Here is a 72,089-nt window from a genome sequence, read left to right as displayed (position 1 = left end):
AGATTTTTCGAAGTGGTAAAAATATCAATCAATAATGGCAGAAACCCCTATACATTCTGTTTCTATTGCTGGAACACATCAGATGCACTATAAAAGATAAAAAATATCTTTATCTCAACTTGTAGGTCAAAAAGATCTGGTGAATGAAATCCAGAAATTGCCGTTAATGAAGCTGTTTCAGGTAACATGTCGAGTTAAAAATAGAAGGTTCTGTACTGGTAGTTTATATATATTTATACACTGCACTGCACGTATCAATAATTTAGTAGAGCAAAAGTAGGTTAAAAGATATAAACTGTGCAAATTTTGACACAAATTCTGTATTGCCTAACTTAAATGCAAGGAACATAAACAAAAAATTAAATCGTAGACCTAATTCTTAAGAAAACTGGCACAAATTTATTTTATTTTTCTTTGATAAATGATTACACAGATATCAAAAGTTAACTCTAAGATAAGAGTCAAAATTTAGTTTTAAGGTTTTATAGATGACTTAATTGAAGCCTTGCCTTCCTCATTTTATTATGATGAAAGAAAACTAGGCTGGATATGCGGAAGCCAGATAATAGTGAACCGGATACTGGAGAGTATATTATATATATATATACATTGCAGATTCGTGACCGAAAATAAGAATTTGTACAAGCAAAGAAGAAGCGATGATTTAAATATGTCTGTTCATATCGCGATACAAGAGCAAAGTGGCAGAATTTTTCCCTTCAGTGATTTTATTACGAGATTCAGATTGGGATTTTGTTGACACGTGAAGAATTAGTAAAGGGAAGGCTCCTTTGAAAAACCTGCAAAGGCGACAGAAAATTTTATCTCTTCGCTCGTGTCGTGAGAAAACAAAGAAAAAAGAATTTTCAGAGCCTGTGCTGGTTAATAATTAAATAAAATGTGGGATTTCGATCATTAAATAAGAAAAAAAAATTAGAATAAAGTAATATGGGGTAAATTACGATTTAAAAAGTAGGAAATTAAGATTTAAATTGGATTTAAAAATATCATTACATATATTCGTAATTTTAAATCATTTTTAAGTGTTGATTCAAGTGTTGTAATTAATTTCCCGTAAGCATTAAAATATTATGAGATATTTTGAAATATTAGCAATTAAAAGTAGATTTTTATAGTAACATTCAAAATAATTTCTTGTAAAATTTGCATTTATAGTGTTTACTGAATTGCAGCTTTTTGTGCATTTCTCTCATTTCTTTTTTTTTAAAATGTTTTTTTCCTTCATTCCAGTTTATTTTCGTTTTCCATTTTGTTTTTTACTTTTGTTGTCATATTTTTGTACGGATTTTCTCTTTTGTTTATCTGTAAGTTAAAATGCAATGACGTATTTCGTATGAACTATTGAGGATGCAAGAAAAATATTTTTTAATTATTTCAGGCACAGCCAGTTTATATAGATTAAATGAAATTCGAACGACTCAGTTTGAATAAAATAATGAAATTCAAATTAATTCAACGTAATTTCTTATTACATCTCAAAGATAGATAATAAATAAATAGTAATAAAATAATTAGTTAAAAAACTCTAACCAGAATTCCGCTGGAAAACAAAATGCCCATTACATTCTCAAACGATTTTTTTTATTAATTATGCTTGAGTTAAAGCGAAGAAAAACTGGCAACCAGACATGTAGCAGTGCTATTTCTATTCATCTACAAATAAAGCTTTTGCTTTCAAAATATTCACGATATAAAATTTAATTAAATTTCATGTTTCGTTGAATTTGTTTTAAAACAAAAGGAGATTTCAAAATTGTCTGTTTTGATAAAACGAAGAAAATTTTCTAAACGTCATCTCATTTAAAAAAGGAATCTCCGCTAATGTTTTGCTAATATATAGTTACAAAAAACAAAAACAGCATTCATTTGGTTTAAATTATTCGCAGTAATTAAAATTTTTACTCTCTTTTAACATTTAATTTTCAAGTATTTTTCTTATAATTTTACATCTTTTATTTATTATACTTATACTTATAATTTATACTTTTATTTATTTTATAGTGAAATATTAGTGAACGTATTGTGAACTGCAATGAAATGTATAAATAATGATAGTACAGACATTTTTATATTCTTTAGCTGAAAAACAGTGTGGATGTTTTTGTCGTTATGAAGAAATTCATGAAAAATTTGTTTAATTCATTTATTTTTGCGCTGACATATTGTAGATTTTTTTTAAAAATTACAAATTAGACGAGTGCACCTAGCAGATAATTTGATTTGTTCTTATTTCATTTCTTATTCAAATAATTATAGAAAGAAATCTGAAAGTAGAGAAAACACTTTTTTTTTGGTAACGCTATTTATTTCTGACGCTATTATTAACGCTATTATTCAGCTGATATCTTAAATAATTGAATATTTTTAGTACATTTCTGAGAATTTGTCAAATTATTTTAAAATATTAAATTTATTTGAGCTGTCAAGTGAGAATTTACAATGAAAATCACATTTATAGTAATGATTAAATTGTTAGTTACACAGTTATGACTATTAAAAATGTAAATATCTTAAATGGTTTTGATTATTTTTAATAGGCGGAGGTAATATGAGAATCACTTTATCTTAATTTATTTACTTTATTATTATTATTTTATTTATCTTTATTTTTTTTACAATATTAATATTTGAAAGTAAATTTTAAAACTGTCAGAGTCACAGGGGAAAAAATTGCTCCATTTCACTTATTTTTCTTGTAAATTCGCTTAATATAAAATTATAACGATTATTGCAATAAATTCTTGAATAACACACTTGTTATTGTATTTCTAATTTAGAAAATAATGGATTTATCTTTCTACTAGTTGTCTTCTGCGGTTAGCTCCTCATCACCATATTAATGACATTAACCCTTTCTAGGACCGTGGGAAGTATGCTTCCCACCAAATTTATCAATCTTTGTATGAATTTATGTAGGTTGGCATAAGTTCTGACATTTTTTTAGAAAAACAGAAACTTAGATGCTTTAGTTCTTTATTTCACACAAAATGATGTGTCTTGATTTGTTACTTAATTATTAATTAACCAAATTAATTAATTAATCAAATTAAATTTATCTAATAAGCTAAATGAATCCCTTTTCTTATTCTAATTTCAAGCCTAACAATATTTTAACATAATATGACTAGAAAAAAATGGCCCTTTAAAGGGTTAATTACGTAACCATAATCGGCTACTTCCACCGATCTGAAAAATCTGAATGATTGGACCGTCGTGGCAGCAACACTGGCAGGAACTATGGCTAAGTCCTAAGGGCCATCAATGGCCACGGTACAACCCTTCCGGTGGGAAGTACGTCTCGTCATCGATGGAAGGTAGCCGACTTCTAACATTTCTGTACTCACCAGGGTGGCGAGAACCAACCATCATACCGGAAGTTTCCCTCCTTATTTCAGAGCTGCCACCGCGTGGATTTCTTTAATTACGTAAGAATTCATAAATTTGGAGAAATAATTTAACAGGTTGCTGCTTGAAGTTGCAGGTAGTTATATTCATTTGTATACGAACAAAAAATTTGCAACAAATAGAATTAAATAAATATGGGCAAAATAATAAAGATTATAAGATAACTCTCAGGGGTCTTGTGATAAAGCGGAAACCCTCCAATGCATAGGCGTAAATGCTTTGCAAAACGATAATCTATACACATTAATTTTAATTTATCATTATATCAAATTTATAATGTGTATCAGTTTTTAACGAAATCCGTTGTAAAGAAGATTATTTGTTTGTTCCCCGTATGTATATGGGAATAATAACTCAAAAACAGAATAAGCTAGATGGATGACATTTGGCATATGATTTTATGATTAAAAATATAGCTATGAATCAGAATTTGATACAAATCCAGTAATGAATAAATTCTGCTTGACTATCGATCCATCTACCAATATATGTACTGGGGACACCACATCTTAATCTTCAATAAACTAGATAAATACAATTTGGTATATAGACAGAGTAGATCTATATGGTATTTTCAAATGCTGAATTTTAATCGCAATAATGAAATGAATGAAAAATGCTTTTCTTCAGAATTATAGGATAGCAAAATAAATAAAAATAAATATGGAAAATATATTTTATGCGCTGAATTACTTTCCCTTTGCTTATGAAAATAATAATGATTGAATATGAAAATTAAGTTCATCGCCAAATGTGGTAAACCGCCTCAAAATTTCTCCACCAGTAACCCTAAGGTAAACCTCATTACTCAATCAAGACTCGGGAAAACAGCGAAACACACGAATTTTTGGTAAACACGCCAATATAATAGAGAAAAGTACATTTTGCGCGCTCTAACAATCGAACAATAAATTCCATGTTTATTATGATGGCTCCATTTCCGTTGCGCGAAATACAATCACGGAAATAAAGGAAGCAGAAGTGAAGGACTTCGATTTTTACTCTGGAAGAGAAATGGTTACTTTTGTTCCAATTAGGGTTCTATCTTGCGATCCACATTTTACATATTTGGTGATTTTATTGACTCTTTCTTTCGCCATTTTTTGGACTTTCCAGGTCGTATTTTATTGAAAATTGAGATATTCAGTTCTTTTTTTCCAATAACAGTTTGGAATTCTAAATCTTCTGTAATGTTTTTTCCTTCTGGAGTCTAGGAACAGATGGATCCCCGTATTTGCGGTTATGTATCATATTTTTTTTTAATCTCCAAAAAGAAACTAGTGTGTATATCTAGGTATGTGTATAGAAAATGGTAATCGTTATAACTTAGCTTTCGTCAAAATAATTTTAAAAGAAGAATAAAAGTTTGTGTTAATTAGGAATTTAGATTGAGTTTTTATTTATTTATTTTTTAATTTTTCTCACTAATTTGATGACAATATTACAAAAAAAAAAAAAAACGTACATTATTGTACATTTACCCAAAATGCTTTTATGCTTTTTTTAATTATCGCCATGGATAAAAATCGTTATTTTTATTTTTTGTAATATTTAATAATATATTCATTTAAAACTTTTAGAATATGCTTATAATTCATGCACTGAAGGTAATTATTTAATACAAAAAAACAAACCAAGAAAATTATTTTATTTAGATCTGAAAAAGTACTCTTTTTATTTGAATAATAGAATCAGTTGTAAATCAGCTTTAGAGCATATTTTGAATACTGAGCTAAGAGAATTGAATATAAAATTAAAATATGCAGCAAAGAATAAAAAATACAAGTTCTTGCTTTTACTATTAATTTTTTACAATTGTATATTTGTTTTACTATTAATCTTTTTTTTTTTTTTTTTTTTTTTTTTGGAAGTCTGCATTCAAGAACTCATGTATTCAAAAAATTTTATCTGGATAAATTCTTCTTAATAACTAATCAAAAATTATATTAATGCATCGTAAATATTTATCAGAAGATTAGAATATTTCTTTAAAAATGATATTACTTCACTTTTTCAAAATTTAGTGCATATTTAAAGATCAAAAAGAAAATGGAAACTATTTTTAAAAACCACATATTTATTTTTAATTTTAAATATTTTATCTTTTTAATTTTATCATCCATTAATATAAATATTAGAGAAACTCGAAATCTATTTTCATCAAATTTGATGTCAGATATTATTTACTAACTACAAATTAAATTTTAATTATTTTCATCAATTAATTAATTAATTAACTTTTGAAAATATTGATTATTCTATTTCATTCAAGCTTACAAAATTTCAAATTTTTTGTGCATTAGGAAATTAGGGAAAAATCATTTTCGAAATTTTACTTTCCAAAAGCATAAAATATCGGGTGCGGCATAAATTCGTGAACTTCAAAAAATCCTAATAAAAAAAAAGTATTGCTAGAAAAAAATTGCGGTTTGTGGGAATATGTTCAGAGAGCCTTTGGATTTCGTTATTTCCATTAAAAATGTATTTAAAAATGATCGATAGATGGCGCTCACACTGCCATACCGAGACGGTTTATGCAAATCAGGAAAACAGAGCACAGTAACATTATAGTACATTTTATTTTAAAGCAAAATATGCTCAACATGACCGCCACCACAAGGTATTAAGTAAGTGAGGTGCGTAACTACGCCCATTACAGCTGCTTGTAACATGTCGGCATCGATGCCACTAACGGCCAATTGAATTGCATCTTTCAGTTCCATCAAAGTGGCAGGAGAGCCCCGGTAGACACGAGACTTCAGGTATCCCCACAACTAAGAATTGAACTGAAGAAAGATCTAGCAATCGTGAGGGCCGCTCATTCTTACATTCTCTGCTTATCACTCTTTCCTCAGTGACTGTATCTAGGAGGAACGTCTTAACGAAACTAGCAACGTGGGGCTGGGCACCACTGCAAAGCAGGCATAACGTGGTCTCGCAAAAGCCTAAGATAGCGTTCTGCAGTGACGGAACGGGTTTTCCAACCGGATATAGGACAACGCTCTTCAAAAAAGAAACGGCCTAGAATGAAGGACACTGTGAAACCGCACCAAACAGTCATATGTGGAGAATGTAGGGGTTTGGTCGTGTACGCACGAGGGTTTGATGCTGCCCAGATACGACTGTTTTGCGTATTGACGTCACCATGCAATGAAAAGTGTGCTTCATCTGTCCACATGATGTTCAGTAACCATTGTGGGTCACGCTCCATTTGTGTGAGCACCCATGTTGCAACGGCTTGTTTTTTCTCGCAATCTACTGGCAACAACTGGTAAAATGCCTCTATCTTGTACGGATGCAGCTTCAAGATTTCGTGCAGAATGCGTCGGATCGATATTTCCTGAATTCCTGTTATTTTAACTGATTCACGTGCACTGGAACTCCTAGTTGAAGTCTCGGCTGCCACATTTCACATGACCCTTTGGACAACAGAGAAGCGGTCAGCGTTGACGGATGGTCTGCCACTTCGTGGACGATCCTCTAATCTTCCCGTTTCCTCAAAACGGCGAACTAAATTCAATATCCCATTCAATGAAATTAGGTTTTTCTTCGCCTTAATTCCTTTCACCGTCCGTAACTGTCGCAATGCTTTATTCGCGGATTCACCGTTCTTATAGAGCAGTTTAACCACTAATGCTCGATCCGGTAGTGATAGCATACTACTGGCGTCGAATGACAGATCCATTTCCAACCTTGTGTTTTATAGCTATACTGATTTGTATAAACAGTCTCGGTATGCCGGGTAAGCGCCATCTATCGGTCATTTTCTAAATAATTTTTTTAATGGAAATAACAAATTCCAAAGGCTCTCTGAACATATTACCGCAAACCGCAATTTTTTTCGAGCATTACTTTTTTTATTATGATTTTTTGAAGTTTGCACGAATTTATGCCGAACCCGGTATTTCTTATATGATTATCTAATGACTCGACTTCGAGATGATCTGTCGTTCCTATTTTCTCCAATAATAGTTGGTAGGCTGCACTGTACTCACTCTGTATCTCAGATAATAAAGAATTTTAATAATGTATAATGCTCAGTCATGTGTGTGTGTGTGTGTGTATGAAATAAAATTTAGATTTCCATAAGTACTTTTATAAACAGAAACAAAATGAAATAATATTATTTGCGTCATTAAACCCGTTCAAAAATAATAAAAAAACCCTGAATTTTATGAGAAATCTGAGAAATTTTTATTGAATAATTCTTTGAGATAGAGCATAAATTATATAAAAAAAAAATATTCTGCTTCGCACATATGACTTCAATGTTCTACGATTCTGTTTTCTGTATTTATACTTTTAAATAATATGTTTGGTTTCAATTAAAAGTTTCTGTATTAATTGAAGTTTAATCATTTCCGCTCTAATTAAATTTCAAATTTCATAGGAACTGACAGATTATTAGAACGACATATATTACAACGAACAGAACTGCGAAAGGCTTCTATGATAGTATAAGTTAAATGACTATCTAAATTGGGAGCTTAAAAATATTTTACCGAAGAAGCTGTTAGAGATCAAGTACATAAAATATTTAATTGAAAACTTTCGAATATTAATTCTGACAAAACAAATGGTCACGAAAGGCATCTAGTTTTACAATAAATGCTGACGCAATAAAATCTTTACCTCTGGTCGCTTCAATATGCAATATTTAATTGTTTTTGATTCAAAATGGAAAGGGATTAGAAAATAGCAAATAATCTACTTTTGTCTTCCAACTTGTCGAGAGGAAATTATTTTTATATGCTATGAAAACTTATATGAAAGTATTAAGAAAAGTCTAAATAAAAGGCATTTTATTTAAACACGAAATTGACACTGAATTTTTTATATCAAAATTACAATTTATTAGTTTTTAACAATATCAATCATTTTATACAGTATCTTTTTTGTTTTATTTCAAAATATATCAACAGAAAGCAATCTATACTTATAATAAAGCTCAATGTGTGTGTGTGTGTTGGCGCTCTATAGGCCAGACCATTCAACCTACAGCTACCAAATTTGGCACGTGTATACCTTGGAGGTCGGGAATGTGCACCTGGGGGTTACTTTTTCGAATTTTTAATTAGAATTTCATTTATTTAAAAATGAAGCGAAATTTTGGCGTGTTTCTGCTATAACTTCCGAAAATATTACCGCACAAAAAAGATTTTTGCATGAAGTTAAAGATCAAAAATTTATCTTTTAAATCATACCAATGTTTTAACCTTAAAATTAAATTTCTATTTTTAATGAATTTTTAAATAAATATTTTAACTATATTTTTCAACAATTTTTTTCGTACAAAATAAAAATAAAATTTAAGCTGCACGAGCACGTTTCGCATTCATGGGAAAAAATTAGCTTTTTTCAAAGTGTTGCCATCACATTGATTAAAGCTCCAATTAAAAATAAATTAAATCTTTTTGGAAATGAAATCTTCAAAAATATAATTTTCGGCACGTGTCTGTAGGAAATGAAACAAATAATAAATATTATTTTTTCTAAAAATAAATTCAAGAAAAATTATTTTATGATCTTTTACACTCTCTATATTATTAATCCAATAAGTCAGTTTTATTTTAAGGCAAGTTTTGTATAATATGAACAGGATATCCATTCAAATCAGGGCCACACAGCTAATTTGTAAACCTTTAGTAAGATACAGATCTGCTAAAATGGTCTAAATGGAAAATGATTATATTTCATGTAACGTGATTCAATTAATGCTCTAATAAATAACGAAATTTTCATTTTACATAAAGCTTCTGCTGTGGAAATCACGATTAACAAAATGTTCTTGAAACACTAATATTTTAAATAAAAAGAGGTTAATTTCCAATCAACTAAATCAATCACTTAAACCGACTGATTTATGAAAATTTGAATATCACTATTCAATAGAAAAAGGATAATTTTAGATTTTCCATCGATCGTTTCAAAGAAAATACGCCAATCAGCGCGCAGGTTTCTCAAGATTAATTGACCTAAGATTATGAAAATGTTGAGTTTTTCTAAATTTTTAACATTCAAAACTTCATAAATAAGTCTTAGTGGATCGTGGAAAATAGAAACATTCATTCATTTATTTAAAATTTGGTGTGTCCAGAATATTTCTCAGAATATGATACCTTACTGCATTAAATTTAGACTTCATAATTTTTGAAATATATTTATAGGCCGGAACAAAACATTATTATTGATTTCATTTCAATCCTTTTGAAAGCAAAACTAAAAACTGAATTTTATGCTGAATCTGAGAAATTTTTGTTGAATTATTCTTTGAGATATTACATAAATTATGAAAAATATTTTGTAGTTCACATAAGACTTAAATACCGAGCGATTCTGTTTGCAATACTCATATTCAATAATAATAATAATAAATAAATAACAATAAAGATAATAAATAAAATAAAACGCTTGATTTTATTAAAAAAATATCTTTATATTAATTGCACTTTCATCATTTCCATTTTAAATTAAAGTTGAAGCTTTATCCGAAATGACAACAAATTAGCAAAATATATATAGTAAATTGAACGAAACGATCTAAACAACAGTATAAGTTTGGTATGACTATCAAAACTTGAAGATTAAAAATGCTTTGTTTGAAAATCTATTAAGAGACCAGTTACTTAAAATATTTAATTGAAAATTGTAACGAGCGGTAATACTGGCTAACCGGCTGGTCGCCAAAGGCGGCTAGTATAATAATTATAACAATAGAGAAATCACTAACAAAGATAAAGAACTTTTTCGTAAGTATTTTATCCCATCTGTTTATATAAATTCTGTACATGACATTGTAATAGTATTTGCTTATGAATGAATTCAATTTGCTGTATTTCAATTAAAAAAAATTACTTTGTTTCGTTTTTAGAATTTAAGAATTTTTATTTTTTTAATAAACTAGTTCTATCGATATCCATACATCATCTAAAAATACATTGTGAATTATATTTACATCGAGTTGTATAAAACAATTTCATGAATTCTGAAAAAAATATTAATAAAATAATTTATAAAACAGAATTTATCATTAATATATCAATTAAAATTAATAAGCTGTTGAACTGTTGAGCATATGGTTTAGAAATTCAGGTGAGGATAATATATAGGTTATAATTTATTTGAGCTTAATTATATGGATTTTCTTGGATATACAAGTTCTAATAGTGCTTTTCTTCTTTGTACACGTTTTATTTTTTCTGTAAATAGTAACGATAAATTGGAATTCAGGTAACCATAGATCATACAATCGCTGGAAGTCATTTTATTATTTCATTAAATAAAAGTAGAAATAACTGGTAATCAAATTATTAAATCATCAAATATAAAAAAAATAAAACTAATTGAGCGCAAAGTTAAATTTTTAATGAAAACCAAAACGAATGATTTAACATCATCCACAATGAAGGAGAAAGCTCTTTCACTATGATATTATCATTTGAAGTTACAAAAGAAAACACCAAACGATTAAAAAATATGTATTTCAATGAGATGATTAAACATTTATATAAATATTAAAAATAATTGTTCAATGGATCAGTGGCAAAGCCTGTAAATAAGCCAGTAAAAATATTCTTCATTCAATTAAAAATAATTTATAAAATGTAATTTTAAAAACTATTTTAAAAGATGAATTTTACCTATCCTTCATGTTAATTTTTTTTATTCAATCCTCTTTGATAAACTGAATTCTATACGAAAAAGATTATTCAAATTGTAATTAAATTTCAGAATGCTGATTAGATTACATTTTTCCAAAGTTCGTAAATCCAGTCGATTATAAAGTATTCTCTTAAAAAAAACCGTTTTCAATTATTTTTAAATTAAGAAGATGAAATGTATAACGATCATTTAATTTAAAATATACGGATTATTTAGAATTTCCACTGCAATGAATTTAATCACTTCGCGAACTCTGTAAAACTAATTGTCCTAGCAGTTGCAACTTTATCTCATTACGAGAAAATAGTCTAACCAAAGAACGCTCATTACTTTTTGAGAGCTACTTAAACAAGTCGGACAACAATTCAAAGATGGCCAAGATCATTAAATTTATTTTTTTCCCTCTTCGTTCCAACTCCCGCGGGTTACAAAATGCACTTTCAAGCGTGATGAATGTTTCATCGCATTAAACGTGACATCCGCAACTATTCCGTCGCAAAAGCAGCAAAGTTTCAACTCGGCCCAATTCGATGGTAGGAAAAGGAATTTCTCGGTTGCCTAGCAACGCCCGGAATGAATAATGGTAGCCATCGCTTCTCATCGCAAACACTTGCACTCAATTCAAATCTTTTATCCTGTCAAAGTCTTACAACATATAGGAACGGATTTGTTTCTCTGCATTTTACGCTGTGCATTTTGTTGGGTCTTCTTTTTTTGTTTTCTTTTCTGCTGTCGACTACGGTATTGACTCGTTTCGAGAATTGTTACTAAAATGATTTCAACGTTTGCTAAATTTCGTTTTCATTCAAATTCTAATGAAGTGATTAGATTTTCGAGAGAACACTTATTGAGTGGATTAGTTTTAGAATACTGATTTAGCTTTTGGGTTAAAATGGAAATGTCGAAATTTATTTAGAACGCTTTATTTTTCTATTCACTTAGATAATATTAGCTTTAACTTTTATTTATCTGTTTATTGCGCATATGTTTTCCGTCTTAAAAATAAGTCTTTTATTTGGAATTTAATTTTCTTCTAAATTGAAAAAGTCAATTATTGTATTCCAGTTTTGCAAAATTATTTTGTTATATAATTTTTTTTCTTTTTTCTAGTTTAGATTATGGTGGAGGTTATTTGATTTAACTGTTTAACAAAGATAAGAAATGTTTCAAAAATGATTCACTTATCATTCTACAATACATATTTATTACTTTTAAAAATCTTGTTTATTTTGATAATATTATCTTTGTTTTTTGCAGATGCACTTTCTTTTTTATTTATCCGTTTATTGCACATATATTTTCAATCTCAGAAATAAACATTTTATTTATGTTTTCAAAAACCAAGAAGTCAAAAATTATATCTACATTTCGCAAAATTATTTCAAAATACAATTTTGACTTTACTTTTTTCAACTATTTACATTCCAATGGAGATTATTTTATTTGATTTAACTGCTAAGGAAAATTAATAAATGTTTTAAAATTGACTGACTTGGCATTTTAAATAGTTATTATTTTAAAGATTTCATCTTCACTATTATAAAACGTTTTGTTATCTAAGAACAAAGAAATTTAGTTTAGGATTTCCTGCGTCTTTTGATTAATTTCATCTTAAAGCAATTTATATGGCATGTTTTTACGGCATACTTTTTTCAATATCAATCACATTAGAATTTAGTTATGGTATTTACTAATTGGAGGTGATATAAAAAAATGGTCTAAATATCAAAAAAAAAAAAAAAATGTATGGAAGCGGCATTCTGTATTGTAAGTAAAGAAATATGATCAATGGTTTTCATATAATATCTCTAATCACAGGAGGAATTCAAAGTTGTTTTTTTTAAACAAAGTAAAAACTCCATATTTATAAATAAAACACAATTAAGACTTTTTTTTCTAATCAGCTTTCTTTTACTTATCTTTTGCTGCTGCAAAAATTATGAAATGAGATGCATTAATAACATAGAAATTCCATGATAGTAATAATGATTAATGATAATACTTAATGATTATATATAATGATTAATGATAATAATGATTATATATAATGATTAAGGATAATAATGATTACATAATTCTATAACATTAAAAATAATTAAAAATTAATTATATAATATAATTTGCCGTTGATTGTATGCCAAAAAATAATACTTTCGCTTATTATCATTTTTAACAAGTTTGTTTACAAGCAAGAGACCAGCGGTTCACATATTAGAAAAAAAATTATTTCGTAATAAAATATATACAAATTGCAATTTAAAACAAACAATTCACACAAAAATTATACGGTAAATTACACTGGGGGATTAAAACATAACTTTCACTTTTGGAATCATATGCTGTTAAATATAATCAATAGAAAAAAATCAAATTTTATATATAGACTGTTAAAGAAAAAGAGAAATCAATTTCGTAAAACAAAAGTTGTCAGTGTAACATTTTTGTCAAGGGTAGCCGGTGAAGAAGGTTACAAGGTTAATAGATATATTGAAAATTTAACTCTAATATTGATCAATAAGAGAATATTTTATGACGTTTCATACTGCTCGACATTTATTTTTTGATGTACATTTTGTTTTATCTCTGGATCATAATAAAATTCTGCATAATCCATTTACTGTACATTTGTTGTAGTGGTCGATTTTGGCATTTCCGTTCCAACAGCACCGAAATGTCTCGTATCATCAATTTTTTTTTTATCAATTTGATTTTGGATTTTTTTTTTTATCTGGAAAATAGTTGTCAGTGCTTTCAATGTAATCTTATTCCCGTTCGCTATATTTTTGGCTATAGCGAGCGGCCTCTAAACCGAGAAAGTTATTTTGTAATAACCCTTATTGTCAAATGTAATCAACTGTGTCTGAAAGATAAAAGAAATTAATTATTGCAAAAGTAAAATAAATATGCACGTCTATAAAAAATTTTCGTATTTATTTACATCAATACGGTGCAACATTTTAAAATTGATTTTGATTTATCATTAATCAGTTTTTTAAAATTTTATTTTCAGATTTTATATTTGCACAATACTTTTCTCTGAATTAAAAAAATGAGCAAGCCTCGTTTCCAACATGTTTGCATGAACCTTTTCCCTTTAAACCACGTTTTAGAAAAAATTGCTGCTTGTTACTGCGTATGTTCAGCAGAAAGAAACCAAAAGTGGTTGGAAATGTTGTTCTCCAAGTAACTTCTCATTCTCCAAAGGAAAGTGAACCAATTTTATTTTCTCGCATAAAAAGTATTTAAAAAGAAAGTAAAAATGGTATCGTTAAAAAAAATTTTGAACTGGAGGTTTCGATGAATCTCTAAGGTTCAGAGCTCTCTGAGTTCGAAAGCCACATTTAATACTACGATCATTCAAAAGCAATCTAAGCTATGCAGGTAAAATGGTATGCGGTCTATACACAAAATGCATAGATTTTTATCAAATTTTAAACAAAATTTCCGTTTAAGAAATCTACCTGTTTAGCTGTCTGAATACACGATAACTACAAATCACTATTCATTTAACATCTACAGTATAGATTAAATAAAATCGTTGCGTTAAATCCATCAGTAGTTGTGCCAGTAGTAGACCTTCTGTTATTTTATATTTTTACGTGTCATTGCAGTAGCTCAAAATCGCAACGATTTAAATAAATAAGAGTTTTTAGTAATATTGTTACAAGAAGTTTAATTTTTAAAATTTAAAAATTTTGATAGTAAAATAAAAAATAAGTTGGAAAGGGAGTGAGGTATTTATGTCAAAGATTTACAATACTTCAAAGGGTTTTATAACGCCTAAAAGGATTTTTTTTAAGAATTGTGTTTTTTATTACGACTTTACAGGAAAACACGTAAAAAGCATAGAATATGAATTTTTTTTTATAGAAAATAGAATTATTTTCCTTGCGATTTTTCATTTTGTTTCCATAAACGCAGCCTCACTAACTTCATGGCGTGTAATGTTCAAACTAACTTATTAGCAACCAACACCACCTACGTTTGAGGAAATTAACTATGTTTAACTAGAAATACGTATTCCTGTGCTGCAGCATTGATTTTAAGTGAATTTTGGTGTTTGTTTTAGATTTTGAATACTGAAATTCTCTATCTTAAAACTCTTTATCTCTGGGTTACCATTTATTTCAGAAAAAATGCCATCAAATATTTATAGCTACTTTTTTAAAATTGCAATGACAATTCGTTATTAAAATGTACATACCTGCATATGTTTTTCTAATTACAGTACATTAAAAAGGGCTTGCTTACAATCTTATTAAAAAAAAGTTCCTTATAAAAAAAATTTACAATTTTGAAGCTTCTGAAATAGTTTCCGTTTTGTCCATCCCTCGCTGAAGAATAGATCTATCCCTTTTTATTTTATTTTATTTTTCAAGAAACTCTGAAACAAATGGACATCGTAGTCCGTGTTTGTCTCCCTTCGCAACTTACTCTTGACAGCTTGTCACATTTCATAAGTGTCCCTCGGAATTATTGACATTGAAGTTAGCCTCCTATCTGTAGAGTTTCCGGCTTTATTAAATGCCGTGTCTCAAGGGACGGCTCAACAGCTTCTCTGAAAAGAAGCTGTAGTGATTTATAATTTTCTTTAAAAAATGCAATATTTAGCGATAAACGGATTTAGTATTTTATGTTTATGAATAACTGAATTTATTTTGGTTCGATGTGGATTCCCAACCGACAATTAGTAATGATTGCTTTTAACTCGATAATGTTTATAAATTGGCATTCTAATTGTGAATAAAGCAATAAAATCTGCATTGTAAAAAAATGTTGCGTGTGACTTATGGCCTTTTACAAGCCCGCTGACGGTTATCTGTCAGCGATTTAAGCCGAGTGAGCTCTATTGTTTTTCAGTAGCGCCAACTAGGCCCAAGAATGCGATTTAGCTACTCACACGTCCCAACCCTTTTTACGGGGCGACTTCCTTCATGCATTTCATTCACTCTGCCACAGATCATAATTTAGACCTGAATCAGAGAATGATCACCTCTGAACCAGTACTCCCAGTGGTATTACCCTCGACATGGAGAACTTTGTGACCAAGACAGATTTATACGTGCGCCAGTCACCACACACACGGAGATTCTTCGGCGTGGGGGGGGGGTTCGAACTCACAACCCAAAGGTTGCGAATCCAACGCCCTACCAACTAGGCTATCCCGTGCTATTGTAAAAAAAAATTCTAGAAACTATACAGGATATTCCGTTCAATCTCGATATACCAAATTTGACAAGTGGTTACAATTTATGTGCAATAAAAATTCAACAAAGAAAGAAATTTTCTGAAATTTCATTAAAATTTTTATTACAAATCCATCGAAATTTGCACATTTTTCTTCATAAATTTCGTAAATATTAAAGTATAAAAATAAATTTAGGATACTTTATAATAAAAAAAAGCTTTTTTTTTTCAATAATATTACTTTTATTTTTACAGATTTTTTTTTAAATTTTAAACAATATTTTTCATTATTTTAGTTTTTGAAATCTAATTATGGCGTAGCGACAGCATTAAATTCAAATTTTTGTACACGTTATCGTTTGCTACATAATTAAAAGAAAATTAAGAAATAAAATAAAGATGGATGAAGTAAGCCAAAAACCTTATTATACTACGATCTGCCGATTTGAGGAGAGTGTCACGGAGTTCTTGAACTCAAGATTCTTAACCTCTGGGCATAACAAATAAATAGAATAATGGCATGGCAATGAGATCACTTAGTAAGTGGTGGTTAGAATTAGAGTTCGAATTCACTTTATTTATTGACTTTCTTTACATAAAATGCAGAGTGATCCAAATTAAATTCTTCCAGAGAATGTGGTTCGAATCTCTGAAAGGGAGTTGGTTAGTTCCTATTTCAGCCTCTAGGGGAGGAAAAAGCGCTGCATTGTAGGTAGTTTCGATATATCTTGTCACGACTCATTACGATCATTAATGTACACTGTCAAATGTTGGAATAAATATAAACAGCGGAAAAATGTTTTAATTAAAATTAAGACAATATGACTAAAGAAATATTTGTGACATGACTTTATGGGAATCACATGTGGAAACACACTATCATCACATATATCTCTCAATGTTCCTACCACCTCTTTCTCTAGATATTAGATTCGATGCAAAACACATTATATGTAAGAACATAAGTCATTCGCTTGGAAGAAATTGGTCAAGTTTCCAAGTTTTTCTGACAAATAGGTCTAAAAACTTCGTGTTTGATTTAGAACGGCTTGTATATGAAAAAATGTCTGTTTATGGTTTAAAAATGTAACAACTAGTAAATTTCGATCAACTACCTCCTTTTGGATCTATCTGAATTAGAAACATATATTTGAAGTCGTGATCTTCCGGTAAGCAAAACTCAAACAAAGATAAAACTTAATTTTAGATTGATGAAATGAGGTGTATATACCTTATACTAAACTTGTCGATCTCTATCAGACAAAACTTCATTGAAAATAAATCGTTCTGTGTTTTCATGTGAACACGGCAATTCAAAAACTCAATTAATCACTTGGATGAAACTCGAGCTTTATAATCATATTTGTAATGAGTTTTGAATTAAAATCTTCATCAGGCTTGTTAATTGACTGTACGTCTATTTATGTATTAATTAATACAGTAACTCTAAGCACATCAAACTAAATGCAAATTTAATATCAAAATTTTGAACATTGGGGCAGACATATCAAAAGAAATTACATAACGGGAGTAAGTAATATGATGATAAATTTTTCAAGTATGTATAGAGCATTGCTACTCAATGTCTTTATATCTTCAAAAGATAAGATATCATTTCCAAAATATCCTTTCAGAATATACCTCAAATGCCAGCACCTCAGACCTTATCATCTCAAAAGATGATTTCACCAAAATATCCTTTCAGCAGGTACCTCAAATGTCAGCACTACTTATCTCAGTCTTTATCTCCGTACGGAATAAGATATTTTCTCCAAAATATCCTTTCAGAAGGTACATCAAATGTCAGCACTACTTATTCCAGTCTTTATCCCCTTATAGAATAAGATATTTTGTCCAATGTATCTTTATAGAAGTTTCCTCAAACGTGAGCACTACTTATTCCAGTCTTTATCCCCTTACGGAATAAGATATTTTCTCCAAAATATCCTTCCAAAGGACATTTCAAATATGGACTCAACATATCTCAGTCATTATCTCTTCAAGGTATAAGACACTTCCAAAATATTTATCCTTCCAGGGTACGTCATTGGTTTGGAAATGAAAAGTTCGCCATATAAATAAGTGCGCTCTCGACTTTTGGGAAGACACCACAGTGTTGATGTTTCCCTTGGGCCCTACATTCTATGGAAGGCTTGATTCATGAACTGATGATGCTTATTTTATAACTGATCATAGTGCTACTACATCAGTTGGCGAAATGCCATGACGGAGATGCATCTTTCGAACTCTCCGAAATACTCTGACATAGGGAACTGGTAAATAAATTCACCATAGTATTTTGATGTAACTAGATGAGTTACCAGTACTGAGACTATAGATATTCTTTTGTTTTTGCAAATGGTTATAGGGGAATTTTTTTAACAGAATAATTTAGTCCATTTTATAAAATGTTACAAATGATAAAAATAGCATTAAAATACTAAAACTAAATTCAAACAATATATTTTAATTGATTTATAAAAACTAAAAGTTCCTTAAATACATATATCAATAACTATTTCACCGCTTGGTAATAAATCCGATACACGAGATGCAAGTCTAAACACAATATGTTCTAAACTAAATAATAAGAAGTTTTAACTGATTCTTTGCAAGTAAGAGCAAGGGTATAGTTTCATGCGTAGAAAGCCACAATTGTTAGCATAGTTTCAAAAAATCCCTTAGAATTAGTTAAATTAAAGCCCACTTTTCTTGTTGAGAGCTATTTTGGAGAAGACTTTTTTACTTTGGAACTTAATCAGATGATGAAGATTTCATATGAGGCAGGATCTCTTCAGCAAAATGTTCTAAACCCATTTCACAGACTTGATGCTTTCCAAACTTAATTATTTAATAACAACAGGTTTCACATTTCTCATGTTCCGGTTGCGTTTGTTCCACAGATGACATTGATAGTTTATCAGTAAAAGGACAAACTTTCAAATCAAAACGTAAGAGACTATTTCAACTAATAATTTACCTTAAAAATGTTCTTTTCATCTTTATTTAATAGTCCAAAGAAAACATTTAAGTGTTTAATAAATGAGCTACGATAAAGTTAACTAATAACACTAATCAAACGATAACTTGTAAAATCTGATTCGATATGATATTTGCAAAATTTTGTAACAGTGTAATCAGAAATATGGTTCTCAAGTTACAGTTTTCTATAAATGCTTAAACCGATTACAATTCCTTTCACAGATACCAAACAAAATAACTATTTCAATAAAGACTCCACTGGAATGATATCTCCTTTAATACCCCAAAATCAATGCGATAATCAATTTCTTCATAACTCACTCGCATCCATCTCAACTTCATTATCTTCCCATCCAGATCAAACTCCTCCACTCAATGAACAAATCCGCCGCAACATTTGTTGCCGAATAAACCATCCCTTCTCTATTAATTCCACCAACACAACGCAACCCAACAATCGATCCCTAATTATTAACTCCTTGCAGACCAATAATCCATCATCAATCAATCAGAGAGAGGGAGAGAGACTCTCCGATAGATGGAGGTCCACAACTCCATTGGAAAGGCAGAGCCTTAACTGTTGATGAAAGCCATGGACTGATGATTCGCTGGTAATCGATAGGGCCTCCCCAATAATACGCTTTACACGATGTCCTTTTCTGAGGCAATATGTTATTTAATCAGCTCTTTCTGAGGGGGGAGTGACTATTTTTCAAAGGAGGCAGTTGGAGGTGACACTGACATTGTCCAATGCTGGTCTGCTGTAGGGTGAAATTTATGTGCCTGGTAATGGACCTGTTTTTGAGGTTTGAAAGAATGTTTTCGGAGAGTCGGTGCTTCGTTCTTGTAAGTCAGAAAGCAGTCAGGTGTTTTTTAAAGGGAGGTTTTTTTTTGGGGGGGGGCTTATAAAATTGATAGACGAAAAGGAATTTTGTATAATCTTGCATGTTGTCATGTCGACTCAGAATAGTCTTTGTTCCAGACCCTAGAATTGCGATTCCGAAAACCAATTTCTAAAATTTCATTATATACGATTCTTTGTGGAACGAATGCCTTGTCTGAAACGCTTTTTTTAGCCTTACTTTTCTTTTAGATTCTTGATAGATTCTGGGTATTTATAAAAATTAAAAAAGTTGCAAAAATTTGTAGGTTAATTTATAATTATGTAATAAAACTAAAATTTTAATTTTCAATTTTGATGTTCAACATAGAGACTTTAATTTTGATCAGGATAACATATCCAATTATTTTTGAAATTAATATAAAAATAAAAATCAGTCATCAGAAACCACATATTACCTGTAATGTTACATTGAAGCTTAATAGGATGCTTATAGAATTGGTTCCTCGTTATATCATGTTTTAAAACTTTCAGCTTTTTCATTTATTGGGATTGGAAAAAAAACTTAAAGTTCAGCTTAAAAGCCTGCTTTTATTTAAATTTTTTATAAAACTTTTTTCTCTTTTGTTCTATATTTCAGGCTAACATACAAATCCTAAAATATAATAAATACGTTTTTAAGGAGGCTATGTTTGTATATAGTTGCATGTTATTGATAGAATTAATTTATCATTGATAGAGGTTCATTTGTTTTGTCTTATTAAATAATTTCTTATACAATATATAATTCCACACATGATTGTTGAATGTTATGCATTCTGATCGGATTTTCAACCCATCATATCCAGACGATAAACTTCCTAATCATTCGCCAGCAGTTCAGGTTTTCGATGCCTGGTCTCACTTCATTTGCATATTACTTAAAAAAGTAAAATCAAATACATACTTCACATATATATATAACTGGGAGAAAAGTTTAATATCAAAAACTCGTTTAAAATTAAAAAAAATAATGAATTGAGTATCATAATTACTTTTCTGAGTTTAAAATAATAATCATAAAATAACAGCATAGCAATTACCAACTTCTCGACAATTTCTGTATATGTATCATACTGTTTTTTGCATGCTTTTTAGAAAACTATAGCTTGCAGAATATCTTAAATCCTTAAAACTAAAATAATACTCCAAGGATTTTAGAATTCCATCGGCTTGTTAATTCTTTCAACTTAACAGCGAATATTACAAGCACCGCCAGATTCCAGAAGGTTTACAATTGGTCATCAGCTATTATACAAAAAATTATCGAAATAATACTAACAAAATGTGTTTATCAAAGAAAAAGTCGTTTGCTTTTACTTTTTAATAATATTTTAACAAAATAAAAATAGTAGCAGTTATAAAATGTCTGAAAAGGAATCGTCTGCTAAATGTCTATTAACAGATTTAGATTATAATATTTACAGAACACTGTTGCACCTTCTGTTCGAATTCTGAATGGTGCAGAGTGTTTTATTTTCTTACTAACAATTTACATACATGGTTAGGTGAATCAGGTGCAATGCATCTATTAAGTGGTTCTCATGCTCATCAAAATGCAATAGCTGAACCTTTTCTCTCTGCTCACTTTGTTTTTGTGATATCTGAGTTACTCCCAAGATTTCAGCTGTAGTCGTCTTTTCGAAAAACACCTGCTACAAATTAGTTTCCACCCTTCTTGTCATTTCTGCCTTTTAAATTACCCCAAACTATGTTAAAGAGATATTCTTAAATATATATTTTTATAATTGTTACTAAGCTTTTCGTCGTCTCCTTAGACATCAGAACTTGGATACTATTTTCAGAAACTAGACATAATTCTTGTACTTGTTCTTTATGATATTTAACTATTACATTATTCTGAATATTTGATACTGAAATGATGGAGAACCTCTAAGTTTCAATATTTACCAAGCTTATTTTGTTAAATAATTGAATTATCTATGATCGCCAAATGCTCCTATTTAGGAAAGATTCTTTTATCGGCTACATATCTTGATGACTATTATTGCAATTCATTTGCGACAGAAATCAAGCACAAACCAGAGGGTCTCCCCTAAACTTTCTTGCACACACTCTAATAAACTAGTCAAGGCTATATAATGCCTTATATGGCATTACATTACGTATAACAACTACGAAATATTAACTTTTAGCGCGAGTTTAACATTTTTACTGAATTTATCATGTCATTCTTGGCGAGTTATTTGGCGATTAATCCCTGGAATGCATGAATAGTTTTCAAAAATCGAATTTTTGTTTTCTCCACCTTTTTCTGGACCGATTGAAATAAAAATTTGACACAAAACTGCATTTGAAATAACAAACTGCAATTGAATATCAAAATTGATATATTTAAGTCATAGTGTTTTTGAGTTCTTGTGCGTACAATTTTCTGAAAGTACAGATTGACAAACGGTCGATCCATCGCTGGATTTGGCTGAGCATTTGTCAGGTTCTACACTATATTACTATTACTACATTATACACACATATTTAAACAATGTTAAATCTGTGTACCAAATTTTATCTATCTAGCTCTCTTCGTGTAATAATTATTGCGTCAACTTATATTCGAACAGCCTGGCAGAAGGACTTCAGTTTCGGTGAAAATATGATAGAAATCTAAATTTGGTATAAAGATCATATACCAAATTTCAACAGTCTAGCTCAAAGCTTTCTTGAATTATTTTTGTCACAGACAGAATACGGATATTTTCCAGAAATGTGATTTCGAACTCAAGGAGATAAAAAACGTGGAGATTCGTCAAAATCTCGAGTTCGAATTTTTTGACGATTACTATACTTTCACTATACTATATATACGAGAAATCAAAAGCAAGTAAGCTATCAAATTGCTTAAAATTATTATAGAGATTTCTTGCCTCTAAAATGAAAGAAATTCTTTCTGTTTGATGATTCAAAAATGATTCGATAGGCTAGCTGTTTATAAAAAAAATATTTTATTCAATCGCAATTTTAGGTCAATATTTTAAACGAAAAGTACTCACTAATTCTTCGTAGGATGATAAAAAATATTTATTTAGCCTTGTCTAGGTTGCTCTTATTAAAGACTGCATAATTCAATATAGAAATATATTAGTAAAGGGTATATATTTCCAGGCAACATTTTCGGATATATATTGATAGCACCCACATGTTTTCCATCATACTGATGCCTAGATTAAGACTTAAAAAAGATAACAGACAATACATACAAAAAATGCAATTTAAAATCAGAAATATAAAGAAAATTTATTCCTACTTAAGTTGATGAAGCTGTCAATACTTTTGAAGTGTGGTGTAGTTTATATTAAATATAGAAAAGAAGCATGGAATTTTACTGAAAATAGTCTTATACAAAATGTTTTCTGCTATAGAGAATATATTAGCACTGTCTACATTTGTTACTATCTAGAAGCATTATAAGGGCTGTCTAGACAGTACTACCTAATACGGACGAAATATATTTGCGAAACATTCCTTGAATTGCAGAATTCTACTATTGCTATTTAAATTTCCGAATTCAAGAGTATGTTTGCTCGTTGCATTTTAGATTCTATTATTTACAATACTGAATTGACGGAATAAACCGGAAACATTGTATAACTTTGGCTTTTAAGAAATAGATGAAGTATCAGTATTCTATAAGTTACACATAGTTATTAAAAACAAATCATTATTATCAAATTAAAACAAACCTCATTATTTTAATTACATAAGTGATAAAAGTTAAAACAGTTGATTAAGTCAATTTGAAACATGACTATTGAATTCATGTTTCGAGAAAACCAGCGAAAAATTATTTACTTTTCCATATGAATTAATCAATTTTTCATTTATATTCCATTATTTTAATTTAAAAGTAAATATCATATAGAATACGTTATTAATGAAATCGAGTCTCCATTTGCTCCCAAGCGTCGGTTAAACATGAAGGTCAGTACTCAGCTAACATGAAGACACCTTTACTGCAAGCAGAAGTCTGCAAATTTCTACACCAAACAATATACTAAACTCACAACATCGCAATTTTTTTCGGTCAGACAAGCATCATTTTATGTAAGAAAATCTTAATAAAATGCCTACGCATAGTTTTTAAAATTTATAATAAAACATAAATATTAAAAGAGAATTACAGCATTTAGATATATTTATGAAAGAAAATAAGGTTCCTTTCAAATTCCAAAATGACTGATATTCTCATTGGGTTCAGCTTTAAAAGTAATCACTGGGAACAAGATATCTATCAGAAATAGGAAAGATGGTAGCACTCATTTGCTGTGAGTAAAAGGGAAAATCTTAGATATGCTGTTGTCTGTTCTATTTCATAGTTTGTTCTCGAAATAAACCTATGTTTGGGAAAAATTGCAATTTTTGAATTTTTTGCGACAATTATCAGAATATAAACTGTTTATTTAATTCGCTCTGGAGTTTGAAATCGGCATGCAAGCTATTTACTGAGTAATATAACACTATGACAATATTAACCCTTTGCACATGGAAAAGTAATTCGTAGCAAAATTAATCAACTAACACATGGCCTTGCTTATTGCTATGAAAAAAAAACATTTATTATAGTTTTAAGTTGAATTTTACCGAAAAATTAATCTATATCTTCTTACCAGTTTTTAGGTATTTTTTAAATTAAAAAATGTCAAAATGATGTCAAAATAAATTAAAAATATCTAAAAAATGTTTAAAAAATGTAAAAAAAATTAAAAAGGTCAAATTAATGCACCGTCTAGAACAGTGCGTGAGAGTCACCATCCGAGTGCAACGGGTTAACTTTGCTACAAACAATATACTAATTATGAGTAAGAATTTAAAATGTTAAACGTGGTAAAATAATTTTTCAATTGCTAGAAAGGAGTCTTTGACATTCATACAATGATGTTTTCCCTACATGATTTGTTGGTTCAAATAGATCTATAAAATAGAAAGAGGGGGTATTTATTTTTAAGATTTAAGCTGCCGAAAAGCACTGATTTATATTCACCTTTGAAACATTTTATAACTAGAAAAAAAATCATGACAATTAATTATTCAGTAATCTCTTTAGTAGCTATTTTCAACAGCAAATATAGAAATCTCAACACGTTTAATAATATAATTACCATATCAAAGCCATTCAATTTTATGACCAGTATTCGTATTCTATTAATTGACCGACCATAAATCGTGTCCAGGGAGCTAAGTAATTGAAATCCAGTTATTTAAATCAAAATGACCACACCTTCTATTCATTTCTCAGAAATAGAAACTCGCTCACGTCATTTGCGGAAAACCGATGCCATACAATTTAAATTTGTGAGAAACAGAATAGCTTTAGCTAATTGTTTTGAAAAGAATGGAATAAGTACAAAATAAATTGCACTCTTGATATTCATGTACTGTTACAATGTTATTAAATGATTGATGCAAATTTTAGAAAACTTCTTTTATTCACGAATTTCATTAAAAATGATGATGAAATTTTGTAATAACTCGCTTGCTTTCTAATGCATTGTATTTCCAAAGGCATGTGCAGTTCTGCGCTTCTATGTAATATATTATTTGAATAGCTTCAGAATTTAATAATCATTTATTCCTTTACTTTTAATTTAATTTTGTTTCCATTCATGTGACGCCATCTGGTACAGAATTTCAGAAATTTTTGCATTTTTCATTATAATTATAACTATGAATTAATTATAATATATGTTAAAAATAAAAAAAAAAGTTCCAATAAAATTTGAAAGTTATTTGAAAACCTGAGTTTTTATTAATTCATTTTAAGCTATACTCAATCAAATGAAGTAAAACTATACAGCTTGATAAAAATTGTTTCTTTTTGTCCAGAACAAGAAAAAAATTCGAATACATTTTTTTATAATTTGGGTAATGGAGTCTTAAAACAATTAGGAAACAAGAATTGTAACATTATGAATTTTTTTGAACATTTCCTAATATACCAAACGAATTCTTGAAACAAAAAGGAAGTGAAACTTAATTGTAATATTCAAAAAATGCTTGACAAGTTGTGTGTTTGATTAATTTAATGCTGATTCTAGTTCTATTCCGATAGTTTTTCGGTTACAGTACGATTTCACACCGAACGAATTTATTACACTGTCCGAACACCTCAAATTTATCCCATGTATATATAAAATTTGAAAAGAAAATCTCTCTTCATTCAAAATTATAAATGAAAGAATATATTCAAGCTGAAAAAAAAATGAAGAATTATATTTCAATAAATATGGTCTAGTTTGTAGAAAAAGGATGTTGATAGTGAATTCTTATCAAGTTTGAATAAACCAAGCTCGATTCAGGCATAAACGGTTATTGAGGTGAGACTTGTCTTTGTTTGCAAATAGCCTATAGTAAAATATATTAATATAATTACTGTAATTTATTACCATCAGTTCTTCTCTAACAGTCAAACGTTTTTGATATATATGGTCATTCCAGAAAATGCAGAACATGAATCTCGACAATGTACTTATTGATTGTGTATAAACCATGCTCAATTTCCTCATAAATGGCATTTGCGGGAGAGTACTTGTCTTTGTACTGTCTGCCAGTAACCTACGTCGGGATGTCTTAATAAAATGATGCCTACAATTCGATCCCTAATGGATGCGCTGTTTTTAGTTCATCTTTATTACTTTTACAGATGCAGCTCAAAAAGTTCTTTATTCGATTAATTTTGGTTTTTTACATCTGACTGTGAGTTTGTACCGTTTTTTTGGAAACAATTGCACGACTTGGCCTTATTGTATTTAACTATTGAATTTATATATTGTGAGCAAGTTTTAATGTAGAATTTTTATCGTGAAAAATTCTTTTAATATTTTTACATCTTGAAAAGCATGCAGCTCTTTTTCCTTTCTTACTACTTAGTTTTGCGAACTTGTACGTTTTTAAGAAACAAGTGCCAGACTTGGCTATATTGTATTTATCTATGAATTTAAATATTTTAAACAAGTTTTAACGTAAAGTTTTTATTATGGAAACAAATTCTTTTGATATTTTTACATCGTAAAATGCATTAGATATACGGCGAATAAAATTTAATTTTATTTATCATGTATCCAATTTTTTTACTACCTCTAGTGTACACCCATATATTTTGGTATACTTAATACCAAATACCTCCTGCACTATAAAGTCTTATTATTCATTCACTCACTGTACAAAATTTGACATAAATCTGTCGTGGTCATAAAGTCTTCCATGTCGAGAGTAATACTACTAGGGGTACGGGATCAGGGGTGATTGTTCTCTGATTCAGGTCTAAATTACGATCTGTGGATGAGTGAATGAAATGCATGAATGAAGTCCGCCCCGTAAAAAGGGTTGTGACGTGTGTGTAGCTAAGTCGTTCTCTGGGCCCTAGATGGCGCTACTGAAAAAACAAGAGACGTACCCTTGGCTTAAAACCCCAATTGACTTCTTAAAGTCAGTGGGCTTGTCTAGACAAGAGCCATTAGAAGCAACAACAACAGAATTTGATTATCAACTTCTCAACAAACGTATGCATTCGCTAAAATTCTTGTTGATGCATACTCTCCGATATTCGCTGCATCTAATTTCATTTTCGTTTTGCATTATCACAAGATAAAATTTATTTTTAGAATTTTATCTTAAACTTATTATTAGGAAACGAACCGGAGTCTCAAAAGTCAATTTGAGTTCAAAATAATTAGTTTATGCTCTTCCCCTTTCGAAATCCAAACAGCCATTCTACAAATATTTGAGAAGTTATTTAATTCCTCACCGAATGACTCTTGCATCACGTTTTATTAAACATGACAACCCAAATAATTAAACGTCATCGAATAAAACCTCTGCATTCCAATTCCTCTTTTCAAAACGAGATAAGTCCAAACACAGGCCGCCATTAAAATTCATTGCCTTTTTTTTTTTATTTTCAAAGCGATCACACAAAATCCCGAGACCAAAAACTAATTTCGCCTGCTTTTAAAGTGAAAAGAGAGGGTTTTAGACAGAACCAACACTCCAGCAAAATCGATAAAAGACCTTTCTTTCCACAAGAGAGTAGTAGCAAGCACATTCCAGAATTCTGTTAGCTTTCGTTGCAGATGTATACTCACTTTTCCCCTCCCTATGCGTGCACCTCCCCCTTCTCTTTTACTTTTATTTACTTTCGGCGTTACTCCAGAAAAAAAAAAAAGAAAAATAAAGTGATACACACACTCGATGCAGTTACAGTTTTCTTCGGTTGTTATTTTTGACACTTCGTGTTGCTGAAAAGTCGAATCGAAATAAAATAAACTGGAATATTGCTTTTTCTGTTATATTGTTAAGGTAGAAAAAGCATATTTATCGAATTCGAGTTGCTTGCTGCTTTGGCAGACGATATGTAGACACGATTTCGAAAAAGAGAAGGCAACTTGAAAGTGTTTCTTTCTTTTTCTTTTTTTTATGATGGCGAGTGAAAAAAAGTTTTAGAGCAGGTATCGTTTTTTAAGATGGTTTCCTGTTGCATAAGATATCTCTTCTTATCATGTTTGGAAAAATGATAAGAGAAAAAAAATGTTCCAACCCATAAGTGAGTGATGTTTATTGAATTCAAAAAAATTCAGGAAATTTCAACCAACTGTTAGATGCGTGCAGTCTCATCCTTTTGAGTATTTTTCGCCCCCCCCCCCTCCCCGAAATCAGTTGGCAACGATTTCGTGCCCTTTTGGCCATCTTAGACATTCGATAAGAGAGAAAAACAAAATTCTGATCTTCTCAGTAATCACATTCGCAGTGACAAGTTTATTTTTGTTTACATACTGCGAGTCACATATCTTTGCAATTTCTTATAGTAAACTTAACCCCTAAACACGTTAGCTGCTGTGATCGATACCCGTGATTCGGCCCACTATCTAATAAGATGCTTACTTATTTGCTCTCTTAATTGTTGTAGAGAAGAAAATATCTAATTACATAATATGTATGAATCGCGTGCTCAGCAACGTGTTAAAACAAGGAGGTATAAACTAAACATAGTCTTATTGTACTCACATCCAATTCTAGGTTGACTGAGAACTTTTGCTGCCACGCGAATGCCATATCTGTCAACGTGTTAACTGTTTTGACTTTTCTATTATCTAATAAGACGATTTTTGTTCTAAGAATACATTGTATTATCTATTCAATTTAGAATATATAGAATATTATAGATGTTGGTGGATAAAGTACGATTTTTTAATCGAATTATACAATGGACTTGAATGATTAATCTTAGCGTATAAATATGAGAAGAGATAAATCCATACCCATGTGATTCACATGAATGATGTTTAAAAGGCTAAAGCAGTTAATAAATTTCATTTAGAGTTCCCGAAGAATTGTCTAAAATTAGAGCGTTGAATGTAATTATTACTTTTTATTAATTAGATGATGGTCTCTAAGCATTTAGTATCCACGCTTAACGAAGGTTTTAGTATTAATATCGTCAGTTATGTATCAAATTTTATTTATTCAGAACAGTAATGGAATTAATCCACAAGACATAACAATCACATAGCAAAATGATAAATATAGATGTTGACTCTGTTGTTATGTAATGTTGGTAGAAAATTACTAAATAAAACACTGAACCGTTTTACGGGAGCATACATGCAATATAGCCATGTGTTGAATATCATCTTGGTGGGAGAACGTTGTGAATGATGTGAAGGAAATTAATATATAATACTTTAATTGGCATTTGTTGATGTAATTGTATAATCGATAGTGAAAAATAATCTACAATGATCTAAATGATCAACAATCTACAATGATCAAAAATTCAATTATCTAAATGATCAACAATCTATAATGATCAAAAATTCAATTATCTAAATGATCAACAATCTACAAAGATCAAAAATTCAATTATCTAAATGATCAACAATCTACAGTGATCTAAATTATCAACAATATACAGTGATCTAAATTATAAACAATCTACAGTGATCTAAATGATCAACAATCTACAGTGATCTAAATGATCAACAATCTACAGTGATCTAAATGATCAACAATCTACAGTGATCTAAATGGTCAACAATCTATAGTGATCTTAATGGTCAACATTCTACAGTCATCTAAATGATCAACATTCTACAGTGATCTAAATTATCAACAATCTACAGTGATCTAAATTATAAACAATCTACAGTGATCTAAATGATCAACAATCTACAGTGATCTAAATGATCAAGAATCTACAGTGATCTAAATGATCAACAATCTACAGTGATCTAAATGATCAACAATCTACAGTGATCTAAATGGTCAACAATCTATAGTGATCTTAATGGTCAACATTCTACAGTCATCTAAATGATCAACATTCTACAGTGATCTAAATGATCAACAATCTACAGTGATCTAAATGATCAACAATCTACAGTGACCTAAATGATCAACAACCTACAATCTACAGTGAACTAAATGATCAACAGTCTAAATCTACAGTGAACTAAATGATCAACAGTCTAAATCTACAGTGACCAAAATGATCAACAATCTACAGTGACCTAAATGACCAACAATCTACAGTGACCTAAATGATCAACAATCTACAATGATCTAAATGATCAACAATCTACAATGATCTAAGTGATCGATAATCTAGAATGATTGGAAATTAAATTATCTAAATGATCAATAATCTACAATGATCTAAAATTCGATTATCTAAATGATCAATAATTTACAATGATCTAAAATTGATTGCCGCGTGAGCTTCAAGATCTCTACCCTCTATATATGCTGATGTTGGGTTCTAGTTTCCATTATTCTTCTACAGATTTTTGGTATTTATATTTTTGACCAAAGAAATGTTCCTTCTACTGTCTCGAAAAAGCATTGTAAAAAAGTAAGCAGGATAATTCGATGCTATCATTCGATTAAGCTATAAAAATAGTGAAAAAGCATTAATGATAACGCTTAATCATAATTAAATTCGAAAGTGGTATGTGTACTTACCTAGCCTCATTCACTGTATGACTTGCTTTCAAGATACTTAACCAATTCCTTAATTTTCGAATTGATTTCTTTCTAACCAGATATAAAAGAACATCACACCAACGCTTCTTCCAGTCAACTGAATTTTTAACCTACAAAAATAATATTTTTGCAAAGCCGTTGCCACAAAGATTAAAATAAATATATAAAAGAAAATTATAAAGGTTCTAGTGCGTTCGCTCGCTCACTTGGTATATCGTATACACGGTGTAAATGTTTTTGCAATGACGTCGAGTTTCAGTATTTATTCATTAAATGTAACTCATAATTCCTTTTTCTGAAATGGAAAAGTTCTTATTGTGTTTTTTCTGTATGAAATCTTTTTATGTTTAATGATTAAAACCTGTTACTGAATTAATTTAATTTAAATTAAATTTTAATTTTTTTAACTTTACTTTTTTTTTCCATTCTAAAACCGTTAGTTAATGAACCATACTCAAATTTTGATTTCATTTTTGGTGTACTGAAATCGAAACTCTGTACTTCACAATTTTTAGTCAATTTAGTCAGTTAACGCAAAAAGTGGTAAAGACGTTATTTGCAAAATTATATTGGGTTGCAACAGTTTTAATTTTTATGTAACGTAACATTGCTTAATCGTTCCATCAAATACAAATTGAATTTCAAAATTCAGTTTAATTTCAATTCAAAGAGATTTCATGGCTTTATGCTAAAAATTCAAGCTATTTATTTTAAATTTCCTAAAAACTGTTAATTATTTACTAATAAAGGTTATTTTTACTCTTATTGTTCAACGATTAGTATGCTTATCATTTTTATTATCCCCTGAATGATCTCTGTAATGTATATTTATCACGTCTTATTTCATAATTTAATATGTAAACCTTCGAAATTTTCATTTACAAAATTATTTTATCATAATATTTCCAAAATAAAATTTATTTGGAGGTAAGGTAACATATAAAAAATAGATTATATACTATAAAATATACAATATAATTCTACAAGAGGTTATATTAAATACATCCACCAATTTAATGAAATCTTTCAAAGATTTGTCTCACTTATAGTCAGAATATACATACATAATATAATCATGTTCTCTGTCTATACAATATTTGTAATATTATATTCTGTAAAATTTTTATATTCTCGATACATATTAGAGGGGGAAATGACTACTAATTTTAATAAATATTTATTCTGAGTTTTAACTTTTCGCTGGCCATAATTTCCTTGTTTTAAATTATTATGAGCCGCCTTTGACTACCAGCTATTCATGACTCACATTAATAGTATTAATTTAGTCATATAAAAAAACCTTGATGAGTTACATTTTATCACAACTTTAGAAGTACTATTTTAATTAAAACTTGCGCAGCTAATATAAAACATTATAATTGTTACCTACTCTTATAATGTGATGAAATTAATTGGCAAAAAAATCGTGATAGTTGGGGCGTATTAAGGGGATCATGAGTTTTACTGAGAGAGAAAATGGCGAAATCGGCACAATGATTTGGAGTGGGCAATTCTGTCGTAGATTTTCCCCTTTAATGAATGTACAGCGAGATAATAATGTTTTTGAGATTTCTCTCGTGATTGAATGCAACAATTGCGGACATATTTAGAATTCAAGAGCCTAGGTATGAACAAAAATCAAGGAAATCAGACCAGTGGTTGTGACTAGGAGACTGTTACATTGATTTCCCGAATTATTTTGATGTATATGGAATGACTTTGGATATATGGAGTAGCTTTTATATACATGGAATGTATTTAGAATGTCTGGCTTTTAATGTATATGGAAAATACATTAAAAATATTAGTTAAGAAATCGCTGAAATTATTCATTTGGTGAAGTGTGAAAATTATTTGCATGTATATATAATCATCCCAAAGAAATTAGAAACTGACAAAAACTATGTCTTAGAAATGTATTAATACTCATTTTCTTTAGTCATAAAACTCAGTTGCTTATGATCAGTCTTGGGCATTAGGAATTTGGTACTGATAGAACTGAAGTTAAAACGAAATTTCGACTGCTTAGTTTAATTTTTAAATTATTTTTTTATTGTAATTACATTTATTTTCATTTTGCTAGCTCGAAACAAATTCAGTTGTATTTGAAGATTAAAATAGCAAAATTTTTTCTTTCTTTAAACAATTCTTTCTCGACTGATCTCAAATAACGATCTGACCATATTTTTGAAAAAAAGATTATATCCAGTGTTGCCAAAATCAGATTTTGAAATCTTTTTAATCATGTATAAAAATAAAAAAACGTGATATATCAACACTCATAAACCTTTCCTCATACCTACACATTTCGCACTTAATCAACCGGGAAATCACTATATCCTGTATAGTTGAAAAAGGAACAAACGACAAAATGAATGATTTAATTTAATTTCTCATGATGAATACCAATAAATTATTTTTCAAAAATGAAATTTATTTACAATGATTTTTTTTTATATCCCAGAAAAATTACATTATTAACTGCGCAGACGATTTCTTTTCTATATTATCATCTATTCAATAAACACAATCGAAATTTCTTAAACTCTTCAAGACACTACTCGAAAACATAGAATAATACAAATTTAAAACATTATTTATTATTTTTATAACAAAAATGAAATGGTATAATAAAAATACTTGGATTTTATTTCTTTTTTATTCCAGATGCAATTTTATTGAACATTGTGCAGACGATTTTTTTTAATATTATTTTTTGTTCAATAAATGACATCAAAAATATCTTAAAACCATAACGATAATATTCCAAAACATGGAATAATACGTTAAATTTGCTTAAATTGTTTCCATGAAATATATATATTTAAATCATATTTTTTTACACAATGAAAACAATCAATTGACATTCATTTTAAAAATATGATAGCAATAATTTATTTTGAGAGAAATATTTCGAATAAGGAAAACGATTTTATTTAAATGCTTTTATCATTAAAATTTTAGCAAACAACATAATCGTAACTGTGACGATATTTATCAAATATTTTCTCGTACTTTACCTAGAAAAGTGATAAAATTTAATCACTTTGTCGTAAACGTACAAAACACAGTATCTCAGTTGTAAATGTATTATTCATCTAACGAATTTATCCCACACGTTTTCGTTTAATAAAATGCAAATAATCAGATTATGAGAATTCTTCATTATTCATTACGTTAACTTTTCTCCATCTAATGTGTCAGTTGAGAATTTAAATCGAACAATTTTCTGCTAAGGGCTTAGCTTCCACAGTTTAAGGAATCTAAGCAGGAAATTAATTTTCGAATTTAAGCTCATTGTTGAATAATGTAATTCGGCCTTTTGGTCTCGGAAGTTTCGAACAAATATATTTCTCAGAGAATGTTGTTCATTTTACTTAGTAACTATTTAGTCTGTGCATTCCACCCATTAATCTACTTCAAACGAATCGTTTGATTTGATTTTAATATCCACTAAGTGACAAACCTGACGTCGTTTGGGAACAAAATCTCTTTATTTATTTTATTAATATAAAATTATTTTCTTGATTCATAGTCAGAAAATATTCATTTAAACCTTTCGTATTCTTCAATTATTATATATTCAGGATATGTCACTTCATAAGATACATACATGGTAAAATTAAGCAGTCAAAGGTTCAAAATTTTGAAAGACAGCAATCAATATCTCTTCTCCTACATAGAAATTATTGTTTAACAGCAAAAAAAAAATGTTAACAAAGCAAAATAAGCAGAAGAAAAAAAAAACATGAAACCCGATAATAACACATTAAAGTGCTACAAAAATTATAAATCTGGTCAACTTTTTCGTTAAATACCAAAGAAAGTAGAATAATATAAAAAGATTATCCATTTTATTGCCATGTCAGGTTTCTCGCATAGGTTTAATTTAGAGTGAAATAATATTTGATAAAAAGGGAAAACTATTTTTTACTGAGTATAAATCTTTCAATGAAATATTTTATGACCATATATTTTGTTCAAAATATTCATTAAATGATTTTTTTCTTTCTTCAATATTTCATGAAAATATTTCTAAAAATTTAGTTTTTGACTCGTTTTTTATTCATTTTAAATTCTTTCTTGTTCGAAAACTCCAAGATTAAAAGAAGGGTTTCAATTTCATATTTCACTTAATTACTTTTGAAATAGTGCACAGTTGTGAATGCCGGATGGCAAAACACTATTCTAATATTTTAAAAACTTAACTTTTTGGTTAATTGATTAAATTTTGATTAAAAGTAAGTGGCACCATCTGGTAGTGACTTTTAAAATAATTTAGTTAGTATTATTTTATAGTATTTATAATAATGAATTATTACACAGTAGAAAATATATAAAATGAAAGATTTCTTTTTGTTAGTGTACTCATAATAGTTAGTTAAAAAAATATTTTCATTAAATCTTTGAAATTATGTTTGTGCGTTTCTGTACACAATATTCAGAAAGAAAAACGATAGAAGAAAAAATTGTGCATATTCTTGAAACTACAGTTGGAGATCTATCGCAAATTTTGGACAAATTCATCAATACAATAATTTAAAAATGCACTCAGAAAGATAAGCATACGATAAAAAACTGATATTAGAGATTATAGATTAAAAAATCAGATGTTAGAGATCTTTCCAAATTTGGACCAAATCTATCAATTGGTCGACTACTTATCGTTTCATCTATTCGTGCTATCAAAAAAATATAAATGAAATTTAATAATCGGTCTAGTCTTCAAAAATATAAATTGAAATCTAAATTTCAAAATTGTAGATATCAAATTTTGAACCTGATCGTTTAATGCTAAGTGAATCAAAGATGACTTTTCAGTTTTGATAGGTAATTACGTTCAAAATCGGTCATTTTATGTAAGTAGATGAAATAAATTTTAAAAAGGTAAAAGATAAACAATTACTTTTACAAATTATATAAAAGAAAACATTTAGTGATACATTATCTGTACTAGATAATGTACCAAATGCATAACCTGCTATTTGCTAAAGTATGTTTCGATTTTTAACTTTTTGTTTAAAAAACAAATTCAAATTTTCATGAAACATGTATGTTATTTAGTTGCAGTGCTGTATGAAATTGCGAATTCAAATGCCATGTTAATAGATTTTACTTTTATTTTCAAAATTTTAGCCATCTTTGATCAAAACGTACTAAAGATTGACATACATTTTAAACTTTTTGCAACAAATTCTAATAAATATATTTCAATTTTTGTTTCAAAAATATATCTGTTATATATTTATTAATGTTGTGACGCAGAATATTTGCAATATCTTTGTACTTACTGAGATATGATAAAAATTGTACACACAGTATGAATTTACAAAAAGAATAGAAAAGAAAGGGGGAAAATGTTTTTTTTTCACATAAAAATTTGCTCTAAAATAAATTATTATGTATTTACAAGCTAAATTTGCTTTATGGTACATCATCTACATTATATCTATAATCTATGATCCATCTATAATCTATATTGCATCTATAATACATATATAATCCATCCGTATTAGATAAATTGCCAAATACAAAAACTATCCTAAGGTATAGATAGACAAATTAAAATTCTTGTCTTTGGAAACTGAAAAGTAAACAGCTTTTTGTATAGTTTATACAGAACTAAACAACTGGTTGTGCATCATTTATATTAGAAAATGTATTCATCTGTATTAGATGGCTATTTATCTGCATCAGATGACGTATTCATCTGTATTAGATGGTTATTCATCTGCATTAGATGACTTATTAATCTGTATTAGATGGCTGTTAATCTGCATTAGACTTATTCATATGTATTAAATTATGTACCACATAAAATGCTGCCATATTAAATTGATATACGAAGTCCATATTACGTAAATATGATTGATAGATTTTATGCCGAAGAATAGATCTGGTGGTACATACTAAGCATTATATGTTGTACCAAATACAAAATATGCCGTATTGTATAAGTATACGAAATATGTTTCAGATGTTTAGAAATTTATTTCAGATTTTAAAAACATATAGAAGGAAATATTTGGTGATATATCATCTGTGCTGCCTCTAAGGAAAAGGTTTAAATAAAATACCAAAAAGAATAGCTCTAAAAGCAATATCAGTCAATAATATATTGTAAGTTTTCATGAAGTTTTGCATACAAAGATCAGAAATGCAATTAATTTATTTAAAGGAAAACAAGACTAAAAATTTCTCAGTAACAGCAACAAAATGTTATTCGAAAATGAAAAGCAATATACTGATAAATTTAATTTGTACAAAAAACATCGAAAGGAGAGTTTCAGAAAATTTCTTTCTTACTCTTTCATAAAAATATAAAAAAATGATTAATGCAAACAACAAATGTTTTTTTTTTCATGCAAAAAAAAAAAAAAAAAAGACTCTCATAATTTTTTCAAGAATATTAATTAATAATCCATTTTCTAGGAAGAAGTTACCCTAACAATTTTTTACCGGATCTTTATATTTAATAATTATTTCTTCTCACCTTGAGAGATTTCTTTTTACTCACGTAATTAAATTACTCGGCGACCACTTTGGAGTCATTTCTGTTAATTATGTACATATGCAAATAAGTTTTTTTTTACCCGTTTGAAAAAAGATTCTCTCCCATGAGAGTAATGTAACAAAATACAGATATGAAACAGGTTTCAGTAGATGAATTAATTCCATTTATTATAAGGAATATTATTTTATCGTAGTTTTAAAAGGAAAGTTTGTTGCACAAAATGTTTTTATTAATTTCTCCAACTGTCTTAGTTGTCTTGTAAAACAAAAATTAGCTTTCAGGTTACTAAAATAGTTTTCTTCCCCCCCCCCCCCCAAAAAAAGACTCGCATATGCCTTTAGATCTGGATGATGCTTATTGATACTGGATTCTCTTAGGATTTGTGATGCAGAACCGTAATGTATCCGAAAAAAATTCATGAAAATAATAAATAAATAAAGCTAAATTATTCGTTTTTGTATTTATACTTTTTAATCAACTAGTTAATAAGATCAACTGAAATTCTCCAATGTATAGTATTTCCAACGGAAAAATTACTTTTGCATGAAATATTATGATATAGAAAATCCTTTTATCATATATTTTTAATTAAAATTAAGGTATCGATTGAACTGATGAATCCAGAGTTCAGAGTTCAGAGTTCAGCTGAGAGGAGAGAGAGACCTCAGCCGAGAAGGGTGTGACCGGAACTCGAAAAGACATTTTCCTCTGAAAAAAGTCGAAACTGGAACACTGACTTAGAAGAATTCATCTGCAAATGACCAATGTACCACGCGTAGGTGGAAAAGATCCTTTGAACAACATCAATTGTCCATCTTCATGTAATATAAATTCCTTCTTCACCATTGAATTCTCACTAATAAAAATAATCATAATCATCGTTTGTTAATCGAGAAATAAAACGATTAAGCAAATTCAAGTGGACTGATGCATTAAAACCTATCACACCCACATTATTTATATTTATTATATCAACACTGTAAATTTTGTTCACAAAGCTGAAATATAAGAAAGGTTGTCTTTGATTAAGAAATTGATTTAACCATAGTTTTAAGCAAGAATAAATCACTACTTTATGACTCTTGGTGTTTCTTATGGCACTTTCCACGGGCAAGCCTGTTGTTCAAAGACAGCCGATTTAAGCCTAAATTGGAGCGCCTCTTGTTTTTATAGTAGAGCCAACTTGGACAAAGAGTACGACTTGACTACTCACGCATCACTCATTCGCTTGCACAACCCCTTTTTACAGGAGGGCACATTCACACATTTCACATTTAGCACAGGAAGAACAACCATGCCCAAACCGGGACTCACACCCGGGATGCCAGATCACGGGGAAGATGCGCTACCCCTATGCCAGGACGCCGGCACTTTATGACTCTTAAAGAACTGATTAAAATAAAAGAACACTTTAAAAATATTGAAATATTATTTCAAAGGAGTAATTTTTTTGTTAACATTATCACTTAATTGAACATTTAATTAATTTTTGTATTCTCAAATATTATTAGTGTCCTTTACCATGTCTTATAATTGAGTAAAATCTGGTTGAATTCGAACCATTTGTCCGATGTTTGAGATGTTGAATATACATAAATATAACCATACTTAGTCATGATGACTTTCATTTATATTAAGATGAAAAATGGAACTAAAACAGTATAAAAGTAACAAATCATAATGTTACTAGAATTTGAAATAAATTTATTAAAATTAAAACATGTGTAAACCTCTAATATCAAACACCATAACATGTTAATGTTTCAGGATTGATTAGTTTATGCATTTGCTAGCCGTTTTAGGCGACAGTTGATCACCTGGAATAATGGACGTTCAAATTATTAACATGGAATGCATTTAACTGATAATGGACGTTCAAATTATTAACATGGAATGCATTTAACTGATAAAAGGACACACACACACACACAAACACACACACACACACACACACACACGCAGGCACACACACACACACATTTATAGGAACGAAGGTTAAGGTTTAAACAAAAATTTATTGACCTTCAAAACCTTATTCACTGCTTATCACTGCTTAAAGTGATTGTATCGGATTTTTAAAATAAACTGCAGAATCTAAGCGGATTAGCTTTAAAATATCGACATCAAAAAATATATAATTAATAACAAAACTAAAGTTGGACTGCCACATCTACATAACTTAAATAATGTATTTAGTGAGATAATAATTAAAATTAGAAAGAAATATGTTGAGAAAAAAGGTTAGTTGTTTCTGTAAAAATAAGAAGATTCTTTTCTAAGATTAAAAGATTCTTACTAAGAAGGAAAAAAAAATCTCGTTTTTCATTAAGAATGGAGATTATTTAGATTAAGACTAGATTTTTTGAAATAAAATTTTTATTAATGAAAAAAAAAACGTTTCCATCTTTAATAAAACAAAAAAGAATTTATCGAAAGTGGAAGTCTATTTTAATGGATTTCAACATACGATGTAATTGGTGATAAAGTGAATAAGATGACATTTTTTGATTTTTTGTAAAGGTATCATCAAAGTAGTTTCAGTTTTCAATATGAGTTTTTGACCCAGAGGGAGGAAGCGTAATTCGTGAATGTTTTTGTCAAAAAACATTCACGAATGTTTCAATCACAAAAGTCAATGTTTTGACAAAAAAGTATCGTAGAAAGTCAACAAATGCTTGCCGGAAGCTTATGTTTGTTAATCGTCATCATTTCATCGTGTGAGTGCTAATTTCAATTTCAACACTGAAGAAACATTGATTTTCAACACTGAAAAAAAAATTAGAAACCGAGAAACCATCAAAAGAAAATCTCAGCAACAATAATTAAAATAATTGAACTGAGTATTGAAATAAAAATGCCCTGATTACACGAAAGGGCACCACAAAATTATTTTGCAGTTTGGCAATATTCGGCCTTATATTGGGAAATAAGTAAAGAAAAATATTAGAATTGCTTACGACTCGACTGCCAAACCAACCTGCACTTTTTGCCAAATATAGCTCCTTCCGATAACCCCCATTTCGACCGACGATTCACGATCTGTCTAATCAGAGCTTCCATTTATATGTGGATACTTAAATTTCGTTGATTCGTGAATATCCTCTGAAGATGTATTATTTTCTATGCAGAATACGCTTATGACTAAAAAGACGAAGAAAAGTAGGAACTAGTGATGGAAATTACTTTTAAAGATTAATTTCTAATTATAATTTTTACAAAGCCATATTTTTACTAAAAATTCCTTTAAAATTAATGTACACTCAAGATGTGAAGACCCTTAATATTTTGCAGAAGTCAAATCCCTTATTAAAAATATAACAATTTGAATAATAAATTAGAATTGACAGATGAAGTCAGTCCCTAATATCCAAATATGCCTTAATTACTTGAAATGTAAGCTTTTAATCATGCAAGATGATCAATCTGCACAGATTACGGACCGTTGCGTAAACTTTAGAGAATTAAACCTACTTCTTAATTTCCAAATAAATAAATTAATAAATGAAGCGACGTGGATTTGATCTCAGTTTATTAGATTCTATCAAGACTTATTTTCTCAAATTCTGCTCAAAGAATCGTTTCCTCTTTAGTTATAAAATAGAGATTAAAACTAATGCTAATTTATAAGAAAATCCTTTTTGAAACTTTTCCTACCCGTTTATTTAATTATGAGCAAATCTAAAATCGATGAAAATAAAGAACAAAGTTCCTTAGAAAATGGATTTAATTTATTATACAAGGAGAAAAATGTGAGATGTCTCGACGAATAAGAAAATAAATATGTTTTCATCTTCAAATAGAGATTTTTATTTTATTTTTTATTTATTCTGTCTTTTCGGAATTGCAGTTTTAAAAAGAAGAAAGATGGAAGTACTGATTATTATTTTTTTTTCTACAATAACAGGAAAGCTTAAAAATACGTCGATGGTATTATTTTTCCATCTATTTATAGTCTGGCTTTCTTTCAGTATTTCAGTAATAGCATGCAATTCATTTGCTGGAATTTATTGAAAATGTTTTTTAACAGGACACACACACACACTATATATGTATAGCTGTTTGCTTTATTAAATACTGTAATTTTCAATAATAATGATCTTTATCATTTTTTCGTCATATAGAATGAGAAAATATTTCGTACATCAAAAACTAACATCAAAACGAACAAATTTTAATGAATTGTCAAGTTTTTGTCTTCAATGAATCCTGAAAAAATCTTTGAAAAAATTCATTTGTTCCGCTGCTGGTTATGTCTGTCCATAAATAATACCATTTTAGCTGTCATCCAGACATGTATACCATATATCATTTTCTTATAAAGTAAATCAGACATCTTTACTCTAACATGTATTATGTTATTGTTTTAGTGAATATATTAGGATTTTTATAACTATATGCTTTTAATCAAATAATAATTCATCTAGCATTACAATACTTTTAGAATGTTTATCAAGTAATTAAACAAAAAAATCATTGCTTTTTAATTAAAACTTTAATCCATCTTTCATGAATATAGATAATATGAAAGGAAGATTTCCTGAAAAACAAATATTTTGGATTATCAAAATATAAGAAATTCCCGTTTGCGAATAAAGGATTGACTAATTCAGACATTTTCCTTGAAATCAGAATCGGCTCATTGAATTTTAAGATACAAGAGATAAAGTTTCATACATTTATTTTTAAAGTAGTTTGATTAATCTATGTAGGAATTTAGTATAGCTTGTTTGTTAATACTATATGCCTTTCGATTGATCAAACTACAGACAATACAAATACCTTTGGAATATTTTTGCTGGCTTATTAAAAATATCTGATGAAATTCTGAAACGAATTTTTAAAAAAATGATATACATTACAAGTTCTTTTAGAATCAAATAACTATAATAACCTTAAAAGGTCTTTATTAGAAGAAAAATGTATTTATGACCATCAATTTTTGAAAACCATTGCATTGCTAATGATATTTTAGCAAAATTAAAAACGTTAAAAACACAGTACGTTAAAAATAATGTATTGTGTTAATGTACATTATGTAATTTTATATCGCCTGTTATTTATATTATGTTATTTTAAAAATAATGTCATTTTATATCATCTGTACATTTTTCAAATGACATAGGATGTAATAGACTACAAGACAAAAATTATTTTGATAAGAAAATATTTTATGAATGTTTGAAGTAGTCGTTAATGATTTTTTTTTGTCAAAATTTTTCTATTTTTTGAATTGTAGGTAACTAAAATATAAGGAAATGAAGCTATCTCGTGGTCTATTACACCTTTATCACCTGTGTAATTAAATCTGTGGTCTATCACACTTTTATCAGTTGAGTAATTAAGTAAAACTAAATGAAGCTATCTCTTGGTCTATCCCACCTTTAAAAGTTTTTGATACATAAATATCAAAATTCATGAAATTTTATTGAATTGCTTTTGAAATACCATGTTTTTCATCTAAATATTCATTATTTTGAAAATGTGTTAAAATTGTATTTGCTCATTAGTTCATCTAAACGCATGAGAAACATGCTATTTTCAAGGAATTTTTTTAAAAAATAGAAATTTCTGAAATGGACAATTTGCATCTGGGTGGGTGGAGTATTAATATAAGCATTTCAAATATTATTTTTCGAAAATTTTATCGTAAAAATAAAATAAATCATTCACTCCCGGTTTCTTTTTCTTTCTGTTGTGTATTAATGAAACTGCTTTATTTAGTATTGTTATATTTTACACATATTAAAAAAAAATAGGTTTTAGATTCTGCGTTCTTATTTTTCGATCATAAAAATATTTCGATTTTTTTTAGTCAGGGAAAAAGTGCCTTTTCAACGTTTTCAGGAAAAAAGACCTTTGCAAACTTTTTAGGATAAAAGCACCTTTGGACCTTTGTTACTTTAAAAGACAATAGATTGTAAATTTTAAATGAAAGGAGATGATGGAAGACGCGCAAATGAGCAATTTGTTTAAAAATAAAAAAAAATTTCTGACATTAAAGCTCATGGGACAGTAACGTTAATACTTTTACAACTAGAAGTCTTCTTGTAGTATTTATTTTACTACTTTACTATTTGAGTTCTTACATAATTTTGAAGAACCCATTGAATTAAAATAGATTTCCTTATTTAATATAATTTCTAGAAATGTTAAGTTTGATATTATTTCTATATACAATATTGGCGCATAATTTATACTTGAAATATTTTATTACTTGTCTCAACTTGCGTTCATTAAAATTTGTCTCAATAATTAAATAAAGAGTATTATTTATTAACTAATAAGGCATCTTGTATTAAGGAGAGTAACGGCTTGTGTAATCGGGTTATTAATAATGACAACGCGGTTTCAAACCTATACTATCCAGCATAAAATTTCTATATTGTTATTCTATAAAAAATATACAAGGTAAATCTAACCTAATCTACCAAACGGAGGAAGGATGGAAGAGCCCATGAGGATCATAAAATCTACAGCAATCATATCCTCTTTCTTACCTTTTGGAAATTATAGCTGATAATAAATTTGCTATAAATCAAAAAATATTTTTTAAAGCTTTCGACAGATTACATGTAAAATACGCACAGAATTTGAAAAACTTCTACAAGATAAAAGCATTTTCGTGAGGATACCTGGATTTAAAGTCGAACTACAAACGCCAAATCTTGGCGAAATTCTCAATCGATTGTCGCTTAACTCTTTAATATTGAATACCGGAAATACTGTTCTAGCTCCAATCTGTCAAATTCATAAAAGTCAACTGCATTCCATTAACTGTCGAATGAGCCTGCAGCAAATCATATCAATGGTCTAGTTCAGGAGCAATTTAATCTTTCGTTTGCAATACATTAGTGAAATTAGCGTTCTTCGACACAAGCATTCGTCGATAAGTTGTTAACTGAAAGAATAGGGGATATGCAAATCCCCAAATATGAACTCTTTCAATTTAGAAGATTTCTGTCGATTTGTTTCTATTGTCAAATTTACCAGAAGCTTCTCCAATCCATCAGCTTTCGAATGAACCTATAATAGACCATTTCAGTGTCCTAGCTTAGAAGGAATTTAGTCTTTCGTTTGCAATACATCACTGAAATCGCCGGAATAGATATTTGACGAAAAGTCAGCAAATGGAAGGATGGTGGAAAAATGGAATGTCTGCAATTCCGCCAATATAAATGAAAGCGCCTTCCAATCTATCATTTTATGTATATATATTTTTTTTCGTAAGAAAATTTTTTTATTAAGTTATTTGACTTTAAAATTTTTTTCTTGCATTTAATTAAAATAGCAGTCATAAGGTGGACAGGATAAAATTAGGACAGACAATAACTCTTCGCGAGTTTCATTTTTTCCAGTGCCGTTTTTAATGATGCACTGCAGACGAAAGATTAAATTTCTTCTGAACTAGAACACTCATATACAGTTTCTTATAAGCTCATTTGAAAGCAGACGGAAAGGGGAGGGTTTTGGTAAACCTGATGGTAGTTGTAATGGAGGTATTCAATATTAGATTTTGGCAATATTTCGGTTTTGCATTTAGCCACGGTTTCGACACTTGCAGCTCAGATTTAAATCGACGCATTCTGATGGAAATGGGGCCATCTGACAAAACGTTTTCTACCTTTTCAAAATCTGTGCTTATTTTGTGTGTAGGTCTATCAAAAGCTTTTTAAATTAGGATTTTCCAGATTTTAAGCATATTTATTTTATTTGTCATACACTGCAAACGGCAAGAGATAAGACAAGGTTGCTGTATTGATTTATGATCCACATGGCATCTTCTATTACGCCTCTTTCATTTAAAATAGCAGACTAAATTGAAGCTATATATGCTACGGACAGTTTTAGTTTTAGGTAGTATTATAATCACCGATTACCCACACTGATTGTAATGTATGCAGTAAATGATAATATATTCAAGAACTTTTGATAGTAAACAAATGTATAAATGTTCAGCATGATTAAATGCCTTTTTTATAAAATTAAACATTTCCCTCTCCATTTATGATCGATTCTTTATCTAAAAGCCATACCGGGAATATCCTTATTATTAATTAATTCTTTCCTCTTTTTATTTGATTTGACATTACAGAGACCCTACAAATTGTTCCTGACTGATGCACCCCTAAACTTAAGAGAGGAAAATGGTTTAAACTATTTAGTTTTATAAAATTTTGCTTTTTTCCCTCCATTTTCGATTCATTCTTTACCTAAATGTTTTCGGCTGTGACTAATTACATATCCTCCCAAATTTTTTGTTAATCCTCAGTTTTTCCACTTACAGCCTAAACTAATGTTATTTATCAGATTACTTTCATTACTGCTAACATAATGCACATCGCATCCCTAATCATAACTTCCTGTCCTCTCAACTGCTTAAAAGTGATTCATCAACAGCCTGCAGAACACCATTCACAAACTATACTAATTCGAAGCTAACGAAGTTGTTTAACGAGTTGCCACTTCGTTAATATTTAATTAGCAGAACAAGTAAGTCCTCCCCCCGCCCTCCCCTTTCCATCTCCGAAAAACTTTATCACGGCGAAGACAGTTTATAGCAGTAACCAATTCTTCGCCAAATCCCATGGACTGACTGAGCCAACTCGACATGTGGCGACGATGCCATAAAACGAACAGAAAGTGCTTAAAGAACATGGGAGTGGGGGTGGACAAATTCGAACGAAACATGAAAGGAAAGAGGGGGGCTAAGGGGGTGCTTGTGTGTCTGTTTAAATCCAATTAAGAGCCAATGGAAAGACGGTTTGTTTTATCTTTTCGTAGCTCCTTGCAAAAGCCTTTCTCGCTTAGAAGACAAATTTAATTATTGTCGACTCACTCGAAAACTAAAAGGAGGTTGGGGGTGGGTGGGTAAGGGGTGGAATATATTAGGTACGAATCTCTAACCGACGTTTGCACGTTAATTACAGTATGCCAGTGACAATTAGTTGACTTGTTATCGTTTTTTTCCCCTCCATGTGGTTTTTTTTTACGGAGTGAGTGAGTTATTATCCTCAAATTTTGTCCTCTACAGAGGAAAACTGGTGATAAGCGTTATTCATATAGATAAATAATAAAGACTTGTAAATGAGTATATTTTTGCTAGAAAAACTGAGAAAAAAATCCTGGAAAGAACTGCTGTCTATTTTTTTTTTAATGATTGCAAAACATGAAGAAACATCGAAAGAAATGATATAGTAGAAAAAAATTATGTAAAATCTAGCCTTTATCTTAAACATAGTAGTATTATGATGTCTTATATTGTCTTTAATTTTGTTTTAAAATTTACTCTTAAATATGTAGCTGTGATAATGAGTACACAAAAAATATTTTGTTCTGTCATAACAAAGCTGAATATAAAACCAAGCCGCAACAACAATGTAAAATATTGTTGTAAAACATACTTTAATTATTAATAATTAATGTACTTAAATGTTAAAATTATTATTATAAACGTACTTAAATTATTTCAAAAAATTTATTAAAATTAGAATAACTACACGAAATAATTTTAGTATAATTTTACTTAACAATTCAAAATATTTATCATAATTTTAGAATTGTACAAAATAGTTTCTTAATTAAAAATTTGATGAATTTTTTAGAACATTTCTTTTTACTGTCAAAAAATAATAACATCCAAATTTGTAAGTTCTACGTACAACAGTTTGCCATATTGAATATTTTGAATGATTTTATCATCATCCATCTTGCATTTTATGTATACGTTAACTTATAAGCATCATCATTTTAAAATCTAAAAAATTAAATTTTAAATGTATGATCTGTACTTTTATATGTATATTTGAACTAAATCATCCTAGTTCCATCTAATTTGCAACATTAGAACAGGGATTTTTGAATCTAATCCAAATACAGAAAATAAATAATGTAATTTGTTATTTCTTTTAATTAACTTCTTCAGTTCAGAGATTCATTCACTTAGTTTATAATAAAGTTCGCGTAATGATTATAAAGTATAAACTGGAAAAGAGAACCTAACTTATGAAACAGAGTTAGTTAGTATTTTTTTTTCATTTGATGCATTTTCTGGTGAATATAAAATGAAAGCAGTTGCTGACAATTAATTCAGTTTCGAACAATTTTCTGATCGAAGATAATGAGACGAAAATAGAAGCTGCTGTTTAATCATTCAGAACATTAATATGGAAATGCAATGATTAAGACAAAATTCTTCTGAGACAAATAAATATTTCTAACAGCAAACGATACTTTACAAATCAAAACATGAGAATTTTTTTAAAAAAATTTGTCCCATTTTCAACACTGATATTTACACATTCAATGTTCATTTCTTTTTGAATTGCAGGATATAAATATGATCAAGAAAGACACAATTTACACTTTCTATTTCCAATCAAATAAGGATTATCTTATTCCATGAATGGTAAAATTTGAATAATGAAATTCACATAAATATTTCATATTTCAATTAAAATAGTTTACTTTTAATGAAGTTAATATTTATTTTAAATATGAAATATATTCGTAGAGATAAAATTCTAATCGCGGACATATTTAAATCCATATATAAAAAAAAAATCTGGGATTATTTTAAAACTGGGACAGATATTTATATCTTAAACTTGTTTGTCCAGGAAAACCCTAGGATTCTTATCATTAGACATAATTCGGAATCCTTTTTCCGTCTTTTTGATTTTTCAGAGAGATTTGTTGTATATTATTTTTACTGTGTGTCATAGAAGGATCGTAATTACAATTGTAATTTATTAATTTTATTGTTGCTTTGCAAAATTACTTTCACTTTTCGGAGTAAAATCAATTCTTTATTTTGCCAGATGTGGAAAATGTTTATGTTTGAATAAGACTTTAAACTGTGAAAAGTAATAAAACTATATTTATTACAAATAAAAATTTTCTTGTCAAAGAATATTATTAAGATTTATATGGTTTATTTTGTGAGCTAATAGGAATTTTGGTATTGGGCTTCCATGTAAAAGATGTGCATGTAAAAGATACACTATAGAAGAGAGAGATAAACTGAAGAATTCCGCAGTATTTCTTACCACAAGGAGTCACGAAAGCATGACTTTAGTTATTCTTGGAGCTCCTTTTAATGATCTGTTAGTCAGATTTTAAAACTCGAGATGTCATAATAACCCTACGAATCTACTATTTGCATTTTAAAGATCTCATTCAACAGCTACTTTATTTTTCAAGCAAAAGCAGCTTCCCACCTGCAATCAACAGCTACTGTATTTTGAATCAAATGAAGTTTATTGGTAATATTTTTTCAAGCTTAAAAGCTTTCAAGCTTTCTTTTTTATTCAGCGTTGTATTTTTTTTTCTATTAATGAATCACGATTTGTTCCCTTCCAATTTTAATAATTAGATCTTATTTGAGAGTTGGTGAATGTTACGATTAGAGAATGTTAGTTAATTTGTGTCAATCAGATCTGAGCTATTTTTAGGAGGATCATTGTCTGTCTGGATAAATACATTTTCTATTGTAATGTAAAAGCTCTGGTTTGCAAATCAGTCATAATAATGAGTTTTTATTAACACATCAACAAGAAAAAAAAATTCGAGTGTAATATATTCCACAGAGAGTGTTAACATATTTATAAAACAATTTAGGAAACTTTTTATTGATGTTTAAAATATAAAGACTATTTTTTTAATGTTCGATCAGGTAGCCTTTTTTCAGAATTCTAAATTTGTATTAAGATTTCCGTAATAGGTGGGCTTTTCGTAAAATTTCCAGGGATATTCATTTCCATTCTTCTACTACTTTCCATAAACTATCAGTTGTAACGGTTTTGCTCTTAGAAAACTCTTTTTTCAACAGACAAAAGCACAGTAGTTTACAGATGAAACGTCAGGGAATATGTTGAAAAAGTATACATGTCAGATTATATCAGTCTTCATATTTTCAAGGAACACATAGATACTTTTAGAAGCACGACTCACAGTTTTATTTCGATGGGATTTAAATTTTTTAAGTTGATTTTTATAAAGGAATGGGATTTTTTCCTATGAATATCGGCCAACACTATTGCTACACTGAGTTGATCTGAACAGTATTTCTCACTCTTTCTATTTTTTATACCTACTGTAGAACTCTGCGACAATCATAACTCTTTCACTGAAACTTTTTTCACATTGACGGAACTTTATAAGTATGTTTTTACTTTCTCGTTTGCGTAAAATAGAGAAAGTATAGCAATCGAAAATTAATACGAACTCGAGATTTTGACCACGCTTCACGTGTTGGAACTCCTTGAATTCGAAAAACACATTTTGGGGAAATGTCAGTCTGTCTATCTATGAAAAGATAATTCAAAACAAACTTTGTGCTAGACAATTGGGATTTGGTATAAGGTCTTAATACCAAATGTGCAGATTTATATTAGATTTTGAATAAAATCCGTTTAGAGAAAGTCCGTCTGTCCGGCTATTCGAATATAAGTTAACATGATAATTACAAAGCAAAGAGATCTAGATAGGTAAAATTCAGTAGGCAGATCTAACATCTATAGTGTAGAACCTGTCAATGCTGAGCCAGATCTAACAACGAGTTGACCATCAGTCGGTCTGCACCTTCAGAAACATATAAACGCGATAATTCAAAAACGCAGTGAGTTAAATATATCAAATTTGGCATGAGAATTTAATGACAAGTGCACTTTCGTGTCAAATTTTTGTTTCAGTTGGTTGTATGTATATGTATAAATCACAAATTCGATTTTGGAATAATATTTACCGCATACCAAAGATAAATCGCCAAATAACTCGCCAAGGATGAACGATGGATCCCGTAAAAATGTTATATTCGTACCAAAAATTAATATTTCGTAATTATTGTATGCTGATTCCATGCTAGGCTTTCTTTGTGACAACTTTCTTAGAAAATATGCTAGAAAATATATTTTCTAAGTGATTTTGTGAAAGTATGTTTTGTGTGTTTTTTTAAGTGAAAGTATATTTTGTTCGTGAGACCACTCCCCCTAGTTTCCTCTTTGTTTTAGAGAGTAAAAAGACCTATTTTTGTTGTAACCATTTAATAAACCTAAGTTTCATCAAGGGTCACAATATATTCCCACTATTAAACAGTTACCACGCAGGATTCAACAAACTATTCTGCATCGGACCATATTCTTTGGAAAAAGCTGGTGAATATTACGTATTTCAGCTTTTTCATGTTGTTGGTTTACTGTTATTATACATATATTCAAAGAATTCGTATTTTATTTCTGCATCGAGGAATTTCTTTTGTTACCAGCGATCTTAATTTAGAAACATTTAAAACAATACTTACATTTTACGGGTAATCGTTTGGAGTCTTCTTTCCATATAGAAGTAATGATTGACGGTTTTTCTCATTTAGATTAATTAATTGCTTAATTTGCGCTTAGAAATTTTAATACTATGCATTTCACAATGTTTTTGAATTATAGAATAAAAATATTTCGCTATGACAAGAGCAAAAATATCTCCTTCAATCCGGATCTTATTTATATGCGATATTTTGAAAGAAGAATAAATTTTAAAGTAGCAGACGACATTTTCCATTTCATATAATAAGATGTTGCCGGAAAATTTTATTCCAAAATATTTGTTTGTTTAAAATTCTTTATCGAAAATCTTTCTAAAAATATGTAAATATTCTTTGTATTTACTTGTATATTTCCAGAATACAAGGCATTATCATCTAATAAGGGAATAGAATATTTTTCGGAATATGCGTATTTTATTTTCATTGCTTGTAAAAACACTTAATCATGAATGTTTTTCTTCACTCATATGAATCAAAACAGTGATTGCAATTTTCTTGAAACATCTAAAATTTCTATTCTTGTTCGAGAAACTAAAGTAATGAAATACTTATACAGTGAACATAAAATATTTTTTTTCTACTTTTCACAAATAATTGAAATTTAATCGTGCATAAATTAAGAAAAATATATATTAGCTGGAAATACTTGTATAAATATTTTTACTTCCATCAGCGTGCTGTTGTTTTCTTCTTTGATTTTAAAATATAATTCCTTTTTAATTAAAAGGCATCAAGTATGAAATATTTCCAACAAAACATTGATTTTACCCCAAATATATTAGTCTCTTATTTCTTATTTGTACAGATAATCTTATCAAATATAATACTGCTTTGATACTGATATCGCAGTTAGACATTAATTTCTAAAATAAACTTTTTAAAATAACAATCAGTTTGTTGAATAATGCAGATAGTGAAAAATATCCTACCAGGAAATGTAAGCAGCCAATGAGGGCCATTGGCTGGAAAGGGTTCCGAAGGTTAATCTGTAAAAAAACTTTACTTTTTTAGTTAACAAATAAAAAAAGTTTGTAAAAGATGCAAATTCTTTAAACAATAAAATGCTATAATAATATTAACAAACATTATTATTCAGGCTGATTTTTTTATTAAATATAATTATTAGAATACTAGGATTACCCGACCACGCGTAGCTGGCGATCAATCTGGTTAAATTGAAAAGAAAGAAACGAGGAAGTATGCGTTTCAGAACTATTTATTTTCACAATGCTTTTGGGTATACTATATTTTTGGTTCTTTTATTGGCTGTCAGATATACAGCTTATCTAATTTGCCAAATCTAGAACACACCACATGTGAGATGCAGGGAAGTCTGGAGTCATCAATACTTATATAAAGCTCAATGCGTGTGTGTGTGTGCGTTGGCTCTCCACAGGCCAGACCGTTCGATCTACAGCTACCAAATTTGGCACATGCATACCTTGGAGGTCGGGAATGTGCACGTGGGGTCCCTTTTTTCAAATGTTTAATTAGAATTTTAATTATTAATTAAAAACTAACTTTCCCGCCAACAAATCTTTTTCATTTCCCCACCGCCAAATGAGCAAGGCTTCAGTTTTTTTTCCACGCTAAAGAGTATAGGCTTAACAAATTTTCGGTAGATTATTTCAAAGGATTCTGTTTATTTTCTTAATGTTTGATGCATTTAAAATTAAATATTGTTAATTAATCGATCTTTTAGATTACTTCTGAAGTATTTTTGAATTAAAATAAAACAGAAAAAAATTAATTAAAAATTTCTAATCTGCATAGCGTTACCCAAACTGGAGTAGAAAATTCACGCATTTGCGTTGCCATAACTGGAGTCGAAAATTCACGCATGCGCATTGTGTTCTGATTGTTGATAACTATTTTCAACGGATACGGATTTGGGTTTGAAGGCTTAATATGTTTTCGACAGATTATTTCAAGCGATTCTGTTTATTTTTTAGTGTTTGATGCCTTTAAAACTAAACATTGTTAATTAATCGATCTGTTCATGATGAATCTGAGAAAATTTTGTTGAAAACTTCTTGAGATACTATATAAATTAAGAAAAATATTCTTTAGAGCACATAAGGTTTAAATACTCAGCGACTCTGTTTTCCGTACTCATATTTAAACAAAATTCTTCGCTTCAGTAAAAAAATGTTATTATATTTATTGCAGTTTAATCATTTCCACTTTTATTAAAACCATAAATTCTGCGGGAGCTAACAGAAAATTAGAGAGATACATATTACGTTATGGCTGAAGGCCTTTATAATATTATGAGTGAATTATATGACTATTAAAATTTGAAGTTTTAAAATATTTTAATGAAGAAGCAATTAAAATGGGAGTTCTATAAAATATTTAATTATTGAAATTTTAACGAGCATTGAGATAGGCGAACCGGCTGATCGCCAAAGGCGGCTAGTAATAGATAAATAAAAGCAAATACATATTCATGAAGTAATTAAAATGAAAAAAATTATTAACCTGAAGTCAGTCATTATTGTGTAAAAGGTTTGCTAAAAGACCATCTTAAGGTAGGTGACTATGATAAAAAGTCAATTTTTTGTGAAGTCATGAAATTTTTTAAAATTTAGCATCCTTAATGTTTAACCCGCGAGCACTCGCACCGGGTATGACATGCCCGATCCATTTTCATTCAGTGTTTTTGTTACTTCCTGTTTTTCGGATTAGGCCAGAATTTTATGTAGCTGCATCCAAGGCCACATTCTTTCATTAGGGGAAAAACCAGTTTTGTTCTAAAAATAGATTTTGAGAAAGAGGGGTTGGGGGCATGTCATACCCATGCGAGTCCTCGTGTTCGTCAAACGTTTCCATTTCTGTCTCTTAGTTTAGTGTAGTATGATGCGCTATATGAATTACGAGGAAGAAAGTGAATAGTTACGACATCTTATAGAAACTTTCTAGTGACGATGAACCGTTATCTGACGATAGTGTTGCCTCTGAGGATGAAAAATACTGCAGCGATCACGATTCTTCCACTAAAATTGAGACAGAAATAGAAGATGAATGTTCACTGTCAACAACAGATTGTTATATAGGTAAATATAAAGTAACAAAATGGGAAAAGACAAAATATCGGCAAAATGTTAGGAAGCCTTCAAGGAATATAATTAGCAAGCTTCTAGGTAATACACCTTATTCAAGAAATGTTGCTTCTGAAAACACTGGGACTCGCTCTTTCAGAACAACACAGAAACCGTAAGCCTCAAGGAATAATAACAAACCAAGCATTTCTAAGGAATTCGGATTTACTAATAGTGAACCGCCTGCAAAAAAGCTCAAAGGAAACTATAAACGATGTGCATTTTGTCCATGTAATAAAGACAGAAAATCAAGGTTTATGTACCAAAAATGTGAAAGGAGTCTCTGTGTAGAGCATCAGTATGTAATTTGTAAAAATTGTGTCTAAACATGTAAGTAATTATTATTAAATTCACTTAAATTCTTAAATGCATTGTTTTGTAATATTTAACTACCTAAGGTTTGCTTATAAACAGTATTAATTAATATTTAAATAGCAGAAATGAATTAGGGTATGAGATACCCTGAGCGAGTTATCGTGTTCGAAAATGGGTGCTAGTGCTCGCGGGTTAAACAAGTTTCTTTATAAAATCTTGTTTCTAAGCCTTTTTTTTTTTTTTTTTTTTTTTTTTTTTTAGAAAGTCACGCTGATTTTTATATTTGGATTTACAGGCGTCTGAATGCTATTTTACATCTTTAGACGTTATTTTCTCGAATTCTAAATTTTGAAAGAATTTTCTTACAATAACATTTCAGAAATTAAAACATAAAGTATATTTTTTTATTTAAATTTAGTATAATAGTTTGTCGATACGTTTTACAGTTTCCTGAACTAGAAAATAAGTAATCTATTCTTTTAGATGTATTTTATAGTTATTTTAGTGCTAGACAATGTGGAAAAAGAAAATTTGTATGTTATTTCTCACCCGATCCCAATATTTAAAGAATGGATAGAAATATTGCTTATATTTAGTTCAGAAACTATTTCTTATAACACAATAAATATTTCTTGAGCTATCTGCAAAATGTTATGCAAATCATTAGATAAATTTCTAAACCAGAAAATTTTTGTTTTATACCTCTTTTTAACCAAAAAAGACTTTTTTAACCAATTTTCAAGAGATCTTTGCCGTTTAACTGGTATACTTTGCTTTCATATATTTTTTCAATCTTTTTTATGCAAATATTTAAAAATATAATTATTTTTGAACTTACTTCAACAAAAATACATTCCGAATATATGCACATTTAAATAAAATTGACTATCTTATTAAAAGAAAAATATCATAATGTGTAATACTAGGCCCACAAAATAACCAAATTTGCCTTTGGATGATTCAGTGACATTAAAATCAAAAAAAAAAAAAAATCCGGCATAGGAAAGCTAAAAATGCTTTTTATATTTCCTTATCTCTGATGAGTTAAAATGCTAACATCAGATAATAGTTGAAATAGAGTACACGCGATCTTTATGTTTCTAGAAGTTGCAAACCCTAAATTCCAAATCTCACCGGTAACGCTGCTATACTGGAAAAATTTCTTAAAAAATGACTTGATTTCTAACTCGGTAATATCTTGCTTTTTTCCATTGCGGTTTTAAGATTCTCTCGGGGCTCATTAATTAGTTTCTCGAGTTGGAATCTCGAATGACTTCACGGATCATTTAGTTTTTGTGCCTAGGAGGATGAAAAATGTAGAATTCCATTTTTTATGCATCTATTAACTCGAAAGAAGAAATAAAACCCTAATATTACGTCACTGTAATACTATAATTAGCCAAATCGAAAGGAGAAAAATAAATGTGTGAATGCGCTCTTGTAGTTTTAAAATTTTATCCATGTAACATGGAATGTCATGCATATACAGGGTGGTTGTACAGTAAATTTGGCTATTTAAATGCAGTTAATAATTGGAATGAAAGAAAACTTCGTCTGTAAACAGAAAGTTATAGAAATAAAAAAATATATATTAAAATTCTCATATATAATATTCTACAAAATAAAGATGATATGCCCCTACTAAAATTTTCCACATAGTGAAAGTGCTCTAATAAGGAACAAGGAAAGACTTTTTTTTTTGGATTTTATAATGTATGTCGCTTATTTCTGTCCATGCGGGTTTTTTTGTCACTCAAATATTAATGAAATTTAGAAAATTACATTTTAAATAAGATTTTTTTTTGTTATAGTAATGAATGTATTAACTCGCTGTTTTGTTGGTAATCTTTAGCATTTTATAGAAAATTAGTTTTAAAATTAAAAAGTGTTATAGTTTTATTTTTATTGAAATGCATTATTTTATATTGCTTTTTATGCAAGTCAAACAAAAAATTCATTTTATTTTTCATACAGTAAACGCTTTGATCTTCGTTGTTTAGAAGGCACATTTTATATTGCAGAAATAATATTTATTGTCTTTGCAAGATCTGGTTATTGCAAATAACAATTGAAAAACCGTTTAAAAAGTAAAACCATTTCTAGCGATAAAAGTTTTATAATATTATTGTATTCTCCACCACCCACCTAAAAATTAGAGGGAAAATATTTTTATTATCATCTTTTTTAATGTGAAAGAATATCTAAATCAATCAAATCAGATCAACAAATATATAAAGTAAACATATACGAAGATAAATCTTATAGTTCTTTTAAAAAATTTTGAGAAGAATAGGAAAGCCATTTCTAAAAAAAAAAAAAAAAAAAAAAAAAAAAAACTTATCAAGGTAAAAATTTAATTTTTTTAAATGTTTTATACTAAAATTAAAATTTTTATATTTTTATCGACGTTAATATAAATTTTTGACAAGTAAACAAGTTCATATTGAGCAGCCATTATTTTTAAAAAGCTCTTAATGGTTAAATAAAATGTTAATTAGTTATAAAACATTTTTAAAGTTTATTATATCTAAACTAAATCGTCTAAATTAACAAAACACATATTGATTTATGATATGCAAAAATAAAATTTTGTACAAGTGAAAAAAATTTTTTAATAAACTTTTTTATCATATAGTGTTTCTTGCTTGTTTTGTAACTGAAAATTCTAATAAAACTTAATGAGAAGAAAATAATTAAAACTTACGCATAAAATTGATCTCATTACCTTTAATTAAAATCAGCAATGAGTTAGAATTCCCTAATAAAGTTTTAACATGCTTCGTTTTTAATCAGCCGTTTTGAATTAAATGCATGATTCCATGTTAACGTTAATAATTGTGGATTCTCAATTCAAATATAAATATTAATTACAACAATACAATTACAAATTAGTAAAAACTTTATTAGATTTATGTCTGGAATCGTGAAAGAAAACTGAATCACTAAATATTTAATGATAAGAAATAAAATAGCGCATGAAAATAAGCGAATAAATAGTTCCGGAAGTCAAATTGTTTGAATTCTAACAAATGTAGTCGTTAAATATTTTAATAAAGCAATTATATCCTCATCCAAAATAATTCGAAATTAATGGCGCTTTCATCTTTCATTAGTTCTGAACTTCAGTATATAAAATATACCAAATGTTCCCCAAAGGAAAGGAAAAAGAAAACAGTGATATAAAAAAATGAAGTAAAAATATCTTATAATAAAAGAAAAAGGCAGGGAATCAATAAGGATTTCAGAAGGAAGAAAATTTGCAGAGAAAGATTTAAATAAGGATATAAACTAAAAGAATTATCTTCAGACTATGATTTTGGCTTAGAATCGCGGAATAATCGTTTTTGACAACCAGCTGTTTTGCCGGGCATGCGAGTTATATTTTTTTATTTCTGTTAAATCGTTTAAATTTTTGTGTCCCTAAAAGTCAGATGTTTAAGCCGTGCTATTTTAATCGTCCTGCAAATGTTCTGTTCATTGCGCGCATGAACTTTTCTCATGGAGACCTGTTCTATGGCATCACAGCGCTGTTGAAAACGAAAATGTGCGATGGATCTAAATTTTGTGGTATTGTAATTTCACTTCTTATTTGTTTTATAAACTACACAAATTTAAAAAGAATCTTATTTCTTTAGTTTTCAATAATGCGAGTAAATCTAGCGATTAAATATTTGTTAACACAGAAAAAAGCGTTTGAATTAATAATGTAATCTATTGTTGAAAATGAAACAAAAAATATTTTAAAAAATACCAAAATTTGGGGAAAATGTACATGACCAATAAATTAGTATCATTAAAGAGACATTTTTTCCCCAAAAAAATTGTATGATGCCGTGAAATTCTTTTTGGTTTTTGCACTATATTATATTTTTAGAATTTATTCTAAAGACACGCCCAAAATTCATTCAATTTTTGATTTCATATTATAATTAAAATTTCAGAAAAAATCGATCTGAAGTACGCACTGGTGTGGTGTGGTGTTGTGTGAAGAGGGGGGTGCCAGCTCAGGTGCCGTCCTCCTCATCTGAACGTGGTTCAAAATTACTAGGTCCGTTCCAAAATAGCCCTAGTGTTGCTTTACAACGGGACGTTAATATAACTAAACTAAACTAAACTGAAGTACACATTTCCATCTTCCAAGATATAAATGGCAAATTTCACTGCTGTAGACCAAAAGATCTGGCTTATACAGCGCCGTCTCCCTTTCATACACGCATATTTATTTTTATTATTAGTTTACATAGAGATAGCATGGCTTACAACGATTGTCATATAAGCATTTGAACCCGAAGATATTGAGACCATAAGCTGAAAAAAGCACATATTAGAACTATGATTAAGTAGAAATGTTTTTACCGTGAGTCGTTCTTCAATTGAAAATTAGTGTATGCCAAAGATTCATGTTGAAATAAAATTTTAGGGAACTATCTTAATATCATAATAAAAAAGGAATTTAATATCCATATAACAAATTAAAATGCAATAAGTAATTAATACAATTTCAAGCACACATAAATAAGCATGGGATGGTTTTAAAGTAAGTTTGAATTTTATATCAATACTGATGAATTTACTCTCTACCTTCAATAAAATGCAATTTTTTTTTTTTTTTAGATTTCTTGTATAGAGCAGAAAATTAAATATACATTTTGGTTATCTTTTCTTTCACAAATTTCGACCAAAATTTAAATAGTTACAAAGGAATTTATAGAATCTACAACTTTAGTGCCATGACCAATAACCAATTTCATTTATCATGCTATTTGTATTTTTGATTTATCGCCTTCACACAGAAATTCATTGACAAATCAGGAATCAATCAACAGTTTAATGAACTTGGCTGAAATTTCGGAATAGATGTACAATTATAGTGATAAACCACATAACAAATTTCATCTAGGTATTGTTGAGTTGTAATATTCACACAGCGGCAGAGTTATATTCCGTTAATAGATTACTTCCGAATTTAATGCATATCTATAATTTTGATATAAAAATACCAAATTTCACTCATTCGTTTTGTTTCTTTTTTTATTTATCATGCTCAAAAATAGACCAGCTTAATTCCAAAAAATGTCTCAAGCGATTCAGGGAGATCTAAAACTAAAAACAAGATTAATATTTTTATCTATATAAAATTCTCTTTTCTTACTTAAACAATCATATGCTGCTTCCAAAATCTCAGTAATCTAATTCTTTATTTTAATTAAGGATCGTGATACCAAGCGAAAGTCCGAAAATAATATTGTGATCTTGGAATCTTTAATAATAATTTCCTTTTAAAAAAAATATTTATTATTAATCAACATAAAGGTTAAAGCAATCATTGCAACAAATATTCTAATAAACTACAAATAAACAATGGTTTTCATTTTTTTATTAACCCTATGAGCACTGACCGCTCGATAACGCCCCGTTTGACAGGGGCCTGACTCGTTGGTTTTGGTTTAATAAATTGGCTGGTAAATGAGTTTAAATGGGCTCTCGTCGAGAAATACCTTTCACCCTTTAAAATTTTATCGCCCCAAAACGCCTAGTCAGGCCTCTGTCGAAAGGGGCAATATCGGGCTGTCAGAGCTCATAGGGATAATCAGAACTCCTTAAAAAACTTATTTAATTTCAGAGTCACAAGAAAATTTTCTTTAAGAAATCGCAGTCTAGAAATTTTTGATCCTTTATAAATGAGCTACTACTAAAGCTTTGAACTTGATGATAAGTGAAACATTCATTAGCCTTGGAAATAAATAATTTTTCCCACAATTCTCTTATATCCAGTGGTTAAATATCTATTTCATATAATTTTATTCATAACGTATACTTTTAATAAACTTTAGCCTTTCAATCGATACACTGGGGCAACATTTCTCTCCGTTTTCTGATATCAACCCATTCCTTCTTAAGTATTAATAATGACAAACTTTGCTCTGTCCACAGAAATTAAAGTGTGATGATAAACCCGTTAAAACACTTGAGTCAATCACATATCAGAACTCTCATTTACTATTGGCGACGAATAATATCGCCAACAAAGCATGTTTCAGAATTTCACCGAAATATCGCTGTGAAGTGCTTAACTATAGAAATGCAGTGTTTTGGAGTGACATGCCATTATGAAGGATTTTAAATTATGCGAACGAATTTATTATGGAGATAATATCATTTATTATATGAAATCGTGGAATATTTTTAAGATAGCCAAATTTAAACTTGTATTATAGAATATGAATGAAATTCCTTTTGGAGTAATTGAATTATTCAACTAAATCAATTCAGAATGTTAGTTGAAATATAGTGAATTTATTTACTGTGGGATAAAGCTTGAACAAAAATCTAATTTCACGTTCAAAATGTTTTGGATCTGTTAAAATATATTCCAAATATAAATGAATTATTCTATTTTCAATAGAAGAATCTGAAGATTAAGACTCAGCAGAAGTAGTTTTATCTTGATCTAATACTAAGAATTCATAACATTCCATGGAGAAATAAAGATGTGAGTTTTGAACAGTATTCAAGCCTCAAATTTTATAGTTCCTAAAAAAATCCCTTATTAAGACAATTTAAATGATTGAGATTACGATGAACAGCAAAAAGTAGAATTACGGTTCGTGAGTGGCATCAGAGCTGACAGATCATCGATAATAATGAGAGATTACGGCACCCGTTTGTAGTCCAAACGAATGAATAAATAGCAATAATCAAAAAGAATTATGAAGAAGTTTGTCAACACTTTTTTGAGGAGATGCCAGAGCTCATTGAGTCAAATGGCTGCACGATTCTGTTCAATGCAAACAGCCAGATCTTTAGTTGGTCAAATCGTAGGCATATGATCATGATAAATCTCACTTTCGCAACCCCCTCCTGATATCTACTTATCACGTGTCACGTTCCGTTCCATCCAAAAATCAGCGTCTTTTTCCTGATCATGTCTCGTATGACTTTTTCCTCGGATGAAAAATTACTTAAGGGGCAACAATTCTCAGATTCCAAAGAAGTGCATCGAGTAGTTGTGAAGTAATTAGATAATGGAGCAAACAAATATGCACATTTTGTATGTACATCTTTGTATCATTGTTGATGCAAATTTATAATTATCCAGGTTAGTTACGCTGGAGAAGAAAAACAGTTAAACAGTTTCTATCTGTATCCCTTAATAAAATAATCTAGAAGTATCTTAAGAGTAGAACAATCAAAGAATCTCTTCTGAAAAACTTAAATTTATCATAAATTATATTAAGGCTTAGTTAGTGTTTCTTAAGAATTTTTAGTGGCAGAAATTTACGAAAGAGATGTCTGGTAGGAATTTACCATAAGTTTAAGCTGGTTCATTCCAATTTTTTAATAAGTGGACTGTAATTTTATTTAAAATCAATCGACAATTCGAATTCCAACTTTTTATCTGATCGAGGTTCAACCGACTCCGCAACGATTCAGTACGAAACTGTTTTAATAGCTGATCCCATGTCAGCAGGGTTACAATAAATTTAATCGCTGAAGCTAAGGCAGCGCATGGCTGCTATTTTTTTTAACAAAGAGCGCCAACGAAGCGGTAACGTCAATGTAAAATTTTTGGCACTATTTCAAGTTTTATCAACTGTATTCTTTGAAAAAAATGTTTTATCTTTCAAAAAATAACCCTTATGTCCTCTCTTCGTTTACTTTTTCATTTATGGTTATTACTTGTAGCGTGTGGTTAGAAATAATTGCGGTTACGTAACTAAACATACTCAGTTTACATCTATAAAAATATTCTAAAATTATCCTTTTTTCTGTTTTTTTTTCTATTGATTTCATCACTTTGATATTTTCCAGCGATAACTTTTAAACCTATCAACAAATTTAAAATGGTTATCAAAACTAAACTACCGGTCCCGTAATCTCAATGTTTCCCAATTATTAAACTAACGAAACTAAGTACATCTGGTAAAAAATATTTGACTGAATTATCTTTATTTTTTTCTGAATTAATTCATTAAATTGATGCATTTTCTTCAGAGACAAAGATGATAATAGATTGTCAAATAAAAAAATATTTTATCTATCAAAAATAATTGCCTTTTAGAAAATTGGAATAAAGCAGTTTGTCTTCGTGAAAAAAAATGTTACTTACTTTCAAAGAAACAAAATGAATTTTTTTCACACATGAGCGTTAACACCATGTATAAACATTTTTCGTCAGTGGGCTTCCTTGTACAAGTGTCATAAGTAACAAGAACAACAACAGGAACATCTCTTAGATTACATTGCGTTACCTGCAAAGCTCTTTTTCTTAGAAAAAAATTATTATTTCATCATATAGGATTTCCCGCCACTCGATATGACAAACATTATCTGCTAGATTTCTAGATTATTTTATTCGCTTTGCAGGTAAAAAGACCTATTGATAAAAAAGAGAGAGAAAATGAAATGAAAGACGTTGCCTCAGACGATATTTAAACTTTTATTTTGTTTTTTTTTATTCAATTATCTATTTTTATATATCTAAAATCTTTCTCACATATTTTCTAAAAACAAGATTTACATAACATAAAGTGAGCAAAAAAAATGTCCCTGTATAAACTGTTCTTAGAATTCAGACAAAAAGTAAAACGAAAACATACGCTGAAGCGAATAATCGTCTGCATTAAACAGAAACGAGAAAACGATTTCAGAATCTGTTGTGAAAATGAAGCATTGAATTTGTTGATTCAACCATTAATGCTCTCGAAATTTTTTAACTTTTAAGCAATTTAACGGAGTGCTGGCGTTCATTTTTTTTCGAAAACAACCAAAGAGACAACTTCCAAATAGCCTCATCATTTTGAGAACTCTTTCTAAAAGAGGTTAATCACCTTCTCCATTAGCACAAACTTTGATTTAACAGAATCCAATTTGCCTTCTATTTCTCACATTCTTTTCGTTTTTCTTTTCCACCTTCCGACTCCATTCCTAAGCACCTCTTCGATTGCAACAACTCCGACAACTGCTTACACCCTGAGAAACAAATTGGTTTACAATAGTCCCTGGAATCACTATTGTAATCGGTACATAAAGAAGAGACCCAGTCCGAGGGTTCTTCCCATTTAAGTAAATAAAAGTTTTTCTTTCTCCCGAAGAAACGGGATAATCCGGAAAACAGGAAAGATCGGTGACACGATTAGACCGCATTCCCATCGGAATAATGTAATTAGGGGAGATTAAAGCCGTTTCTTTGGCGAGCTGCAATGCTTCCTCGTATCTGCTAGAGATGTCCATGGGATGGGGCACTGTTTCCCTTTTTTTTTCCTCTATGGAAGATTCAAGTATTCCGTAATTGGTTTTTTTTTTCAAATGTAAATGGGTATGATTTACTCTATCAAATTTTTGGTATTGATGTGATGGTTCTGATACAACAGTCTGAATCGTAGTGAAGAGATAGAAGATCTCTTCTCCTACGATTAACTATATCCTAAATTTATATAAATTTCTACATACCAAATTCATTTATACTGTCATGAAGATGTAAAGGTTTGGTTTGGTTTGGGTTGGATATATTAACGTCCCATTTTGAAGCAACACTAGGGCTATTTTGGGACGGACCTCGTCATTTTGAACCGCGGTCAGATGACGAGGACGACACCTGAGCTGGCACCCCCCTCTCCACAAAACACCACACCAGCGGGAGGACGTTTGGTCATGAAGTATTTAACGTGCAACAGACCCCCTTACACGACGGTTCTTCGGTGGAATCGGGTCACGAACCTGAAACCCTCCGGTTCCGAAGCCGAGACCTTACCCCCAGGCCACCGGGGCCCTATGAAGATGTAAAGAATTGCGCCGTTAGTTTAAACAAGCAATTAGATTTATTAGAATGTAGCAATTCACAGCAGTACAAGACTGAGAACTTACCCATCACTGATGGAATTCAGCTTTTATACACATATAGAATGTTCGAGGACAATCCAATTTGAATATTTCAGAAAGATCTAGAACCTTCCAGGTCTTAGACAAACAATAAATAACAATTCTAATAAAAGAACTCCAATCTTTGGATAAAAACAGAGGTTGCGATTCAAACCACGACCAACCAATCGCAGACGAGATGCTCTACCACTGAGCCATGGCGAGGGCTGGAAATTCTGTTTTATAAGTCATTATAATTAGTTGCGGGTTTTTTTTTTAATTTGTAATGCTCATAACTATGATAAAAAAAATTTTGCCTGATGAAATACGGAAGAACGGAAATTTCAAACGACAAATAACCTACTCATTGAGGATTGCAATCCAAAATCAGCAAGAGTAGTCCTCCCAAAACTTTCTCGCATACTCTCTAATAAATTTGTCATACCAGAGCACGCCTTACAGGGCTTTGGCGTAAAATAGTTACGAAATATTATCTTTTGGCGAGAATTTAACATTTTTTTAATCTCTCGTGTGATGCTTGATGAGTTATTTGGCGATTAATCCCTGCCATGCACTAATAATATACAAAAAGAATTTCTGTTTCAGATATGTTTTTCTCAAACGACTGAAACAAAAACCTGCAATTGTAGTCACAAATTCTCATGCCAAATTTAATGTATTTAAGTCATTGTGTTTTTTGATTATAACGTTTACTTATTTCTGAAAGTACAGACCGACAGACAGTCAACTCATAGTTGGATTTGTTCAAAATTTAATAGGTGTACACACTATGACGTTGAATCTGTGTACCGAATCATATGTATCTGGCTGCCTTCGTTTTATAATTGTCGTGTTAATTTATATTCAAACAGCCGGACTGACGGACTTCTTCTGAACAAATATTACTCAAAATTTGAAAGAAATCTGCAAATTTAATGTAAATATCGTATACCAAATTTCAACAGTCTAGCTATAATCGTTTTTGAGTTATCTTTGACACAGACACACAGACAGACGGATGGACATTTTCCGAAAATGTGTTTTTCGAACTCAGAGATGTCTGAAACGTGGAGATTCGTCAAAGTCTGGACTTCTAATTTTTTTAACGATTACTATACTTTCTCTATACTACGTATAAGTGAAAGTAAAAATTACAGATTTATAATTTTTGAAGATATCATATAGTAAAATACATTAATTTAAATTTTACCTATGTAATTTTCATGTAATTATATTCACATACACATAGAGAAGTAGAGCACCAATTGGCTGAAAGATTTGGTCCAAAATTTCATGGAAATATATATTTGTGATGAAAGGGCCTTCTTTATATATTCCTGACCCATTTTTCTTACGGTTTTTAAATTACGATGTTCACAGGGTAATAAAAGAACAGAATATTAGATGTTCGATTTCAACGAAACAATCCCGAAATAAAATCTTTTATCAGCATGCAAGTTTTAAAGAAAAAAGGACCACACACAAAATAGATTTTATCAAGCTCGGCCCTTTCTTGAGTTTCTGATTTCATAAGACAAACAGATGGAAATTCCAAAAATAGCTTTTCAGACTTCATCTGAAACATAAAATTTCATCAAAAGTTTTGAGTAGAAATTTTTTTCGAGATTACGATGTTTTTTTTTTATTTATTTATCTTGCAATACATAAACTAAAAAGTAAAAATATTTCAGTATATAACTGAAGACATGAATATTTTACATGATGGATACACATAAAAATTCTAAATAGAAAAAAATATAATATCTGAGTTATGAAAATCATCCCTAGCTATCTATTGCGTCTTAAAATTCTCGTTATATTTGAAGCCAACAAGGGATATAAAGATTGCAAAATTATACTTTGTTAGATTATAGTGAGCGTTTGGGCGTCTAGACAGCATAAAAATATCGATTTTCCCATTTTCCTGATTAGATAGTCATCTAGAAGAAGACATTATCATTTATGGCTGACTTCCTCGTAATAGGTTGTCTGTAACAGGCTTATAAAGAAGCGTGATTTACTATTAAGTTGGATGGCTGCTCTGTAAATTTCATAACAGTCTCATCTCCGCTTATTATATTTTCAATATGTTTTGGAAATTTCTTTATGAAAATGGTGGATGAAGGAATATATGAATTATGTGTTTATGATAAAGAGAATGCCATTGTTATTATTTGAAGAAATAAGCAGTTAATGTAAAATCTTTTCTTGAAAATATCTTTATATGCATGAAAGAATACCGACATAAAAAATGATTAAAATGCATTTTTTTGGTCTTCTTATTAAGAAGTCGATTTCAGTTAGTAAATTAATATCGTGCTCTTTATTAGCATTTTTTATTGTTAAATAGATTATGTTAATTTTTATTTTTAATTAAATTTATTTTCTGAATATTTACTTTCTTCAAATGAATTTCATTCAAAATTTGGCAGAAATTTACAAATTTGATATAAAGATAATGTAACAAATTTCATCCATTTAACTCAAAGTATTTATGAGTTATCGTTGTTCACAGACAAATAAGCAGAATCCCACAAATATATTTCTTTGGATTCATGTACGAGAGATTCGACAATAAATCTCGTGCTCGTATTTTTTTTTTTTTTTTGACGATCTCAGGACTTTCCCTTTGTATTATATTCATTGTAAGAGAAAGTAATAAAAAGAGATCGACTTGTGTAACAAAGAAAAATAACTTCTGTAAATTAAGAAAAGTAAAAAAAAAAAAAAAAAAAAAAAAAATCTTTTAGATAGTAAAGAGAATCTTCTTTCGAGCATAGAGGAGTCGTCAGGCGAACTTCAGCAAACATCGACTTCACCATGTCACGGGGATTAATTTAAAAGGCGTCGATATACTTTTTTTTCTTCTTTTCTTTGTCACTCTCTACGACGAAAGTTCTTATTTTTCTTTCTTCATCATTTAAGAAAAGATAAAAGAAAATTCCAGAAAGGTAAACTGATTCCAGTTGTAAAAGGATTTGCCCCTAATTTTTCAATTCTTTTAAATAATAGTTTTTCTTCTTTTCTTTTAATCTTTTGTGGAATTGCTGGAAGTAAATTTCTACGAATTATTTAAGCATGCATATCTTTTGGAAATAATATGATTGATATCTTCATTAGTAGGAAATTGAACCCACATAAAATAACGCCCAGGAAAATGATCGAATGAGCAACCCCTCCGTTATTTTCTTCCATCCATCCCGAGACTTCATGCCAGGGACTATTAAGATAAATTGCTATTAACACTAAATAATTATTTATACGATATTTTTTAACTGTTATGATACAACTTTTTTCGCCGAGTTGTGATTCTCCGATAAAGTTAATTGTATTAACTTAATCACTAATAATAATAGGGATGAATGTGTGTGTTGGAGCTTTACAAACCAGACCGTCTGACTTACAGCTATCAAATTTGGTACATATACACCCTGGAGGATAAAAATGTGCACATCGGAGCAATTTTTTTAAAATTTGAAATCAAAATTTTAATTATTTAATAATAAAACTAAACCTGGAAATTTAAATCAAAATCTTAATTAATTAATAAATAATCTGAATTTTGATATTTTTCCGAGATAATTTCAGAAAATAGTATTTCACAATAATAAATTTCATACCTTTTCAAAATTAAAAGAAAAATTATCTTTTTATGCATGCCGATCTGAAAGGCGGGCAACATGTTCTGAAATTTTGGCAAGCTTTTAAAAATATTTTTTACATAATTTCTAACAACGGATTACATTGTTGCCTGGATATTCAAACCATTTTTATTGTTACATCATAAATGTGTTCGCGGGATTTTCTTCCATTATGCCATCCAGTTGTCAGACTTTAACTAAGTTTTCTTTTAATTGCCTTTGATAAGTTTTATTCATTATGTACATGAAGCTTTTCAATGGTAAGAAAAAAAATGAAGTCTTTCAATGGTAAGGGAAAAAAAATGAAGCTTTTCAATGTAAGAAAAAAAAAAATGAAGCTTTTCAATGTAAGAAAAAAAAAATGAGGCTTTTCAATGGTAAGATTTAAAGCTAGAATAGAAGGATTCTAACCATACGAATACTAATTAATAAGTAGTATTGTTTTCCAGTGCAGTTAATTTCTTAGTAAGAGGGGATACTTACAAATATTCATAGTAGGTGCTGAATGGGTGCTAGGTTAATGATCCTTGCATTGGTGACAAAACTGTTTTTGAAAAACACAACCCAATATCTCCCCGACAATCAGATATCCTTCTAGGAATTTAGATACCTTGTCAGAGCAGAAGCACGAGTCGAGTGGATTCTATCTTTGGAGTGTGTTGATCGCGAAGCGAGCTGTCTAGCTGCTTATGCTGAGATGTTTTCTATCTAGCGATTTGCTGCCTGCTTGCAAACTTCATATTTTTCTTGAAAACTTGAGCTTCAGGGTATTTGAAAATTCTGTTTTTTGAATACAACTTGACTGAGTTTTTTGAAGTGCATCTCATATTTTTAGTAGAATAAAGGTATGTATCCATTAAATATGGCATCATAATTTTTTTCATATTTTCTTTCTTGTACGAAAAATCTCATACTTTTAGTGGAATAAAGGAATCTATCTATTAAATAGGACATCGCAATTTTTTTCATATTTTTTTTTCTTGAAAAAAATATCTTATATTTTTCACGGAATTAAAGAATCTAACGAAATAGGACATCATAACTTTTTTTCATATTTACTTTCTTGCTCGAAAAATCTCATATTTTTCGTGGAATAAAGGAATCTATCCATTAAATAGGGCATCAAATTTTTTTTTAACGTGAGAGCAAATAAATGGTTTTCGTCATTATATTATCATGTTCATTCCAATCTGTTAATAATATTATTTCGAAATAATATAATGAAAAAAATTGAAAATATTATTTTGAATACATTCACATATTTAATTTATATTTTATTAATAATAACTGTGTTTCATAACAGCTGTATTATTCATTTTGTAGAATAAATTTGATTTATCTGATTAGATAATTTAACTGCCTTACATTCTGTAAATTTAAATAAATGTGCAAATGCATATTTAGTTTATAAATATTTAAATAAATATTGTAATGTGTATTAATTTAGAGTATCAACGGTGCATTTTGCTTGCAATAATTGTACAATTCATGTCATTTTGTTTTGTAATCCACGTGATTTTTTTAAATGATTCGAATAATCAAATGCTTGAAAAAATTGTTACAGCAATACTTCATACATGATTTAAAAATAAAATCCAAGTATTTATACTTTAATAATGTCTAATGCCATGCCATGCATTTATTTATAAATTTAAAAATAAAGAAATGAGCCAATACAATTACAGAAATTTAAATTTAAATAAAGATATACTTATTATAAACCAGATTTTAAGAAATATTTTCACCAAAACATTATATTTTTTTGTTCTTAATTTAAAAAAATAGTAAGTATAAGGGATTGAAGAACGGAAAAAAAATCTATTTCAAAAACATAAGCAGTAATCAACATTACATATTTAAAATGAAATAGAATCAGCAGTTCGTAATATCAGATTTTTGAGATTTTTTAATGCCATATATAAAAATTAACACATATATAAATTGGAAAATATCGAATTAAATTTGAATTTTAAAAAGGTTTGTCAGTTGCAGATCTTTCATGAAAATGCAATTTTGCTTCAATGGGCAGCGTTTCCATACACGATATTTTTAATCAAATCACACTTACTTTTTTTGTAAATAATGGTCATGAGATTTCAGTTTTAATTCACTGCGGTTTCATTAGAAAATTCTATCTATTAAATATTTCATTCAAGCGGATGAACAATATTATAACAGAAATATTATTTTAATTCGAAATTTAATATACATTGCTCTTTCATTTATTATTTCTTTTAAGAATTTTATTTCCATGATTATAAAATAAAGAACTGGCATTTCTATCAGTTATTAGAGAAAACAATTCAACGTAAAATGACAGAATTAAAAGAAAATGGACTTGTCTGTATTTTCAGTTTATCTCTTTACCACGAAAGGCTTAAAAGAAAGCTGAAAGTTTTTGCAATAAAAAGAATTCAACAAACTGATTTGTGCTCCAAGAATTTTTCTGCAACTTTTTTAGTGTTTAGTATAAAAGAAAGATGGAAGCAACGATGAATGAGAAAAGATTTGAACAAAAAAAAAAGCTCAAATAAATGGTAATAATAAAAGAATACAAAAAGAGAATTAAAAAAAAATAGAAGGGAAAAATAATGGATGCGAGAGTATTTGAGGAATATAATCTCGACAGAAGAGTAAGTTATCTGGCAGCTGACTGTATTTTCATAAGAAGATTTCATTTATTTAATAATTTTTCTTTCTTGTTCTGAATCAATGATGCCTATTATGTTAAGATTAAGACACCATCTTTGACAATGGATAGCACTTGAATGGTTCACTAATGAGAATACATTTACTTTTTAAGAATATAAAGATTAAATGTGGGGACAGTTTCACACGAGAATGTTGCTTTTACTAAATCAAACAATGTATGAACAATTTCTTTCAAGTGTGTGTATAAAGTTTGATTTTAAAATGCATGTTCGAAGGGAAGAAAAATCAACTTTGAATTGTTTTAGTAGCTCATCATATTTAGACTATAAATAATATTTTAATATAATATAATAATAGGGCAATAAAAGTGTTTAAATGACAATGATTTATTAATTTTTTTATATATATTTTAATAATTATATCAATCTCTGTAATAGCGAATAACAAAAGAAAATATATTTTATTTATTTTCTAATATACGTAGTATAGAGAAAGTTTAATAATTGTAAAAAAATTCAAACTCAAAATTTTGTCGAATCGCCTCGTGTTAGACATTATTGAGTTCGAAAAAAATATTTTTGAAAACTGTCCATCTGCCTGTCTGCGGTAAAGATAATCAAAACCGATTTAGGCAAGACGTTTGAAATTCGGTTTACGGTCTTTACTCCAAGTTTGCTGATTTCCATCAACTTTTGAGTAAAATTTGCTGAGTGGAAGTCCATCTGTTCGGCTGTCCGAATATAGTTAACAAGGTAAATTACAAAACGAAGAGAAATCTATAGATAAAATTTGGTACTCAAATTTGACATTTATAGTGTAGAACATCTATCAAATGTTGAGCCAAAACCAATTAGGGATGACTGTCTGTCGGTCTGTAATTTCAGAAACATGCAAATGAGATAACTCAAAAACGCAAAGGTTTACATATATGAATTTAGTACTGAATTTTATTCGTTGAAAAAAACGTGTCTGAAACACAAAATCAGTTTTTGGATATTATTAACCACATGCTAGGGATTAATCGCCAAATAACTCGCCAATGCTGACACGGCACATTCAGTAAATATGCTAAATTCACGTCAAAAGTTAATATTCCGCAACTATTGTACGTCAATGCCATGTAAGGCTTTCTCAAACATGACCCCTGCATGCGAGAAAGTTTTGTAGAGACTACTCCCGCTAACTTAAATATATAATTGATTTTAAAACAGTATTTAGTTTTCTAAATAGTATAATTATGTGTATAAAATCCGACTGCGTTAAAATGAAGCCTTTTCAATTTTATGTAAAATTAGAATGCTTATTGGCGTGAAAATACGGATATGCAAATAATTTGTCTATGCCGTATTGCAATATTTATAAAAATAATATTAATTTCTTTTAAAATTGTGTCATGATTTTTGAAAATTTTTATTTAAAAGCAATTGTTACTAGTAATATTAGAAACAGTGTTTGTTGATTGTTGGTGCTCCCTTGTGTTTGATATTTTCACTAGAGCAACAACATTTGGCTCAAATAATTTTGGAGTGCAAAAATATAGTGTCTTAAAATTTTGATTAAT

Source organism: Argiope bruennichi, chromosome 4, assembly GCF_947563725.1.
Source record: "Argiope bruennichi chromosome 4, qqArgBrue1.1, whole genome shotgun sequence".
Taxonomy (NCBI): domain Eukaryota; kingdom Metazoa; phylum Arthropoda; class Arachnida; order Araneae; family Araneidae; genus Argiope; species Argiope bruennichi.
The sequence above is the reverse complement of the archived record's forward strand: the minus strand, read 5'-3'. Positions refer to the sequence as shown.